The following is a 72,089-nucleotide window of genomic DNA, read 5'->3' as shown; positions in this document are numbered from 1 at the left end:
TCTGTTTATATCCTTTGACCATTTATCAATTGGAGAATGGCTTGATTTCTTATAAATTAGAGTCAATTCTCTCTATATTTTGGAAATGAGGCCTTTATCGAACCTTTAGCTGTAAAATGTTTTCCCAGTTTATTGCTTCCCTTCTAATCCTGTCTGCATTAGTTTTATTTGTACAAAAACTTTTTAACTTGATATAATTAAAATTTTCTATTTTGTGATCAACGATGATTTCTAGTTCTTCTTTGGTCACAATTCCTCCTCCACAAGTCTGAGAGGTAAATGATCCTATGTTCTTCTAACTTATTTATAATCTCATTATTTATGCCTAGATCATGAACCCATTTTGACCTTATCTTGGTGTACGGTGTTAAGTATGGGTCACTGCTTAGTTTCTGCCATACTAATTTCCAATTTTTCCAACAATTTTTGTCAAGCAGTGAATTCTTATCCCAAAAGCTGGGGTCTTAGGATTTGTCAAACATTAGATTATTAAAATTATTGACTATTTTGTCTTGTGACCCTAACCTATTCCACTGATCAGTTAGTCTATTTCTTAGCCAATACCTAATGATTTTGGTGTCTGCTTCTTTATAATATAGTTTTAGATCAGGGACAGCTAGGCCACCTTCATTTGATTTTTTTTTCATTAGGTCCCTTGAAATTCTTGACCTTTTGTTCTTCCAGATGAATTTTGTTATTATTTTTCTAGGTCATTAAAATAGTTTCTTGGGAGTCTGATTGGGATAGCACTAAATAGATTAGTTTAGATAGTATTGTCATTTTTATTATATTGGCTCAACCTATCCAGGAGCACTTAATATTTTCCCAATTGTTTAAATCTGATTTTATTTGTGTCGAAAGTATTTTGTAGTTTTGCTCATATAGTTCCTGACTTCCCCTTGCACAAACATTTTGCATGTGTGGTTCCTTTCCCCTCCTTTAAGATCTCTTTGGGATATAAGCCCAGTAGAAACACTGTTGGATCAAAGTATATTCATGCTTTTATAATCCTTTGGCCATAGTTCCAAATTGCTCAATATTATATTGACGTTGCTGTGTACAATGATCTCCTGGTTCTGCTCATTTCATTTAGCATCAGTTCATGTAAATCTCTCCAGGCCTCTCTAAAATCATCCTCCTGATCATTTGTTATAGAACAATATTCCATAACATTCATATACCACAACTTATTCAGCCATTTTCCAATTGATGGGCATCCACTTAGTTTCCAGTTTCTTGCCACTATGAAAAGGGCTGCCACAAACATTTTTGCACCTGTGGGTCCCTTTCCTTCCTTTAAGATCTCTTTGGGATATAAGCCCAATAGAAACACTGCTGAGTCAAAGAGTATGCAGTTTGATAACTTTTTGAGCATAGTTCCAAATTGCTCTCCATTATGGCTTTATCCATTCACAATTCCACCAACAATGTATTAGTGTCCCAGTTTTCCCACATCCCCTCCAACATTTTTCCTTGTTTTTTCCTGTCATCTTAGCCAATCTGAGAGGTGTGTAGTGGTATCTCAGAGTTGTCTTAATTTGCATTTCTCTGATTAGAAATAGTTTTAACTTCTCCATCTGAAAATTGTCCATATCCTTTGGCCATTTATCAGTTGGAAAATGACTTGAATTCTTATAAATTTGAGTCAATTCTCTATATATTTTAGAAATGAGGCCTTTATCAGAACTCTTAAATGTAAAAATGATTTCCTAATTTGTTGCTTCCCTTCTGATCTTGTCCACATTAGTTTTGTTTGTACAAAAACTTTTAAACTTAATATAATTAAAATTATCTGTCTAGTGTTCAATTATGAGTTCCCATTCTTTTTTGGACACAAATTCCTTCCTTCTCTGTAGATCTGGGAGATAAACTATCCTATGTTCCTCTAATTTGCTTATAATATCACTCTTTATGTCTAAATCATGAACCCATTTAGATCTTATCTTGGTATGTGATGTTAGGTGTGGGTTGAGCCCTAATTTCTTCCATACTAGTTAACAATTTTCCCAGAAGTTTTTGTCAAATAGTGAATTCTTATCCCAAAAGCTGGGGTTTGGGAGTTTGTCAAATACTAGATTGCTATAGTTATTGCCTATTTTCCTGTGAACCTAACCTGTTCTACTGATCACCTACTCTATTTCTTAGCCAGTACCAAATGGTTTTGATGACCACTGCTTTATAATATAGTTTCAGATCTGGCACAGCTAGGCCACCTTCATTAGCATTTTTTGTCATTAATTCCCTTGAAATTCTTTACTTTTTGTTCTTTCAGATGAATTTTGTTACTATTTTTTCTAGATCTGTAAAATAATTTCTTGGAAGTTTGATTGATTGGTATAGCACTAAATAAGTAGTATTTAGATAGTACTGTCATTTTTATTATGTTCACTTGGCCTACCCATGAGCACTTGATATTTTTCCAATTGTTTAGAGTTGACTTTATTTGTGTGGAAAGTGTTTTGTAGTTGTGTTCATATAGTTCCTGACTTTCCCTTGGCAGATAGATTCCCAAATATTTTATAATATCAACATTTATTTTAAATGGAATTTCTCTTTGTAGCTCTTGCTGCTGGACTTTGTTGGTAATATATAAAAATGCTGATGATTTCTGTGAATTTATTTTGTATCCTGCTACTTTGCTAAAGTTGTGAATTGTTTCTCGTGGCTTTTTAGTGCATTCTCTAGGATTTTCTAAGTATACCATCATATCATCTACAAGGCATGATGATTTGGTTTCCCCATTACCTACTCTGATTCCTTTAATCTCTTTTTTCTTTTCTTACTGCCAAAACTAGCATTTCTAATACAATATTGAATAGTAATGGTGATAGTGGGCAACCTTGTTTCACTTCTGATTTTATTGGGAATGGTTCTAATTTGTCCCCATTACACATATGATGCTTGCTGATAGTTTTAAATAGATGCTACTGACTGTTTTAAGGAAAGATCCATTTATTCCTATACTCTTTAGTGTTTTTATTAGGAATGGGTGTTGGATTTTATCAAATGCTTTTTCTGCATCTACTGAGATAATCATATGGTTTTTGTTAATTTGGTTATTGATATAGCCAATTATGCTAATAGTTTTCCTAATATTGAACCAGCCCTGCATTCCTGTTATAAATCCCACTTGGTCATAGTGTATTATGCTGAGGATGACTTGCTGTAATCTCTTTGCTAACATTTTATTTAAGATTTTTGCATCAATATTCGTTAGGTAAATTGGTCTATAATTTTCTTTCTCTGTTTCTGACCTACCTGGTTTAGCTATCAGCACCATATCTGTGTCATAAAAGGAATTTGGCAGGACTCCTTCTTTCCCTATTTTTTTCAAATTGTTTATGTAGTATTGGAATTAGTTGTTCTTTGAATGTTTGGTAAAATTCACATGTAAATCCATCTGGCTCTGAAGATTTTTTTTTAGAGAGTTGATTAATAACTTGTTCTATTTCTTTTTCTAAAATGGGACTATTTAAATAATTTATTTCCTCTTCTGTTAACCTGGGCAATCTATATTTTTGTAGATATTCCTCCATTTCATTTAGATTATCAGATTTATTGGCATGTAGTTGGGCAAAATAACTACTAATTATTGCTCTAATTTCCTCTTCATTTGATGGAAAGTTCTCCCTTTTCATTTTTGAGAGTAACAATTTGATTTTCTTCTTACCTTTTTCTAATCAAATTTACCAACGGTTTATCTATTTTGTTGGTTTTTTCCATAAAACCAACTCTTAGTTTTATTTATTAATTCAATAGTTTTCTTATTTTCAGTTTTATTAATGTATTCTTTTACTTTCAGAATTTCAAATTTGGTATTTAATTGAGGGTTTTTAACTTGTTCTTTTCTTAGCTTTTTTAGTTGAAAGCCCAATTCATTGATCTTCTCTTTCTGTATTTTATGCAAGTAAGTATCTAGAGATAAAAAAATTTCCCCTTAAAACCACTTTGGCTGTATCCCGCAAATTTTGTTATGTTGTCTCATTATTGTCATTCTCTTGGATGAAATTATTGATTGTGTCTGATTTGCTGTTTCACCCATTCATTCTTTAGGATTAGACTACTTAATTTCCAATTAACTTTTGGTCTGTTTTCTCCTGGCCTTATGTTGGATGTGATTTTTATTGTATCATTATCTGAAAAAATGCATTTACTATTTCTGTCTTTCTGCATTTGATTTTGAGGTTTTTATGCCCTAACATATGGTCAATTTTGATATAAGTTCCATGAACCACTGAGAAAAAAGTAAACTCCTTTCTGTCTCCATTCAATTTTCTCCAAAGATCTATCATACCTAACTTTTTCTAACATTTTGTTTACCTCCTTAACTTAATTTATTTTGTGGTTCGATTTATCTAGTTCAGAGAGATCAAGGTTGAGATCCTTCACTAGCATAGTTTTGCTCTCTATTTCTTGCATCTCTCATAATTTCTTCTCTAGGAATTTGGATGCTATACCACTTGGTGCACATATGTTTAGTATTGATATTGCTTTATTATTTATAGTACCCTTGAGTAAAATATAGTTTTCTTCCTTATCTCTTTTAATTAGATCTATCTTTGCTTTTACTTGATCTGAGATCAGGATTGCTACCCCTGCATTTTTATTTCACCTGAAGCATAATAGATTGTGCTCTCCAGCCCTTTACCTTTATTCTGTATGTTTCGCTCTGCTTTAAATGTCTTTCTTGTAAACAACATTTTGTAAGATTCTGACTTTTAATCCAGTCTATCCACTTCCGTTTTATAGTGAGTTCATCTCATTCACATTCACAGTTAAAATAACCAATTTTGTATTTCCTGCTATCTTATTTGACCCAAGTTATACTTTTCTCTTTTCTTTCCCTCTTCCTGTCTCCCCAGTATTTTGCTTTTGATGACTACCTCCCTCAAACAGTCCTTCCCCTTTACAGCCCCTCCTCCTTTTTTACATCTTTCCCCTAATACTTCTGTATTAATATCTCTGTCTTTCCCTTTCTTTTCTTCTTTCCCTTCCGACTTCCCTATAAGGTAAGAAAAGTTTCTCTGTGAAACCAAATATGTCTAATATTCTTTCTTTGAGCCAAATATGATGAGAGTAAGATTTACACAAAGTTCATCCCCCTCCTTTCTTTCCCTCAGTTACAATAGGTTTTCTTTGCCTCTTTATGAGATGTAATTTCCCTTATTTTACCCCCTTTTCCCTCTTTTTCCAATATGATATCCTTTCCATCTCTAGTTTCTTTTTCATATTATCATAATTAAATCATATGATGTCTGCATTTTCTAAGTATACCCATAACAGAAATATAGTTCTCAAAAGTTCATTCCTTTCTACCTTTTTATGCTTCTCTTGAGTCCTGTGTTTGGAGATCAAATTTTTTGTTCAGTTCTGGTCTTTTCATTAGAAATAGATGAAATTCACATATATCATTGAATGGCCATCTTCTTCCCTGAAAGATAATGCTCAGTTTAGCTGAGTAGTTTATTCTTGGCTGTAATCCAAGTTCCTTTGCCTTCGGAATATCAGATTCCAGGCCCTTCAGTCTTTTAATGTGACCAGCTGCGAGGTCCTGGGTAATCCTCATTGTGGCTCTTCAAAATTTAAATTGTTTTTTTCTGCTGCTTGCAACATCTTTTCCTTGGTGCTATAGTTCTGAAATTTAGCCACGATATTCCTTGGGGATTTAATTTTGGAGTCTCTTTCAGGAGGTGATTGTTGAATTCTTTCAATGGCTATTTTACCTTCTAAAATATTAAGGCAATTTTCTTTTATGATTTCCTGTAAGATAATATCTAGGTTCTTTTTTTTCCATCATGGCTTTCAGAATGGCTTGAATTCTTATAAATTTGAGTCAATTCTCTATATATCTTAGAAATAAGGCCTTTATCAGAACTCTTGAATGTAATTTTCCCCCAGTTTAATGCTTCCCTTCTAATCTTGTCTGCATTGGTTTTGTTTGTACAAAAACTTTTTAACTCAATATAATCAAAATTAGCTTGAACTCCAGCTCTTCTTTGGGCACAAATTCCTTCCTTCTCCACAGATCTGAGAGATAAACTATCCTTTGTTCTTCTAATTTGCTTATAATATCATTCTTTATGTCTAAATCATGAACCCATTTCGACCTCATCTTGGTAAACAATGTTAGGTGCGGGTCAGTGCCTAGTTTCTGCCATACTAATTTCCAATTTTCCCAGCAGTTTTTGTCAAATAGTGAGTTCTTATCCCAAACCTGGGGTCTTTGGATTTGTCAAACACTAGATTACTATAGTCATTGACTAGATTTTGTCCTGTGAGCCTAATCTGTTCCACTGATTGACTACTCTATTTCTTAGCCAGTACCAAATGATTTTGATGACTGCTGCTTTACAATAGTTTTAGGTGTGGCACAGCTAGGCCACCTTCATTAGTATTTTTTTCCTTAATTCCCTTGGAATTCTTGACCTTTTATTTTTTCAGATGAACTTTGTTATTATTTTTTCTAGATTTGTAAAATAATTTTTTGGTCATTTGATTGGTATGGCACTAAATAAGATGATTAATTTGGGTAGTATTGTCATTTTTATTATATTATATTATATTATATGAGCCTACCCATGAGCACTTGATATTTTTCCAATTGATTAGATCTGACTTTATTTATGTGGAAAGTGTTTTGTAGTTGTGTTCATATAGTTCCTGACTTTCTCTTGGCAGGTAGACTCCCAAATATTTTATATTATTGACAGTAATTTAAAATGAATTTCTCTTTGTATCTCTTGCTGCTGGACTTTGTTGGTAATATGTAAAAATGCTGATGATTGATGTGGATTTATTTTATATCTTGCAATTTTGCTAAAGTTATGAATTGTTTCTAGTAGTTTTTTAGTTGATTCTCTAAGATTCTTTAACTATACTCTCATATCATCTGCAAAACATGATAATTTGGTCTTCTCATTACCTACTCTAATTTCTTTAACCTCTTTTTCTTTTCTTATTGCAAAGCTAGCATTTCCAACACGATATTGAATAGTAATGGTGATAGTGGGCAACTTTGTTTCTCTCCTGATCTTATTGGGAATGGTTCTAGTTTGTCCCCATTACATAGGATGCTTGCTGATGGTTTTAAATAGATGCTATTGATCATTTAAAGGAAAACTCCATTTATTCCTACTGTTTTTATTAGGAATGGGTGTTGAATTTTGTCAGATGCTTTTTCTGCATCTATTGAGGTAATCATATGATTTTTGTTAATTTGGTTATTGATATACTTGATTATGCTAATAGTTTTCCTAATATTAAACCAGCCCTGCATCCCTGGTATAAATGCTACTTAGTCATAGTACATTATGCTGGGGATGACTTGCTGTATCTCTTTGTTAATATTCTGTTTAAGATTTTTGCATCAGTATTCATTAGGAAATTGATCTATAAGGATTTCAGAATTTTTGAACATGGAGGTGGCTCATTTGTGGGTGATAGGATGATCAAGTATGACCATCTTTATGGATGAGGTGGGGTAGGGTAGCTCATGGGAAATAAATAGATTGGGAAATAGAAGATTGGAGAATTGGAGGAAAAATCAGCACAATATTTTGAAGTCTCCTAATATAAGAGCAGTGGTTGGGGAGGAGAGGAAAATGGTGATCCAGATACCAAATTCCTTGAGGAAGAAAGGGGAATGACCTAGGATTCTGTAGACAATAGCTACCAAGATTTTGATTGGGTAATAGATATGAATGGCCTGAACCTCAAAGAAAGAGTGGTTGGGGGAAAATCTGGAAGTGGCAATGGGGAGCAAAGAGTATTCCAACTCCCCCACCTCAACCAGTGAGCGGAGGGAAATAAATTAAAACACAGCCAGTACTAGAGAGTATATTGCCTTGTTAGCAATGGATAGCCAGGTTTCAGTAAGAGCTAACAGATGGAAGAAGTGGGGGAGGAAAAAGATTAAGACAAATGGAAGTTTGTTGCTTATGGAACAGGCATTCCAGAGGGTCCAGTAGAAGGGCTAGCGTGAAACTTTGGAATATAAAGGTTGAGGAGAGGAAGGAAGAATTTGGCAGTGGAATGGGTAGAGAGTAGATTTTGGTTGATGGTTTAGAGAAGTTCAGAGTCACTGAATGTAAGGATATGATCAGGTGTGAGAATGTTTATCACCAAGTGGAAGGAGATAACTCCTCTCCCCAAGAAAGGGCTAGAGGCAACTGCCCAATGAAATGGGCAACCCCACTTGACAACTTTTATTCCTTCCAAAGGTTGGCCATTCTGAATGCACTTAAATTATCCAGCTAACATCTCTCCTTACCTACAAGGATAGCATGAAAAAACTATTGGCTCCTTCATTGGAATATATGCTCCTTGCAAGGAGGAATTATTTCACTTTTGCCTCTGAACCCCAAATGCTTTTCTCAGTGCCTGGCAACTAGTCAGTACTTGTTAACTGCTTATTGATCGAGCAATTGGCAATGCATTGCTCAAGTCTGTAGCTACTGTATTTCCTAGACCTACCAGTCTCAAAAAAGGAATCTCTTTTCCTTGTTGAAACCATGCCATAGATTATATTGTCAAATATGGGATTTGAGCCCAGGACTTCATGTGAAAATCACAACACCCATTTTTGGAAAGATTTTGTACTCCTTTCACTTTGGCAACCTTAGAATACTCAGCCATCATGTCACAAATAACACCACCTCATCAAAAATGCCTTCTCCATGGGTGGGGGAATACAAATATAGCATGGTTTCACTATATTGTGAGAATCATTTATAAATAAAGAAGATTCTAGGTGCAGGGATTTGGGAGAGGTGATGGGAGAGGTGGCCAGGCCTGTGATTTCATTGTAGGGAAGCACTCAGCAAGGAAACCTTTCCAAGGGCAGATCAGCAGCTGACTGGTTTATAATCATAGAGTCGAATAGACCAGGGCTTCTTAAACTTCCCACTCGCAACCCTTTTTTGCTGGAGAAATTTTTACATGACCCTGGGTATATAGGTATGTAAAACAGGTATATAAATCATTTACTGATGATAAATAAATAATTTTGAGCCCCCTCAGTCAGTTATGTGATCCCATATGGAGTCATGACCCACAGTTTAAGAAGCTGGAATATGGAATACTGAGAAATTAAGTAGCTTGTGCAGGTTCACCTGGCCAGTGTATGGGACAGTAATGGGATTCAGACGCAGGTCTTCCTGACTACAGTCTTCCTCTCTCCCTCCTTTTTTTATTCTTTTTTCTTCTTTCTTTCCTTCCTTCTGTTTCTTCTCTTTTCAGTCTTTTTTCTTTCCTTCTTTTCATTTTTTCATTTTTTCTCTTTTCCTTTCTTCTATTTCTTCTTTCCTTCTGTTGTCTTCTCTTTCTTTTTCTTCTCTTCTTTCTTTCCTTCTCTTTCTTCCTTTCTTCTTCCTTTTTCTTTCTTCCTTCCCTCCTTCCTTCCTTCTTCTTTCTATCTTTTTTCAAATTCAGGAATTTGTTCAGTGCCTGTATTAGGCACCAGGTACACTGCAGGACAGATCCAAGACAGTCTGTGTTTATATTCTCCTGTGGGTTAGAAGGTTGAGAGGAAAGGGGGTAGGGGATGCAGACAACATGAACACAGAAAAATCAGCACATGGGGTATACAAGGTAATGGGGAGGGACCCTAGCACCTGGGAAACTAGGGGAGATGGTCAGAAGGAGGGGACCTTCCATGGGGCCTTGAAGCTGAGCCAAGGCCAGTTTGGTAGCCCCTGTGCTCCTCTATAAAAGCTTTTCTAATAATCTGGAAGTTTCTTTTTTGTAAAGTTTTTTTTTTATTTGTTTTCTCTTGCTCTCAATTTCATATACGAATGCCTTTACTTGTCAGCAGAAAATGAAATAGTTTTTTAAAAATTTTTTAAAAAATGAAACAGCTTCAGCCAAGGGTGCTGAAAAACATCTTCTAGGACTGTTTCCCTTTTCCACTTCACCCTATGCTTTTCCACATTGTCTGATAGGGGAAGGGGTGACTATGAGCGGAGGCAGAATTCTAACCTGATGACAGTTCCTCACTCTGGGTGATCCATATGGGAACAAATGTTTGAGTGAGAAGGAGCCTCAGAAGCACTGCAAAGGTTTACAGCGTGCTGGGCACTAAATTGAAGACCATAGGGAACAGAGAGTGTTTTCATTCCTACTGCTGATTGAAGGGAGAGGAGTCAGAAGGGAGAAGCAGATTTGGAAAGTGAAGGTGTTTGAGAATTCGATTAGAGTTTCTGGACCACAGCTTAAAATAAAGGTATGATGGGCTTTTGGCCAAGCAGATAGAGTACACTCTGCAAAGGTTTATTAAAAGCTTATTTGCCTGGAGTCTTATGAATCCAATTGAGAGGGTTTTCAACTGAAAGGGAAAGAGGAGGAAGAAAGCTGTCCCCATATATTGGTAATAAAACCTATTCCTAGGTCTACATATAGATATTTTAGAGTATGGAAAGTAACCAGGAACAAGTAGAGTTCAAAGTAGGGAAGCACTTTTGACTTGATTTGTCATGGAGACTTGGTGGGACTTATGATTGGGAAATAGGAATCCGGGAGGGAAGAGGAAGGAGGACTGGACCCATGATTTCATTGGCCTAGGGAAACTCCTGGGTGAGAAAATTCTCTACCAAAGCAATTTGGCACCTTCCCTGCAGCTTGGAGCATTATGAGATTGAATGGCTTGGCCAGGGTCACTTTGTCAGGATGTTTAGGACAGGGGATGTGACTGGGTCTGGGTCTGTCTCAAAAGGATTAAGGAGAAGAGGACGTGTTGGGAAGAGATAGATTCGTGTGAAGAATCTAGGAAGCCAAGTTGAGGGAGAACAAGGTAGAGAAGTTTTGGGTGGGTTCGGGAGCAAGGAGAAGAAAAGAAGCAAGATCTTCATGGTAGGATACTATAGACCACTTGAAAAGAAGGCATAATTACACAAGGCATTTGAAACTCTGCATACTAATGGGGATATATGCTGGAACTCTCTTTCTGTCCAGAGTACAACAGCTGCTCAATTCATGATTTAATGATAGATGCTTTTGTCCTTCAAAAGTAGAAGTGGTGACAAGGAGGACTCCTCTTCTGGGCTTGACTCAGACCAACATGGAGGGAATTAGGGGGCAAAATTTCATGGTAGAAAAGAAAAAGAAAACTAGACGTAATTTGTTATGCACCCCAGATTTTAGCAGAGCAGCTCTTTGGGAAGGATAGAACAAACATGCTTAAGAGGGAGTTGAAACAGGAGATAAGTGGAAATTATCTTCCTAGGTCCATCGAGGACCTAGTTGCCCTCAATGAGATCAAATTGCCTGGCTCATTATGTACTGAACCTATACCAGTGCTCCAGGGCAGGAACCCTGGTTTGACAATCTCAGTCCTACAGTGAGTGTCCCTGTAGCCCCCAGCCTCGGTGGAGCTGGAAGTGATCCATGAGGAGTCGTTGGGATGTGAATGTTGGACTGATCCTAGCTGACCTTATCCCACCGAGTCATCCCTTGATCTTTTCCTTCCTCCCTATTCTCTCCTTACCTCAATTTCCTATCTGAATTTGAAGATACCAAGGAGGCTATTCTGAAGAGCATCACCTCATCCCTGGGGACTTTCAGGACTATCTTTCAGGAGGGAAGAGGATTTCTTCAGGCTCAGAGGGACAGCCATGTCTAACAATTTCCCCTTTTGTGAGTCGATAGGACTTCCTAGGTACGTTATGCCTGTGAAAATTTAGTATGGTTCTATCAGCCAAAAACAAACCAAAAGCAACCCCAGTTCTAAGCTGCAAACATCAGAAAACCAATTATAACTAAATCCCCATTGAAGTTAGATAGAGGTGCCTGCATCTTATAGAGCTGGCTTGTAGAAGCCATCATATTTCAAGAGGATTCCATCTGTCTCCCATATACTCAAAGTATCATGCCCTCCCAGCTCTTTCTTCCCACCAGAGATACACTGAGGCAGTCTGGATGCTGGGACTGATAATGACTCTTGCCTGTGTTTTGCACTGCATTAAATCTCTCTCTCTGTCTGGAGGGATTACATTGATTCCTGTAACAGTTACCACCCCTGGTTTTAGAAGTGATGACGGCCATACCTCCTCCCTCCCAGTCCCCCTTAAAGAAATGAGATGAGGGATTGGAGGAAGAACATTTTCTAAAAAGGACAAAGAAAAGAAACCTTGTTCAGTTGGAGCTAGGAAGATTCTTGAGAACCATGAGATGGAATTACTTTGCCTTCATTTCTTCCCCCAACATCTTCATTTCTCCCAATCCTATCACCCTTTCTACTAGGCCTGACTTTGGACCCGCTGCTGCTTACCTTTCAGAGCCAGTAGAAAAACTTGGTTCTGCTTGCCTTCTGTGTCATTGATCCCATCATTTTAATCTCTGGTAATATTATGATTGAGAATGTGTAGTCCCTGACATAAAAATCCTCTGATACTTAAAGAACTGACATGTGATTGCTGTTACTCTTATTGATCTTTATTTTTTAATGTTATGGCTCTTTATTTTTTCTTTTTTTAAAAATTAATATATTTTATTCTGAATTTCAGCATCAAAAGAGTTATTTCCATATTGTGCAATAGAATACAGATGACTGTGTATGAAACTATAAATTTCCATCTGATTATTCTTACTTTCCTTGCTTTTCTGTTCTTACTTTCCTAAATTAATTAATTTTTATTTTTAAATTGTCAATAGTATTTTATTTTCCAAATACATGTAAAGATAGTTTTCAACATTCATTTTTGTAAGACTTTGTGTTCCAAATTTTTCTCCCTCCCTCCTTTACCTCTCCCCTCCCCAAGACAGTAAACAATCTGATATAGGTTAAATATGTGTGATTCTTTTAAACATATTTCCATATTTGTCATGTTGTACGAGAAAAATCAGATCAAAGGGGAAAAAACATGAAAAAGAAAAAAAAAACAAACCAAAAGTGAAAATACTATGTTTTAATTCATATTCTCTTACTGATCTTTAAAAGATGGAGGGATAGAAGAAAAATGCCATAGAATTAGAGATACATAATTGTCCTTAACTTTCAGAAAAGGGGCCTATAAGCTATGGGTTAGGGAACAGCAGTGTTCACTTCTAGATTGTATATTTTAGGAAAGGAATAGATAAAATGGAGCATGCTCAGAAAATGGCAGCCAGAATAATATGAGGACTAAAGGCCTCTGAGGTCTGGTTAAAGGGGTTTTGAGAGGATTGGAGTAGAGAGAATTGTTGCTCTGTCTCCAGCAGCTCCCTTCTAGTACTGGAAGGATTGTTGTGTGGGGATATCTCTAGAGTACAGACTAATAGGAACAATTAGCATCCACTGTGGAGAGGCAAATGGCCACTCAACATAAGGAAAAACTTGCTACTCGTGACAGCTCTCCAGGAGTGGAATGGGCCATCTCTGAAGTCCCTTCTAGTTCTGAGATTCTGGTGGTTGCAGATATTAGTAAGTTCTTAAAATTTGCAGACCACCACTGCAGTTTTTAAGTGCCCAAGTGTCCATTGGTGATCATATTAATCTTTTCTTCACCTTAGCACACATACTTCTTATCCATTATCAATCAACCAGTATTTATTAAGTATCTACTATGTTCAAGGCACTAGGTAAGGCTCTGAGGTTACCAAGGGAGAATGAAGCAGGGGTTTCTTTTTCATTTATTTAGTGTTTATTCTTCCCCCCCCCCAATTAAATATTCTCTCCCATTCTTCCTCTTCACACACACCCCCACTGAGAAGGCAAGCAATTTGATATAAGTTATATGTGTGTAGTCATACAAGATATTTCCCTAAATAATCATGTGAAAGAAAACAGAGACCAAAAAAAGGAAGAAAAAGAAAAAAAAAGAAAAAGAATTTTTTAAAAGTATACTTCATAACATATCTCTTCAGATATCATCAGTTCTTTCTCTAGGTATGGATAACATTTTTCATGTTAAGTCCTTCAGAGTTATCTTGGATCATTATATTGGGGAAAATAGCTAAGTCTTTCACAGCTGATCATTTTACAATATTACTGTTCCACAGTAAGTTTCACTTTGTATCAGCTCACGGAAGTCTTTCCAAGTTTTTCTGAGAACATCCTAATCATCATTTCTTATAGCATAGTAATATTCCATTATAATCACAAACCACAATTTGTTCAACCATTCCCCAGTTGATGGGCATCCCCTCAATTTTCTAATTCCTTGCCTCCAGAAAAGAGCAGATATACATATTTTTATACATGTAGATCCTTTTCCTTTATATTTTATACCTCTTTGGGTACCATTTGGCCTATTAGTGGTATTGTTAGTTCAAAGGATACATGTGGTTTTTAGAGCCCTTTGGGCATAGTTCCATAATGCTCTGTGGAATAGACGAATCAGTTCACAACTCCACAAACAGTACATTAATGTCTCATTTTTCCTACATCCCCTTCAGCATTGATTATTCTCCTCTTCTTTCCCATTAATCAATTTAATAGGTATGAGGCAGCACTTCAGAATTGTCTTAATTTACATTTCTCCAATCAATAGTGAGAGCATTTTTTTCACATAACTATAGGTAACCTCCACTGCTTCATCTAAAAATGGTTCATATCTATTAATCATTTATCATTTGGTAAAAAGTTCTTGTTGTTATAAATTTGACTCAGTTTTCTCTGTCCTTTATCAGAGAAACTTGCTTCAGAATTTTTTTCACAATTACTGTTGCTAACTGTATTCTATTTTAATCTTATTTTTATTCTATTCTCTCTCTCCCCTTTCACCCTGTTTCTCATTAATAATGACTTACTTCGGACTACCCTCTCCTCCAATCTGTTCTCCCTTCTATCACACACACACACACACACACACACACACCCTTCTCTTTACCACCTTCCCTTCCTACTTTCCTGTAGATAAATTTCTATACCCAATTGTGTATGTTATTTCCTCTTTGAGCCAATTCTGATGAGAATAAGGTTCACTCACTCTCACTTACCTTCCCCCTCTTCCCCTCCACTATAAAAGCCTGTGCTTGCCTCTTTTATATGAGATAATTTATTACATTCTGTACCTCATACCTCTCTCTTTCCTTTTCTTTGAGAACATTCCTTATTCACTCCTTAATTTCATCCCTTCACATTCAACTCACACCTGTGCTCTCTGTTTTATACATACTCCTTCTAATGCCTTAGTAATGAGAAAGTTCTTATGAGTTACAAGTATCAATTTCCCACATCGAATGTCAACAGTTTAACCTTTTAAGTCCCTTATAATTTCCCTTTCCTTTTAAAACCCTTTTTATGCTTCTTTTGAGTCTTGTATTTAAAATCACATTTTTCTAGTCAGCTCTGGTCTTTTCAACAGGAATGCTTGAAAGTCTTCGATTTCATTGAATATCTTTTTTTTTTTTTTTTTTTTTTTTTTTGCACTGAAGAATTATACTCAGTTTTTCTGGGTAGGTGATTCTTGGTTGAAATACTGGCTTCTTTGCCTTTCAGAATGTCATATTCCAAGCCCTCTGATCCTTTCCTGTAGAAGCTGCTAAATCTTGTGTTATCCTGACTTTGGCTCCATGATACTTGAATTGTTTGTTTCTGGCTACATGCAATATTTTCTTCTTGATCTGGGAGCTTTGGGATTTGTCTCTGATTTTTCTAGGAGTTTTCATTGTGGAATCTGTTTCAGAAGATGACCAGTGGATTCTTTCAGTTTCTATTTTACCCTCTAGTTCTAGAATATTAGGGCAGATTTCCTTGATAATTTTTTGAAAGATGATATATAGGTTCTTTTTTTTTTTTTTTGATTATGGCTTTCAAGTAGTCCAATAATTTTAAAATTAGCTCTTTTGGATTTATTTTATAGGTAAGTTGTTTTTCCATTGAGATTTCATATTGTACTTATCCCTCCCCCCCCCCACATTCTTTTGGTTTTGTTTCATTATATCTTAGTTATAAAGTCATTACCTTCCATTTGGCCAGTTCTAATTTTTAAGGTTTTTTTTTTTCTGCCATGAATTTTTGTGCCTCCCTTTTCATTTGGCCAGTTCTGCATTTTAAGGCTTTGCCTCATAAGCTTTTTGTACTTCCTTTACCATGTGGCCTAATCTGTTTTTAAGGTGTTACTTTCTTCAGTATTTTTTGTGTGTCTCCTTTACCACTCTGTTGATTTGTTTTTCATAATTTCCTTGCATCACTCATTTCTCTTCTCAATTTTTTCCTCTACCTCTCTTACTTTATTTTCAAAATCCTCTCTGAGCTCTTCCATGGCCTGAGACCAATTCATATTTTTCTTGAAGGCTTTGGCAATAGCTTTGACTTTGTCATCTTCTTCTGAGTATGTTTTGATCTTGTCACCCTAGTAACTTTATATGGTCAGATTTTTTCCTGTTGTTTGCTTATTTTCACAGCCTATTACTTGAATTTTAACCCTTTGTTAAAATAGGGCTCTGCTTCCAGGGTAGAGGGTTCACTGTCCCAAGTTTCGGGGGGTTTGTGTAGCTGGTTTTAGGAATACTTATAGAAACCTGTAAGTTTTCAGTTCTTCCAAAGTGATATGATCTCAGGAGAGGTGTTTACTATTCTCCTGGCCCTTGTTCTGGTCTGTGAGTGACCACAAGCATTATTTTCTGCCTCAGTATTGTAAGGTAAGTCCCCTTTCCACTGTGGCTGCAATCTCCTATGTGCTAGTGCTCCTCCTCATCCTAGGAGTGCCACTCAGGACTGTGGACCCCGGATCAGAGTATGGGCAAAGCAACAGAGACTCCTGTAATCTCTTCTTACCAATTGTTTGACACCCCGCCCCCCCTTACCATCTGTGGGTTGAGAATTCCAGAAGCTGCTGCTACCACTGCTGATTCAGTGGCTCCCAAGGCCTGCTCCTGCTCTGCTGGGTTTGGGGCTGTGCTGGCACGGACTTCATTGGCCTGCACTCCACCCGCCACCCCAGTGTGACAGATGTTTCCTGCTTACCTTGTAAGTTGTCTTTGACTTCTGTGGGCTGGGAAGTCTGGAATCTATCACTGCTGCCACTTACTCAGTCACCTCAAGGCCTGCTCTAGGGCAACCTGTACCTAATTGTGATCCCCTTTCACCGTGGTGCAACAACCCCTTCTTCCTTGTTTTGTATATTGTTTCACTACATCTTTTTGTGGGTTCTGCCACTCTAGAATGTGTTTAAAATTATTATTTATAGGTATTTGGAGGGATTTGGGGGAGAGCTCAAACAGGTCCCTGCCTTTACTCTGCCATCTTGATTTCACATCTAGAGGTTTATTTTCTAATGAGGCATTGGGATAGATTATTAGCAATGTTATCTTTGTTTCAAATATTTTACTTTTTCCAACTGCATAGAAAAGCAATCTTTAACATTCATTTTTAAAATTTTTGAATTCCAAATTCTCTCCCTCCCCCCAAATTAAGAAGGTAAGCAATTTCATATAGGTTAGACATGTGTAGTCTTGTAAAACATATTTCCACCTTAGTCATATTGTGAAAGAAAACACTGACAAAAAGAACCATGAAAAAAATGACAGAAAATACGTTCTGCATTCAGATTCATCAATGCTTTTTCTGAAGGTGGATAAAATTTTTCATTAGGGGTCCATTGGAATCGTCTTGGATCATTGAATTGCCAAGAATATCTAAGTCCTTCATCAATGATCACTGTACAATATTTCTGTTATTGTGTTCCATGTTCTCCTGGTTCTATTTACTTCACTTTGCATCAGTTCAAGTAAGGTTATCTTCGAAAACATAGGACAATATGTATTTATGTCCCAATCTCTTTCTTACTCCCTAAAATATACTAATGATGGTAAGTACTGAATACCAGATTTCTTAGTGGTACAGTAGACAGAGCATCAGGCTCGAAATCAGGAAGTTCCGAATTTTATTGTAAGTTCAGAATGCTTATTAGCTATGTGACCCTGGCGAAACTGTTTGCCTCAGTTTCCTCAACTTGTAAAATGGGAACAATAATAGCACCTTGCTCCCAGGTTGTTGTGAAGATGAAATGAGATAAAATTGCATAGCAAACCTTAAGATGCTGTATAAATGCTAGCTCTCATTAGTATCACTACTGGTATTAGATTCCCAGATTTTTATAAGAGCCTTGCTTTATGAACTGTTGTATTTTTTTTTTTTTTGCTTTTCCATATTCCATGCTTATCCATTGGAATATTCCAATATTCCAAAAATATTGAAAAAAATCCATATTTGCTTTCCATTTTATTAGAAAAATATTGATGATGGTAAAACTACCTGCATATGTACCTGGATGAAATGGTTGCTAAGTCTGGTCCTCTTAATCTTCCGTGCTTATTGTCACTATCACCTTTTGAAGGTGAGGTAATCAGAATTCAGATGGATGGAAAAGAATGCTATACAACAAGTGTAAAGAAATAATGATGTGGAGTTTGACTTCTTTGTCACTTTCTTATATTTTTAATCAGGAGCCAGCAGAGAAGAAATATATGAGCACTGGGAGTGGTTGGAACAGAATGTCATGAAGACGTTATCTGTGTTTGACTCAAATGAAGATATTACTAGTTTTGTGCATGGAAAGATAAGAGTAAGTGTCATGGGGTCCTCTTAAAAGCGGAAAGGTTCCAATTCTAGTGCTGAATGAAGTTAACAGCCTCTGTTTGGGGTTCCCAGGTAGCTTTGACTATGAGTTTTCTTTTTTTCTTTTTAAATAGTATTTTGGTTTTTTCCCTAGTTACATGTCAAAAAATTTTAATATTAATTTTATAGGATTTTAAGTTCCAAATTTTTCTCTATTCCTCCCTCCGCTCCTCCTTTCTTTTCTTTTTTATATAATAGCTTTTTATCTTTCAAAGTAATATGCAAAGATAGTTTTCAACATTCACCCTTGCAAAACCTTGTGTTCCAAATTTTTCTCCATCACTTCCCCTCAGTCCTTTCTCCTAGACAGCATATAATTCAATATAGGTTAAACATGCGCAATTCTTCTAAGCATCTTTCCACATTTATCATGGTGCACAAGAAAAATGAGATCAAAAAGGGAAAAAAATGAGAAAAAACAGGCAAGCAAACAACAACAAAAAGGTAAAAATACTGTTGTGATCCATATTCAGTCCCCGTAGTTTTCTCTCTGGATGCAGTTGACTCTCTATCACAATTGACTATGAGTTTCAAGACACCTCCTTCACGCTAGACATCTAATCAGTGACTAAGTTCTGCTCATTCTGCTTTTATGACTCTATCTCTGTCTCTCTCTGTCTGTTTCTCTCTCACATACACACATCCAGACCTTTACTCTCTATTTCTTTCCCGTCCAGACCTTTGTCACTGTTTTGTTCTAGCTTTGCAAGCATTCTTCTCAACACTGCCCAAGAGATCTTCCTGACCCACAGTCCCAGGCAGGTCATTCCTCTGCTCACACACCCATTGCCCCCTGGATAAAGTCTTCATTCCCTGCTGCCTCAGGCAACTCCCAGGCTTGTTCCAGTTTCATCTTCACACGCCTAATGCTATAGCCAAACAAACTTGCCTTCTGTCCTCCACTCCCTTCTCCAACAACATGCGCATGCATGTGTACAGACACACATACACACACACACACACACACACACACACACACACACACACCCTATATAATAAAGTGATCATCCCTTCTCCCTCTTCAAATATCTTGTAGCACCTTACCTGATTATCTCTTATGTACCTATGTCACTCTCTCTTGTATTCTAGTTCTTTGCATATATTTTCTCTCACTATCAAACTGTCATCTTCAGAATAAGAACTGTATTGCATCTTTTAGTATATTCCTAGTGCCTGGAACAATTTATTTCACACGTCGGTGCTTAATGTTAATGGGATGATAAGTAATGGGTCAGCTCCTTAGGGTTGCAAAGAGACACCAGAACCAAGCCTTTGCAAAGCTTATGGAGTTGGTATCATTTGTTTTTTGCTAGTCCACTGATTCTTCCTAGAGGTATTATTATTTTAAAAGGGGACTCTTATTAGTTCTTGTTCATGTTTTCCAATTAATCATCCGTGAAATATCCACTCAGTGTTCTAGGGATCTTGCACTCTTCTCATGGCATTTTGTGGACAACCTCTGTGGTGTCCATCTCTCATTTGTACACACAATCAACTACCCTCTTTTCTAATCATGTATGTCCCGAACGATATCCTTTGCAATGCTTCTTACACAAAAGCCATTGTTACGTGGTACTGTCTCCTTGCTGCATGGAATAAGATTATATGGACCATTTTTGATCTGGTCTAGTAAAAATAGTGGTACAATAATTAAATTATGCAGACTCTCCATTATTGATGACATGGCGTACCACTTTGGTAAGACGGCCAAACCACTTATCCTGTCCCTGCCATTAGAAAATATATGCAAAGAACTAGAGTACAAGAGAAAGGGAGATTGGTACATAAGAGAGAACCAGGCAAGGTAGAAGGCTCTAACACATACATAAAACTTTAATGCACAAGTATATATTAGACGTTATAAACTGATTATTGAATAAAGTCATGAGGAGGGAACATGATACATTATAGACTGAAGGGGATCGGGGAAAACTTCTTGAACAAGTGTGAGGGTAGGAATTCAGCAGAGGAGGGAGGGCATATCAGGCCTACCTAATAGCACAAGCTAATGAGCACAGGAAGTACATAAATCATATTCGGGGCACAAATAACTCAGTAATAGAGTATGATGAGGAAACAAATATGACATAAAGCTAAAGGAAGGAAGTATCAGATTGTAGGGATCCTTCAACTCCAGACAAAGGAGTTAAAATTGGTCAAGTGGGGAATAGGAAGCCCCTGAACATTTTTATGCAGAGAGATGACATAACCAGAGGTTATGATTCATAGGACAAATTAGCCTGGCATTTGTACGAAGGATGGATTGGAGCCGAGGACCTGTTAGGAAGCTCTTGCCACAGTCCAGGTGGGTGGTAAGGAGGGTCTGTTCTCTGGGAATAAAGAGGTAAAAATGGATATGAGAGATAAAACAGAGTTGGAACACTCTTACGATTTGCTGATTGATCATATCCAAGAGGTCAGCCCTGACAAGCACCAATGTTTTGCACATGGGAAATTGAATGGATGAAATTACCACTGATGGAAATAAGGAAGGTGGAAGGAGGAGCAGTTTTAAGAGGGAAAAATGAGAAGCTTAGTTTCGTTGTCCATGATTCTTTGGAGGTGCCAGGTGCACCTGCTGCTCCACTGTGAGGCGTCCTCTGAATCTGGAGCCCAGAAGAGAAGTCAGGGCTGGAAATACTGATATACACTTGCCAAGGGAGAAAATGCAGTAAAACTGTAGCTTTATTTATTACATTCCAGGAAGCAATTAGATTAAATACATTTTCAGAAGCTCTTTTTCTCTCCTTTAGGGACTGATTGCCGAAGAAGGAAAAGATTCTCTTGTCAAGGGGGATGATCCTGAGAAATTTCGAGAAGCTCTCATGAAATTTGAGAAATGCTTTGGTTTAGCTAAACAAGAGAAGTTGGTGACTTATTATTCATGCAGTTATTGGAGAGGACGAGTTCCTTGCCAGGGTTGGCTCTATCTTAGCTCCAACTTTTTGAGTTTCTATTCTTTTCTGTTGGGATCAGAAAGTAAGTGGTTTTGTTGTTGTTGTTGTTATATACCACGACTAAGAAAACATGTCTCATTTCGGTTCCATATTTTCTTCACCACTTTGAAATAAGGTTCAATATGAAGGGAAGGGAAGGAAGGAGCGAACGAGCATTTATTAAACACCTTCTATGTGCCAGGCACAATATGAAATGCTTTTATAGACATTTGATCCTCACAACAATCCTCGGAGTAGGGGCTATTAATATGCCCATTTATATGAGGCTAAGTGACTTTTTTCAGAATGACACAGCCAGTAAGTGTCTGTGGTCAGATTTGAACTCACTTCTGCTTGACTTCAGGTTCAGTGCTCTATCCATTCATTATACCACCTAGCTGTCTAGGTGTATTTGTATATGATATGCTTAAAGACATTGAGAATGGAAAAAAGAACCTTTCAGATCTCTCATTTAGGGAGAACTCTTAATCTGGGGATTGAGATAAAAGATTGAATAAGCAATTTTAATTGCATCTAATCCAAAAGGCATTTATTAAGCACCTGCTTTATCTGTAACACCTGTGCTGGCCTCTAGGTACACAAAGCCAAAAGGAGACAACTATACCTACTTTTCAGGTTCCTACCTTCTTCTGGGGGATACAACATATCTATAGATAAGGAAAGACTTGATGACCTGAGATGAAAGAAAGCTAGTAGCTGGGAGGAGCTGGAGGCAAGATATGATATGGTGGAGGAACTGCATCCTCGGGCATGGGAGAGAAATAATCAGTAGACAAAGTAGAAGAAAAATCTATTGGGTGCTTAATAAATGCTGATTGGCTACTTGGTTGGTTAACGATGGGGTAGCCAGGAAGTAGCAAGGGGAAAGGCAAGTGAAGAAGTACAAAGATGGAGTTTGGCCAGGGCCCAGACTAAAAAACTAGCCTAGCACTCAAGGTGCTCCTGGCAGTTGATTTCTGGATATAAGGCTCAGAGAATGGCCTGAACCTCACAGGGAATTTGGTAACTATTACTATTGCTTGAGGCTACATCTTGCTCTGTGGAGACACTTTAAAATTACAAGTTGGCTCTGCCTATTTTCCAAAGATGATGTAACCAGCCTACTTGGTCCAACAGCTTGGTCTTGTAGCTTCAAAGAAACAAGACAAGAAGTGCTACAGAATAGGATTTTTTGGGGGGCCAGACCAATAGTTTCATTGATATTGGAAACTCCTGGTGAGGAAACTCCCTTTGCCAACAATAATGATGATGTTGTTAATGGCTACCATTTCTATAGTGTTTTCAGATTTGCCAAGTCCTTGTATATAGGGTCTCTTTTGATCTTCACACTTAACTTCATGAAGAATGTGCTATTATTTTTCCCATTTGAGAAATGAGAGGTTAAGTGACTCCTTTAGGGTCACACAACTAAGAAGTGACTGAGGAGATGAGATTCAAGGTCATGTCTTTCTGCCTCTTGAGTCCAGTTCTTTCCCTACTATGCCAAGCAGCCATTTCGGATCAATTGTTTGTCCTTGTTCTCCAAGAGTACCAGTGACATCAGGAGGCTGATGTCTTGACTTGCAAGTGAATTGGATTTAAGTGAGGCAGAGTTGTGCAAGGCCATCAGCCTCCTCTCTCCTCCAGAGACATCTGGATCCTGTAGCAAGACTTAGGTCAGGATGACTGGAGATGATGCCAGATGCAATGTGAGGCCTTGGCCTTTCTAAGCTGAGATTTTTTCCAGGTCTCTGTTTGTCTGAGTCAGCACCCTCAGGGACTTAAGCTTGATAAGAAATGAAGCAAAGGATGGCCTAGTTTGCCTTCACAAAAGAACCAGGAATTTTTTTTGGGGGGGGGACCCCCAGGGTTTTGGGTCAGAGCAGAAATAATTGCTATTTACACTTTCTTTGAGCCTTCTAAAGCCCAACTGTGAGTAAGTGAGACTTGGACCGGGACCTATTTTTGACCAGTCTGGGAGTACCCGAGTAAAATGCGGGTGGACCGCAGAGTTGTATCTACTCCCTTACTTCTAGTCCCAGAGCATTGCCCTGGGACATTGTCAGAAATCGGGTTGGAGCCAAATCTTCCAGTCTGAGACTCTTAACTCCAAGGCTGCTTCCCATTACTCAACTTCATGCTGCCTCATAGCAGCAGGTGCTACTTCTAAATAAGATAAAAATTAATGAGAAGAAATTCTGGTAGAAAGAGGCAATTAAGTTCAATAACAAAATAGATGAGTCTACATGTGTATGTTTTTAAAGTTCCTTTTAAAATTTTTCTCTGATTACCCTGATTAGATTCTAGAATGTAACATTAGTTAAAATGTTATAAACACATAAACAGCATTTTCTCCAGACAGCTAATGGCTAGTCTAAAAAATTTGATTAACTAATAAATGTAAGTGAATTGTGAGAAATTAATCACAGCTTTGCTTAATTCATCTTTGCAGTCAAACTGGTTATCTCCTGGGATGCCATCTCCAAACTTGAAAAAACCTCCAATGTCCTTCTCACTGAGAACATCCATGTGTGTTCTCGAGGGGAAGATCACTACTTCTCAATGTTTTTGCACATTAATGAAACATTCCTTCTCATGGAGCAGCTGGCCAACTATGCAGTAAGAAGACTTTTTGACAAGGAGACCTTCGAAAATGACCCAGTCCTCAGCGATCCTCTTAAAATCACCAAAAGGTAGTAACAGTCCGGTTGGCTTTGTTGCCTTTTTGTCTGGACCTTCTGAAGTAAGTCCAGGTCTCTCCTCCGTGGGATTTGTCTGGCTCTCCTTCCCCCCTCACTCCCCCCCAGCACGTGGCTTATTCTCTCTAGGACTCAGTTTGCTCATTTTCGATCTGAGTGGGTTGGGATAAGTGGTCCCTAAGATCCCTTCCAACTCCAGTAATAGCTGATGATGTGATTTGGTTTTTCCAGCCACTCTGTGTGGTAAATGGCTCAGCCACCTCGTTATCCTGAAGCTCGTTCTCATTAAGTGACTCGCTCATGAGGATAGAGTACGTGTCCCTGATGAAATTCAAAGCCGGGTCATTTTGCCCTTCCAATTCGACACTCTCACCATTGTGTCCCGTTGCCTTTTCTGGCGCTGACTGACACGAGTAATTAACTGATTTGTGCCCTAATGGTACAGGTGTTCACTGTTGGCTTCGTTTCACCAGATGCATTTATGAGCTTATTCATGTGTACTTCCCTTGGAGTTGCGTATTATTCTTGGATAATTTTTCTCTTGAGATGGCACTGTGGTGAGATCAGATTTCTGAAACACCATGGTAGGGAAGGATCTCTCCATAGGTTGAGGCAGGCTCTGCCCTCCAAGACCTTCTGGGCATTTTGGACTATTGTTGGTCGAGTTTTAACTGCTTTGCTTTAAATAAAAGCATTAAATAAAAAAAATAATAAAAGCTTTAAATTAAAAAAAAAAACTCAAAGAGTTTTGCCAGGGTGGGGAGGGCTGCATATTTAACTTGGCTAAATCTTCAGTTCCTTCTTTGATGAATGTGTGTTATACTTTTCTAATGGATTCTAACTGATCTGTCCATTTCTGTCCTCTCACTTTGCCTTGTTCTAAGGCTTAACCTCAGAAGTAGCTGTTGGAAGGAACTTCTGACAAAGAAGGGGAAAAGTGAAGGCTGTATGTATGAAAGGAGGAGGAGGGACCCATGAGGCACATTCCCCAGGGGGAGTGACGTATCTAAGCTTTGACTTTATGGTCTCCCTCCCTGGGCCTAAGTTTTCCTCCTCAGCAAGATGAGCCCTACAAGGTTCTTTCTACTAGAGTCACAAAAGTTTTAAAAAATAGGAGAGACCCTAGAGGCCAGATGGTCAAATCTCATTTTTCAGAGGAGAAAACTGAGACCCAGGAAGGGGGAAGGAACCTGACCAACGTTGCTCTTGCTCTTATCGGTCTAGAGCTGGAAAGGCCCTCGGAGACCACGTAGTCAAAGCCTCTCATTTTACAAGGTCGGAAACTGAGGCCAAGGGAAGAGGACTAGTCCGTCCAAAGTTATACTGGCAGTAAGTAGCCTGCTGCTAGGCAGTACCGGCCAGACCGGAAGAAATGATGTCAGGGTTCTCTGGCTCACAACATAGATTGGGCTTGGTGCTCTTGCCCCTTTTTCTCTCCCCCCTAAAATAGGCCTGAAATCCGGAAAGAGAATTTAATTGAGAACCTATCTGTGCTAATTTTCTATGTACCTTTAAAGAATTAGTCATAGGAATGAGACATTTTGTACAGTACACAAACATCCGCACGGCGAGCTTTTTAATAAGAGGTAAGTGCCGTACCCCAATCGGGGGACTAAAATCTCTATTTGTGTTTGCTTTCCATTTGATTGTTGTTGTCTTTACTCCTGATGTCTTGTTTAGTTGTTAAAAGGTACTCTTCAAGGTCTTCTACACCTTTTTCATATTCCTTTTTTTCCATTTCAAAAGGGATCTGTCAAAAATTTACTTAGCTCCTTAGTCTTTGTTTAAAAGGAATGTAGCAAATGAATTTTTTGCTCTGCATAATTTCTCATGAGCGTCTTTTCAAAATTACATGCTTTTAAGTTCATTTATGAGAATGCTAACTTATTGAAAAGGCATACCCAAATGACATTTCAAATGAAGGTAAAAATTAATATAATTTGCTCTTTATGTGCATCAGTATAATTTTGAAACGTCTTATCAGATACTCCCTCTCCCTATGCCAGGAAGATAAGAAAGGAAAAGGGACTTTGGCCTTTACTTCACCAAACGTGTGTTTTGTTTTATTTGTCAGCTGGATCCTATGATTCCACTGGTACAGCTACTAACCGGCATCGACTTTGAGAATTGACTGGGGGAAATGGGGGCTGAAGTGCAGAGCCTAAGCCCTCCCAGACAGAATGGTTCTGACTGGTCTTTATGACTGACCCCAAAGCTGGTCTTTTTGCTGTTCTGCCACAGCTCCCTTTTGCAAGTATTAGTTACTGCTTAATATGCATAGCACCCCATCCAAATGGCATTGTTGTTTGCCAGGTTTCGAGGGGCACCGAAACAACCATTTATTTTGCACGTTCTTCATAGATGTCTTTATAAATTAACTAAATAACGGTGTCTATTGAACACCTGTTCCTCCTTTTGCAATCTACTTGTATATTTTTGTATATATTGGATTTTAACCTGCAATTTTTGATAAGCAGATGTGAACGATTTTGGATAGCCTGATAGGAAAAATGCTGATCAGAGAGTCGGTTGGAACCATACTCATTAATTAGGAGGATTGATTTTTGATAATTCACTCCCTAACGGAAGGTTTCAAAGCCAACCACACATAAATAAAGACTTTTGAAATGTTTCATCCATGAGCCACAACTGGGCGAGATTTTGTTGGAAGGAAGCATGGGAAAGATCAGCCTAGTATGAAACTGCTTGTCTTCCCTTGGGCTATCTGAGAAGGAATAGGCTTATTAAGCTTTTTAATATGTTTTCTTCTTAGTGCACTAGTTGTTCCCTGACCCTTCCCCTGCCTGGTCTGCCAGAGGCAGAAGTAATGCCAGAGAAACCGGCTTCAAATCTAAGTCCTCCCAACTCCAGCTTGAGCGTCCTATATATCCTATCCTCGGGACGAGCGTCCTATATATCCTATCCTCGGGACCGTCACTTAATGAATAGAGAATTGAATACCGAGACAAATCTTCTTACCCCTATTAACACTTCCTTCCTGAAAGAATTATTTCTTTATTGACAGATAGGGGGTGCCACAAGGCACAGAGGGCTGGACCTGGAATCACAAAGACCTGAGTACAAACACTTACTAGCTGTGTGATCCTAGAAAACAGCAAACCGTGCCAGTATCTGGGCCAAGAAAAGCTAAACGTGACCGAAAACGACTATAACAACAATTCTTTGTTCTATTCTATTCTTTATTTTTTGTTCCCAAGACATCATTTCTTCCTGTCACTAAACGTTAATAAACTGAGGTTTATCAGAGCTGAGTTTTAGTTTTGACCGACATTAACATGGATCCATGCCCTTAGTCAAGTTTTCAATGCCCTCTCTGGGCCTCGGTTTCCCCTTCTCTTGAATGAAGGGTTGGATTGGATGGTTTCTAAAGAACTTTCTACCACTAGAGTTCTGTGATCCTAACTCTTATAATAATCTTTGCCATCTCATTGTTTTATGCGAGTGCTATCTCTGGCACTGTACTGGAAGATCCCAGAAGGCAAAGACTGTGTCTTTTAGTGTGGCATTCAGAGGTCCAAGCAGAGCGAGACTGGATAAGTCCTTTTTGAATAAAGACCCTATGAACAGAGCATCAGACACCCTGCACCAGTGGTTCTCAAAGTATGGTCTAGAGAATCCTGGGGATCTCTGAAACCCTTTTAGAGGGTCTACAAATTCAAAAATAGTTTTTATTTCCAACATGGTAAATGTCTATAAATATAACCCAGATAAACAAAAACGCTTTGGAGAGATCCTCAATTATTTTTAAGAGGATAAAGATACTGAAAACAAAAGTTTGAGAACCACTGCCCTACACAAACCATTCCTGTCAACTAGATTAGCATGCTTCACCTTCCCAAATTCTTTGGCCATTCCATGTTTTTCACACCTCCATTCACTCTGTTCCCTGTTTTAAGTAATAATAATAATTGTTAGCCTTTATTAAGCACCTCCTATGTCATAGGCATTGTGCTCAGAGTTTTACTCATTATCTCATTTAATCTTCACAACAACTCTGGGAAGTAGGTACTGCTTTTATCCCCATTTCACAGATGAGGAAACTGACACAGACAAGAAGTGACCCAGCTAGGAAGCATCTGAGACTGTATTTGAACTCAAGACTCCTGACTCCAGGCCCAGTACTTTGTCTACTGTACTACCGAGCTGCTTTTGAGTCCATTCTCATCCATCTCCATCTGCTGAATCCCTACCCATCTTTTATTCTTTTTCCACAGAGCATTGGAGAACCTGGCACGCAGCGAGCACTTCAGTTCATTTTTTAGACTCCCCAAAGAAGAGAACCTGAAAGAAATCCATGAATGTTTCTTACGGATACCATCCAGCCATTTGAGTACTCCTGGGAAAATGTGTGTCTTTGATAACTACATCTGCTTTGCCAGTCAGGACATCTGTACCTGCAGTGTGATCCTTCCACTAAAAGAGGTAGGTAGGATAGTTGAGGCCTTTCGCAGACCAAAGACCGTTTTTTTTTTTTTTTTTTTGTCTGTTCAAAATTGGGTGAGAACTTTTTCTTTAAATTTAATTTCTGTATTAATTTCATTATTGCGTTGTGGAATAACTATTTACTAGGTTAGAAACTCAGTGACTTGTTTAGGGACTCTGGATGACAAGAGGCCAGCCCCAATGCCCGCCAGCTAAGAACCATTATCCCACAAGCTACATGCAATTCAAAGAGGAAGAGACTAGACCAGAGCTTGGTGAGCCTTGCCAAAATCAGTCCCCAAACATTTCTGAAGTCCCAGCCCCTAGGCTACGCAATGGGGACACAGTTATCAAAAAAGGCAGAAATTTCTGTTTTCTTTTTTTTTTTATAGCTTTTTATTTACAAGACATATGCATGGGTAATTTTTCAGCATTGACAGTTGCAAGATCTTTTGTTCCAATTTTCCCCCTCCTTTCCACCATCCCTTCCCCCAGATGGCAGGTTGACCAATACATGTTAAATATGTTAAAGTATATGTTAAATACAATATAAGCATACATGTCCATACAGTTATTTTGCTGCACAAGAAGAATCGGACTTTGAAACAATGTACAATTAGCCTGTGAAGGAAATCAAAAATGCAGGTGGACAAAAATAGAGGGATTGGGAATTCTATGTAGTGATTCATACTCATTTCCCAGAGTTCTTTCCCTGGGCGTAGCTGGTTCAATTCAAGGAATTTCTGTTTTCAAGAAGCTTGCATTTTTTTCCAGAGGGAAATAAATGTATATTTAATATACATTAAAGTGTATATAGAAGAGACAGTTGGGGAGGGAAACTTCCAGCAGGGAAAGGGGAGTGCAAGCATAGGAAGATCTTGCCAAATGATATCTTTTATCACCATATTTTGTAGGCCAGAACTTCTTCCTCAAGAAATAAAATGGCTTGGCCCAAGGTTACGTGAGTCAATGTTGAGGTTTCAAATGCCTGTTCTTGTACCACAGAATCAGGAGATTACTCTCTCTGAGGCTTTGTGTGAAAAATAAGGGGAGCAAAAAATGACTCATGTTTGTTCTTTTCTCTTCAGGTCCTTGCTGTAGACAAGATGGGGGACTCTAGCCATTCAGTCATCATTAGCATTAAAGGAAAGAAAGCCTTTCGATTCACTGATGTCAGAGACTTTGAGCAGCTTGTGGCAAGACTGAAACTTGTATGTGGAGCAGCATCCATTCCACAGCAGGATGTTAGCATGGAGGTAATTATGTAGCAACTCTTCTTCTCAGGGCTCTGTTGGATGGTGCTTCATCCTTCCAAAAGTAATAATGATGGTGGTGCTGGTGGTGGTATTAAGTGACACGCATAGAGGGCTCTGGGGTAGCTAGGTGCCTTTGCGATAGATAGCCCTCCGGACCTAGAGGCAAGAAGACTCATCTTCCTGAGTTCAAATCTGGTCTCAGATACTTATTAGCTGTGTGATCCTGGACAAATCATTTAACCTTGTTGGCCTGAGTTTCCTCATCTGTAAAATGAGCTGCACATGGAAATGGCAAAAGCACTCCAGTACCTTTGCCAGGAAAACTCCAAATGGGGTCACAGAGTCAGATGTGACTGAAAAACTAATACCGTATTTAAGACTTGCGTATTCTTTATGCGTATCATTTCATTAATTCCTAACACCAAGCTGAGAGGTATGTGCTTTTGTCATTTCCATTTTATAGATAAGAAAACTGAGACCCAGGAAGGTTTAGTGACATGTTTAGTGACAGCTAGTGCCTGAGACAAGACCTGAATCGAGTTGCTCAGATTCCAAGTCTAGCAGTCCATCCACCATTCCATGCTATTATCTTCAAAGCTACACCTACACAGTTGTTAATAATTGGATTAATTTGTGATCCACCAATATGAGCACATCCATGCCTTCAATTACTCAATCAACAAGCACCTACTGTGTGCTTAGGAGGAGTGCTAGATCCTTTTCAAGGTTCCAGAGATATAAAGATGGTTAAAAACAATCTTGTAAGGTCTTCACATCACGGGCTGCTCTTCCGGGTTCCCTCTTTCCCCAGGGAATCCACACGTAGTACTAGAGCCTGTCTGTCCACTCATCATCCCTTGCTCTTGCGTGACAACCCCTCCCCCTTCTTCCCAGGTCCTATAGCTAGCTCCCTAACCTTCTGTCCACCAGTTCTGCCAAGGAATTGGAAAGTCCAGGAGTCTGAAGTTTGGGGGAAAGTACAGGGAAGGAGCAGAGATAATGAATTCTGGTTTGCACATCCTGAGTTGGAGAATGTTTGGCTTTCTTAGAGAAAATACAACTCTATCTCAGCAGAGATATATGGATCTCTATGTAGATCTCAGATAATCTTCATAGAGATGAGAATGGAACCTCTGGGAGCTGATGAGATCCCTAAAGGAGATAATACAGAGCAATGATTTTTCATCTGGGGTCTATGAAGTATTGTTGGGTTTCTTTTAATCAGTTGATAACTGTGTTTTGCTATAATTGCTTTTCTTTTGTAACCTAAGGTATTTGATTTGATTGATTTAAAAGCATCATTCTGAGACTAGTCCTCACCAGGCTGCCCAAGGGTCCCACCGACCCCCAAAAATCAAGAGCTCCTGGTAAAAGAGGAGAGGGTCAAGGACAGAACCTTGGGGACAGCCACAGTTAGAGGGATTGACCTGGATGAGAAAGTAGCAAATGGGACTGAGAAGGAGCAGCCAGGAGAGAACAGAATTCCCCCAAACCTAGAAGAAAGAAATCAGGACTGAGAAAAGGCCCGATTTGGCGCTGGTCATTTTTGGAGAGAGCGGTTTGAGTGGGGTGATGAGATTGGAAGCCAAACCGGGCAGGGTTTAGAAGAGAATGAGAGGAGAGGAAGTTAAGGCTCCAATTTGAAACTCAAGATATTTATCCAGGAAGGGAGGAAAGAAGTAGGGCTGATAGCTAGGGGGCATGTTCAGATCAAGTAAGGATTTTTTCAAGGTTGAGAGAGAAACGTTTTCCTCCAGGATGGATGGTTCATTCACCTCCACAGAATGTTCTCTACCTTGCCATAGAAACCTTTGCACCATGGTAACTCACTCACTCCCACCCCAGTCTCACACTGAAAATAGTCTCCAGCCCTGCAGCCTCTCCCTGTTTTGGTTGGTTCCTCCCCCATCCAATTTAAGGAGGGGGCCTAGGCCAGTCATGGATTGGTCCCTCTCTCAACTGCCCTACTCGCTTGTTTGCCTCCTTTTTGTTTCCCTCCACTGAAATGTAACCTCAAAAAATAAAAATTAAAAAAAAGAATTGCCTTAGGGACAGCTAGATGGTACAGTGGATAGGGCACCAGCCCTGAAGTAAACAGGTCCTGAGTTTAAAACCAGCCTAAGACACTTAACGCTTCCTAGCTGTGTTACCCCAGGGTAACAAATCAACCTGAATTGCCTCACCAAAAAAAAATTTTTTTAATATAGCCTCTTTGAGGACAGGAATTGGCTTTGTTTCTGCTTGTATTTGGATCCCCAGTGTCTGGTATATTGTGAGCAATATTACATAAATGTTAATTTTCATTATTATTATTTTAGTAGGCACTTAATAAGTACTGGTTGACTTGACTTTGGCAGGTTGGAAGGGTCAATAGATTAGAAGAAGGCTAAAGTTAAGGAAAGAATGAAGATGAAAGGAGGGGCAATTTGCTGGAGAAGCTGGGAGCGGATGGGATTCAGGAAGCAGATGGAGGGGCTTTTCTTGGGAAGGAAGAGTTTCCTCTTCATCTGAGCCTGGAGTGGAGCACATAATGGAGCAAGACATCAGATTTAGTGTGATGTGAAGAAGAGGGGAGACCAGGGACCTCTCAGTGAAATAGGAAATGAGGTCTTTCGGTGAAGAGACTTGCAGGGAGACGTGGGTCGGAATGGCTACTGTGGAGAATGGGATAGCAAACTCAATTAGGGAGAATAGGAAATTTGTGTTGTTATACCATTGATGTAATATAAATTTGTAATGGATCCAATCAATCCAGTGCCGTGAGTTTTCTCCATCTCTGTTCAGCAACACAAGAATAGGGGCAAAGGTAGCAGCTGGTGCTAGTAGTTCAGGGTTGGAGCTTGGCGAGACATGGTCAGCGATAGGACAGAGGAGTTATAGGTGGAGGATAGTACAGAGGTGAGTGGGTTCACCTTGGGGAGGGCTGTCAAGATAGGGAAAGAAGGACAGAACAGCCAGTCCCAGGAGTAAAGAATTGAGGGCTGGAGGAATAGAGGTCATTGTGCGATTGAAGAACAGGGTTAAAGGTTATATGGTCTAACAAAAGGTGGAATAGTAAAGGATTAAGAAACTTCGGAGTTGATGAACATGGAAATGGACCTCTTAAAGTTGAGGACAAGGTGCAGGTTACCTGTGATCTACTCTGAGAGCAGCTGATGAGGAGTTTAGAGGAGATATGAATAGCGACAAAACCGGAAGTTGGAACATCTGAGGGGGCATCCATCTGGGTACTGAAGTCCCTTAGTTGGAAGACAAGAAATGAGGAAGAGGGAAGAACTGAGTCAGGCACTGAAACCTTTGTTGAAATGTTTTTCAGTTTAATTTAGGTTGGCAATTGTAAGACTTGGGAAACCTGCTGGTGCCCCACCATCATTTCTCCGTTTAGGAAACACTGCCACCAAGTGGGCCAAATGCTAAATTTACCTGGAAGCTTTATGACGACTTTGAATTTTCTGCTCCTTTTTACAAAATCTTGCATGCTAAACTATCTAGACTCCAATGACATTTCCCACTTAAGTCTATAATTATTACTGAGTAATGTTTTTAAAGAAATAATTCAGGTCTTAATAGCAGTCTAGAATCATGTAAGAAATAAGATTAAATTGCTTTATATGTTTTACCAAGCCATCCTACTGCTTGGCTTATGCTGGTGGGAAGTCAGAAGCAGAAGCAATGGGCAGCTCTTTGTTGGCAGCAAAGAAACGCATGTCCATTGAAAACTAACAACCCCAAACCCCTCAGCCCTACCTGAATGAATGGAACAAGTAGGATTTTGTAGTAAGAAATGATGAATTTGAGGAACTCAGAGGGACATGGAAAAGTCTGTACAAACTGACGCAGAGGGAGATTATGCAGAGCCCAAAGAATAATACACCCAGTGATGACAGCGATGTAATCGAAAAGATGTCTACAGGAAGCTAAACTCTGAATGAGTCAAAAAGCAGTGAGTCCTGGAGGAGAGACCATGAAATCTGTGACGAGAGATGGGGAGCTCCCAAGGCAGGATGGGGTGCCCAGCATATATTTGTGCTTGAGTGGTTTTCTCCATCTTGGGTGAGAAGGGTCCCTTACCCCTGAAATGACCATGACGTGAAGACAAAAGACATCGGTGAAACTTCAAAATCAACTGGCTTAGCTCTTCCTTCCTGATCATTATTAGAGAATCACAAGCCTAGTGACATATCCAGAATTTTCCTTTCTGCCTCATCTTGCATTCTGCCTTGTCCCAGTAGGTCCCCCACCTGCCGCTAGGAAATGTAACACTTCAGAATACCGAAGTGACTTTTGTTTGGGTCTTAGGCTCTCAGCTGGTAAAGAGCCTGTTTGCTAATTAAATTTCACTGTGCCCTGAAATTAATTAGAGAGATACCATCATGGCCTGATAGCCCAGAGGCAGAGAAGACAATCTCTGATTATAGCTTATTTATTATTAGGGAGATATTTTCTATATCGTGCCTTACGAGCCACATTAGAATTCTGAAAAGGGTTTCTCTCTTGGAGACTGGAAAGCACCCGGGTCATCCTGGTAACATCCTGACTCTCCTTTGTAGCCCGTCCCCAGTCCTGACCCCGGGACCTCCTCTAAGGGGCCCTCTATGATGGGACAGAGAGATTGCGGCAAGACAGTGAGCACACAAGCTTTAATGACAGAATTCCACCCTCAAGATTTGGAGAATCTGGATTCCAAAATGGTAAGAAAACAGACCTTGCGAGATGTAGATCTGAAAATGAAGGGAAAGCTGATGCACAATGGGAAAACATCTTCCTTTTGAGAGTTCAAATTCCCTGCCGGCTGATGAATGTAATTCTGTCTTGTGCTAAGGAATAACAATGAAAGCCAGCTGTGGAATAATAACTGTGCTCATCCACAGAATTGGATAGTTATCTGCCTAGTGGTTGAGATGATAAAGGGGAACCAAAGGATTCAGGATGTGTTTTGCCTAAATCAAATAATAATAATAATAATTGCATTTTTATAGAATTTCACAGCGTACTCTCCCCATTCATTTGTTTCTTTGTTTCTTAATGATCTACCCAAGGAACAAAGAATGCATCAGGGAGGCACGAGCAGACCCCATGAATTTTTTTTTCCTAGTGAGCCTTCAAACCCTTCCTAAGAGGAGGGCGCCTGTTGACCTTGCTCAATCCAAGGTTTTGATTACAGTTTAATGTTGGGAAGCACAGTCAAGGTGCTTGGGCTGTCTCTTTCCTGTCACGATGAGTTGCTTTGAGTTTTCTCTTCTAGTTGAAAGAAAAGATGAAGGAACAATCCTGGAATATACTCTTTGTGGAATATGGCCGTGGCGTTAGCATGTTTCGGACAAAAAAGACGCGAGACTTGGTTGTAAGGGGTATTCCTGAGACTTTAAGAGGAGAACTGTGGTTGCTTTTTTCAGGTATTTTTACACACTTATACACACACACACACACACACGTTGCCAAAAACTGATCAAGTGAATATTGTAGGTAGCATATGTAGCAACTAAATAAAAATCCAGCTCATGAAAACATCCTTTTCTTGGGTGAGGCTCATACCCCTCAAATAAAATAAAACCATGGCTTGTTTTTGGTGGTTGTTGCTCTGTTGCTCATATATTACTCTAGTAATTGAACACCTAAGAGACAAGTAGGTTGTCTTGAAGAACTTAACATCATAAGAGGAGGACACCGTTTTTTGAAGGAGGAAGAGTTGCCTCTGCTCTTGGGTTTGTGAGTCTTTTGGGGTCACTTGATGTTCAGAGCCTCAGGCAACTCTGAGTCCCAATACTGCAGGCCTGTTGCCTGTCTGAATCGGTGGAGGGAATCGTCTTACATGGAAACACCTTGCCAGAAGTCCAGTTCCTTCTCCCCATCCCATCAAAAGAAATTACTTGAGTACAAAGGAGAAACTTAAATTGCTGAAATTCAATTCATTGTATTTAATTTACAAACAACAACAACAACAACAACAAACAAGCTTTATCATCATCTTCTGTGTGCTAATATCATTTTTTCAGGTGCTATTAATGATATGACTACCAACCCTGGCTATTACGCTGACCTGGTGGAGCGGTCTTTAGGGACATATACGGTAGCGACTGATGAAATTGAACGGGACCTGCGTCGCTCCCTACCTGAGCACCCTGCCTTTCAAAGTGACACTGGCATATCTGCATTGAGGCGGGTACTCACGGCCTATGCGTACCGGAACCCAAGAATTGGCTATTGCCAGGTATGGCTGCCAACAGAGCCCAACTCTGTTAATAATCCAAAAGAGAAAATCTCATCAAATCCAACTCTATTAATCATAGTTGGCAGATGTGAGCCCGGTAGGAGTCAGTAGCACATATTGTTGTTATATATTATATTATATGTATATAAGTTATTATATAGCTATTATAAATGCCATACTTCAGAGAGCTAAGTATACTTAAGCATAAGACATGTCAGCCCTCTGGTCTTCAGCTTCCTTTTCTATGAAATTAATTTGTTCTAGCTCTTTATTAAGAGGTCTCTCAAAATGGAATTCCAGTGCATAAATCTACAACTGTTTATTGGGCTCTTGCAATACTTTTTCTACCCGATTATTGAATTGTTTCCCCCCCCTCCCTGGCCCACTCCCAGGGAATTTTCATTTACTGTTGCTATGTAAATGACTTCCATATCTATAGATGCCCTTTATCTTTTCCCTCTCCTCCAGTCAATTCCCCATCAACTACTTGCATCTCTACCTGCCTGGGCTGCAACCCAACCAGAGGATTGGAACAATTTACTGAAGAGGAAACCCAAATAGATTGAATTTTTTAAATGCAAAAATTACTTATTTTTTTCTCCTCTTCCAGATTTACCTGGCTTTGTTTTCTACCTTTAAAATTTTATTTTCACGATGGAAGCACAAATTATAAAAAAAAAAAAAAACACAAAAAAATCTTGGAGAAAATGTCCAACTTCACTATAATAATCTTCTCAAGTTTCTCTAAACTTCTTCCATACATTAAAACAAGTCGGAGATGCTACTTTGCACTTAGCAAATTGGCCCAGTTCATTAAACTCAGCGCTGGTAGGGTTGTGGAAAAACAGGATTCACTCATTCATTGCTAATGGAATTGCAAACTAGTTGAATCTTTTTGGAAAACAGTTTAGCAATGGAAAGTCAAAGATCCAAAAACAATCAGGGAGACCCCCTCCCCACCTCCAGATCCAGTATTTATATTATTAGTGATGAGGTGCCAGAATTGAGGGTAAGAGATCCCCTAATAACAATGGGATCCCCCTTGGCAAGTTTTGGAAAGAATTTGCAAACCCTAAGGAATACCTGCAGGAGGTTTGTGGCAGAGAATAGGTTTATTTACCTAAGAAAACGGCTTTCTAAGCGGGCAAACACCTGTTAGGGATTAGCAAAAATGGGTTGACCAACCCTGGGTTATTTCGGGTTAGTGTTGGCCTGGAGCTGGGGAGCTGTCTGAGCAACTCAATAGAGGATGTTGACTACGTCCCAGGCCAAGATTTCCAATTGAATGAGATTACTTATCTGGGAAGGTTGTGCTCCTCCCAGAAGCCTGGAGAGTTTGCAACATCTTTCCGACCCCTCCCCCCAAAAGGGGGGTATAATTTACATCAGGGACACGATTTACATCATTGGGAATATAACCTGAAACTCTTTCCTTTCATATGGAGGTTAAAATTGTCCCGCCTACACATAATGTATTTTTTCTTCCATTTTAGGCAATGAACATTTTGACATCAGTGTTACTTCTGTATGCAAAAGAAGAAGCAGCTTTTTGGCTTCTAGTTGCTGTGTGTGAACGGATGCTGCCCGATTATTTTAATCAGCGGATTATTGGTAAAAAAAAAAAAAAAACATGTTTAGAGTAAATGCCTGCTCTTCCAAAATAATAAACCAAATGACCAGGGAAATAAAATTGCTGGCTTAGGTTACAGAAGATGAAACAGTTTTAAAATCATTTTCAGGAGACTTTTAGTGTTCATTTTATCTGTTCTTTTAATATATTGCCTTAATTTTTTAAAGTGCTAATCTGCTCTGATTCTTAACAAAATAGAAGTCCTAAGGCCGTTCTCAAGCTTCTAATGCAGAATCAACATGAAATGTTCAGAGCTGTTGGGAATGTGTTTTGAGGGGGTATAGGGAGTGCTTATAGTCAGTGAGCGTAGCTTCCCATGTTTATGTGGAAACATAGATATATCCATAAGTGTCTTTTGAGAAGGATCATTGTTTGGTGGTATCTTTTCTCAAAAGATGGCCAGCCTCTAGTAGTCAAATAAGACCTGTTTCTTTGCTTAAGTTATTCATGGATGATCCGTCTTTATTATGTGCTTCCAAGTGTGTGACATTGTACTTATTAGCTCCTGTGGGGGTTTTACTGAATCTTGACTTCAAAAAGCTTAAAATCCAAGAGGGAGAGAGAAGATCGTCCCATATTAAGTAATGGCTCCCAAGAAGCTGAGAGGGTCTTGAGGTCATACTGTGGCACCTGGAACCATTCAATAATCACTTATGTCAAGTCAAAGTGAAGAAGGTCTTCTAAATACCAAGTCTGAAATTGTTTTGGTTCCTCCACAGGTGCCTTGGTGGATCAGGCAGTCTTTGAGGAACTGATCAAAGAGCACCTTCCTCAGCTGATGGGTCACATGACTGACATGACCTTCTTTTCCTCGCTCTCCCTCTCCTGGTTCCTCACCCTCTTTATCAGTGTGCTTCCTATTGAAAGTGCCGTGAATGTTGTGGACTGTTTCTTCTACGATGGCATAAAAGCCATCTTACAGCTGGGATTGGCAGTGCTTGACTATAACATGGAACAATTGCTGACGTGTAAAGATGATGCCGAAGCTGTCACGGTGTTAAACAGGTACCGGTAGAATTGTCAAGTCACTCTAGGAATCTGAGAAGTCATCTAACCCAATTCCTTTGTTTTAAATGACAAATAAGAAGAGCTAACCTTTCTGTAGTGTTTAAAGGCTTTTGGAGCACTTAACAAATGGTTCCTTCTTTTTTTAATAATAGCTTTTTATTTTTCAAAATACGAGCAAAGATAATTTTCAAAATCTTGTGTTCCATGTTTTTCTCCCTCCCTCTCCCCCTCTCTCCTCCCTAGACAGCAAGTAATCCAATACAGGTTAAACATGTGCAATTCTTCTAAACATATTAACACATTTATCATATTGTGCAAGAAAAATCAGATCAAAAGGGGGAAAATTACAAAGGAAAAAACCCAAGCAAACAAAACAAAACAAAGATGAAAATATTATGCTTTGATCCATGTTCAGTCTCCGTAGTTCTCTCCGATGAACTATCTTACATTTTTCTCTATTTTTTTTTTCGTTTTTTTGCTTTGTTTGACTGATTCTTGATATTTCTTTGAGTCATTCACTTCCATTTATCCAATTCTAATTTTTAGCGAATTATTTTCTTCACTTAGTTTTATATCTCTTTATATCTCTGGCATTTGGCCAATTGTACTTTTTTTTATTATAGCTTTTTATTTCCAAGATATACGCATGGGTGATTTTTCAGCATTGACAATTGCAAAACCTTTTGTTCCAACTTTTCCCCTCCTTCCCTCCCCCCCTCCCCCAGATTGCCCAATTGTACTTTTAAAGAAGTTATTTTGTTCATTGGAATTTTTTCCCCCATTTCACCAATTCTATTTATAAGCAGTTTTTTCCCCTCATTTTGCCAAATCTATTCTCCCTCCCAGGGTTTCTTTTTTAAAAAATTTTTTTCTTCTTTATTAAAGCTTTTTATTTTTCAAAACATATGCATGGACAATAATTCAACATTAGCTCTTGCAAAACCTTGTGTTCCGGTTTCCTCTCCTCTTTCCCTCACCCCCCCCCCTTAGATGGCAAGTAGTCTAATATAGGTTAAACATGATAGAAATATATGTTAAATCCAATATATGCCTACATACAAATCTAATTTTTTTCCATTTCACCAAATGTATTTTTAAGGAGTTGCTTTCTTCAGTTAATTTCTATTTCCTTTTCCAAACTCTCCTGCTGCAAAGCTCTCATTTCCTTTCTCCATCTTTCTTCTAACTCTCTTTTAAGATTCTTTTTGAATTCTTCCAACAGAGCCTTTTGAGTTAGAGACCAGTTTATATCCCACTTTGAAACTTCAACTGAAAGCATTTTGCTTTTAGCATCCTCGGGGTTTGGGTTCTGTCCCTGTCTCCCAATAGCTATCTATTGTCAGAGCTATTTTTTGCTTATTTTTAAAGGTTGAAGTTTGCTCCTACGGCACAGGGGAGATTGTACTGAGAGTGTGACAGTGACTTCTCACTGCCCTGGAGCCAGTGCTGCAGGTTTTCTCACCGTGCTGGGTGGGTCTGGCTAGGTCCCACCTGTCATGGTGGAGTTCAGGGGCTCACTACTTGCCTTCTGTGGCTGCATTGGCGGGCTCACAGCTAGACTGCTTGTCCACTGGCTTTTGAACTAGGATAGAGCCAATGCTGCTGTATTTTGGCTACTAGATTCCCCACATGGATCCTTTCCTCCCCGGGCCTCCCTGGGATATGCCTCTGCTGGGTTGTATTTCCCCTGCTCCTCCCTCCCCCTACCCAATTGAGACAGACCTTTCCTGAAATCCTTCTGCTGCAAATTTGTTACCCTCCAAATATTTGTGGGTTGTCACTCCAAAATCAGAGGCTTGATCTGGTGGTGATTCTGAGGGACACCAGGAGGAACTCAGGCAAAGTCCTGTCTCCTCTCTATCATCTTTCTCCCTCTTCCTCCAGATTTCTCTCTGAGTGCTCTCTCCATCACAAATCTATTGGAACTGGCCTCAATCATCTCATTGTTAGAAAGAGCCACGTCCATCAGAATCGATTGTCATATAATCTTGTTGTTGCCATGTATAATGATCTCCTGGTCCTGCTCATTTCACTCAGCATCAGTTCATGTAGGTCTCTCCAGGCCTCTCTGTATTCATCCTGGTGGTTGTTTCTTGTAGAACAATAATATTCCATAACATTTATATACCATAACTTATTCTGCCATTCTCCAACCGTACAAAAACCCTAGAAGGTAAGTGCTCTTATTATCCCCATTTTGCAGTTGTGGAAATAAGTAACTTGCCCAGGGTCACACAGCTAATAAATAACAGAGACTGAATTTGAACTTACGTCTTCCTGGCTCCAGGTCTAACATTCTCCCACTTGCCTTCAAGGTCATTGGGATCATCTTAAGTATTGATGGCACACTTGCTATAATTTACTCACCACTTTCCAGGACGATGCTGGGAGAAGATACAGATCCTGTTCTCTCGGCGCTTATGGTAGAGAAAATAGTTGTTGTTGTAGCTAGGTGGTACCAAAGTAGTCTGACTTCCCTTCCTGAGTTTCAAACGGGATTTCAGACACTAACTTGCCGTGTGACCCTGGGCAAGTCACTTCACCTCATTTGTCTCATTTTCTTCATTTGTAAAATGAGCTGGAGAAGGACAAATAGCTTCAGTATCTCTGTCAAGAAAGACCCAAATAGGGTCACGAAGAGTCGGACAGGACTTAAAAATGTCTCAAGGACAACAACAAATTGCTACTTTTAAAGCTCTTCCTCATCATCTGCCTTCCCCGTAAGCCCCCTGGATCTTCCAGTCTTATACCTCATTTCTCTCCATCAGTATATTCTGAAATCCAGTTATACTGGCCTCCTTCCTGTTCTTCCTACAAGACACTCCATCTCTAGACTCTAGATGTTTTTACGGGCGATCCCCCACGTTTGGGACCATCTCCTTCCAGAGCTCTGCCTTCTGGCTTCCCTGCTTTCTTTTAGAAGCCTTTAATGGTTCTCCTTACTTCTCACGCTTTCTCTCTGAGATTGTTTCCAGTTTATGCTATCTATAGCTTATTGGGGCAGAGTTGTTTGTATGTGGAATCCCCCATTAAAGACTAGAAGCAAAACACAAACTCCAAGAAGAGGAAGAACAGTATGGGTTACAGTGGCCAGGGAAGGTGTCCTGCATGAGATAGGCCTTAAACTGGGGTTTGAAGGAGGAGTACATGTGTAGATGGAGGAGAGAATGTAGAACGTCCCAGGCAAGACAACCAGCCCAAGGAAAGTCCTGTAGGCAGGAAAGAGGATATGTTCTCCATGAAGGTCGACTGTGACTGGGCCAAAGCTATTGTCCCAAAAGAGGGCAACGATCGGGTGTCGTTTTCTTTGTTCTAATTATCTGTGGTCCCATGAACTTTGACACTAATATTCCTTTTGACAGGTTCTTTGACAATGTCACTAATAAGGACAGCCCACTGCCTTCAACTGTTCAACAGGGTTCAACTACAAGCGATGCCAAAAGCCAACAAACTAAAGTCGATATTACAGATTTGATTAGAGAAGCAAATGAGGTGAGTTTTTGAAGAGTAACAGCATTTATACAGATTCTTGACAGTTTATTCCCATTTTGTTAACTGAATAGTGCCGGGGAAGCATGGTGGCTAGCGCCAAGGGCCAGGTAAAGAAAATCACCATAGAACTATCAATAACATTTAAAACCCAACTTTATTTTGAAAAATGATCTTTAAAAGCTGTTAGCAGGTCACATAACCCCTCTGGCTGTGTTCCTCTTTCTTTAAAGTGAACTTATTTGTCTATTTCTTTTTGTATCAAGTCAATTAAGCTAATGCATTTAAACCATGTGAAGTTACTGTAAAAGAAGGTAATAAATTATACCTTTCTTCTAAGAGACTCCATGCATTTCATAAATATCCTTGCACTTAATTTTAGATGACTAATAAATGGACTTCTCATCAATAATTATGTGAAGCAGAGCAGGAAGTAGTAATGAGAAGCCAGAGATGGGTCCCCACGTGGTAGTATCCCAGGAGCACGCTTTACACATGTCTCCCCCCTTCCCAGCACTACCTGCCTTACAGGTCTGTTTGCCTGGCTTCTCCCCACCCTCCCCTCACTAAACGCCAACATCCACAGTGCTCTCTCCTGGGAAGAACTCCCATGTAACGGAGTATCCACACTCCTTTCACTTGGTCATAGGCCCTGGGCATATATCATAATTGCACAGAACTCCCATATAAGTGATAAAGCTTTAGCCCTTCCCTCTCTTTCTACAGCATAAGGGGTTCTTAACCTACAGTTCATTAAGTCAGGTTTTTAAAAAAGTGTTTTAATAACTTTCCCAATAGAATTATTTTGTTTTATAATCCTATGTAGTTTATTTTACGCTTTTAAAAACATCGTTCTGAGGGAGCGTTTCATCAACTACTGCCAAAGAGGGCCAGGACACATTAAAAAAAAGGAAAAACCCTACTCAAGTATGTCCTTCCCCTTCACTGAGGCAGCGGAACCTAGTGTAAACCATGGCTCTGTCACTTAGCACCTGTGTGACATCGAGCTGCCCATTTGACCTCCTCTATAAAATGAGGAGATCTGAGGGGGTACCCTATCAGGGGTCCTTTAAGCTCTGAATCTCTCACCAGATCTAGTTTGGACTCTGGAAAACATGAACTCATTCCCACTTCTTAGCTTCAGTGATCTTATCAGTAAAATGAGGCCTTGGGCTTGAGAATCTACCTCGGAGGTTCCTTCCAGCTGCAAATCTGTGATCCTAAATCAATTTTTCTCAGATTCCTGTCATCTATTGGTACTCATCAAAGCCTGGCTTTTCCCCAGTATTATTAAATTTCTTGGCACTATTCTCAAAGCTGGCTGCTCTTTCTCTCCCACCCGGACACATGAGACCAGGAAGAAGCATTAATTAGCATGTCCTTTGCTCCCCACTGCCTCTTCCAGATCCATCACTCTCTAGCCACCTCACCTTTAAAGCTCATTCTAGTCTCCCCAGATCCATCTTGCTGCCATCTATGGCCGTCAGGTCATTTTCCCTCCTTTCCAATATGTTTAATAAATGGCTCCTTTAGATGCTCTGATCTCCCACCTCCTTAACTTCTCCAACCCACTTGATTTCTTTCTCCAATCCACCTCGACCCTAAAGAAGAAAGCTTTAACTTTAACTTTAACTTTAACTTTAACTCCAGCTTTAACTCCTCTTTCCCTGTCACTTGCTCTGGGTATCAGAATTCCAGTTAGGCCATACTCTGGAGAGAACACTGGAACCTGGGGAGGTTGGAACTTGGGTAGGATTTGACCAAAGGATTTCAAAGCCATTTATCTCGAGATTGAGTCCTTTGTGAAAAAGCTGCCCATAGAAATGCCATCATTCTTCTTATAGAAATACGGTGATATTCACTACGAGGACGTGTATAGCATGCGGAGGAGAAGTCGGCTGTATGTGATTCAGGTGCTTGAGGAAACCACAAAGCAGAATGTGGTAAGTGGGTGGAGGAAATGAAGCCGTACAATGTAGTTCTTTCTCTTTGGGCATCTTTTGAAGACAGTCATTCCGTGGGAGGAGAAATGAAAAGGAGCCCAGAGACTTATCGGGGCTTCAGGGACTGTCTTAAGAAACTCTTAGAGGAAATGATCTATTTGTCCCCTTCTGGCTATGGTGCAAGTCATTAGCAACCCCTTTGTGTGTGATCTGGCCAGCGCAGCTATGACTCGGGAATAATGTCAGCATTCAGGATTGGCATTTGTATAGCGGGCTCTTCAGCGAGACCCCGACTTAGTCATGCTGACAAGAGAAATGCTATTGTCCCTGAACTGAATGTTGAGAGCTGGGCAAGGTGGAACATGCAAGGCTGAAGTGGATAATTCAATCAATTGTCTGGTCTGGCAACAATATGGTGAGTCCCAGGATGCAGGACCAGGTTGCTTAGGTAGAGGTAATCCATGGCGGGTTGGAAATGGCCTAAGTCAAACTTTTTGCCAATCAGTAGTAAGATGGGGTCCGTGAGCATCCGTTACGTTTTCAGCCTGGACCGGCTAGGGAGACCTAGTCTTTAAAAAACAACCATACAACAAGCACCCAAAAAATCTCTAAATGCTTTGACATTATAATGACCAAGCTTGTCTCCAGAGAAGAGCTGTGGAAAGGGGGGGAGTGAGGGCATGGCGGTGGTGGTTCCACTTTTGTTTTCAGAGGATCAGTAAATATCGCATATAATGTCAGACTTCAGGATGTTGGTTAGTTTTGCTGAACTCCTTCTTTTCATCTTTTTTATTCTTATAAGTAGAGAGGAGGTGGGAGGAGAGATACAGTGGAATTATAGATGATATAAAAACAAAAGATAGTAATCAGACTTTTTTTCTTTAAAAAAAATCACTAGTTAATAAATCCATACCAAAAATATTACGTCTTCTTAGTGATGCAGCTACTACCACTAACTGAACTATATATAGTGCTTTAAAATTAATAAAATGCTTTCTATCTATGATTGCCTTTGGGCCTCAAATCAGATCTTGAGATAGCATTACAGGCATTGTCATATCCCCATTTTTACCAATGGGAAAACTGAGGCTCAGAAAGGTTGACTTGGCCAGGGAAGAATCTGAAAGCCAGTTGTTCCAAACTCCCAGTCCGGGTCTCTGTTCATTCTGCCATATCGACGAAAAGGGGCTTTATTGTTAAGTATTTTTGCATGTACCCTTCATTCTCCATTTAATAATTTACAACCAGGGAAAAATGTTTTGAAGATAGGGTCAGTTTATAATATTGCAAGATTTACTTGCTTTGAGACCAAGTCCCTCGAGATATTAGGCCACATTTCCCCAGGTCCCAGGCTCAACATGCACATAAATAATTCAGGGACTCTATTAGCTTTGTGCCCCTTTGGTTATGCTCTCATTCGGCCTAGCCTTCATGATGTAGAATACAATTATATCATTTCTAAACTGTTTGCTGGAAGGTTCTGTTTTCCAGCCCGTATCTGCTGTGGCCTTTGAAGTGTTTGATGACAGGCCTCCTCGATAACTTTGTGGCCCCTGTTCGTAAGAGAGAAGTCCATGTCGCTAGTAATCGGCACCGCTGGTTTCTGAGCCGCTGGTCTCTTTTGTCACTGATCCGCCTCCGTCTCTTTTAAGGTCCGGGTCGTGTCACAGGATGTCAGATTCGGCCTTCATGATTTAGAAGAACTTTATGATATCTTTAAGGTAACGTTAGCTCTCTAATTGAAAAATAACGCTCTCGTAGGTGAATTTGATTAGTATCGCAAGCTGCTTCTGTTTTAATGAAATATTTTCACAATCTGCTCATTTTAATAAGCTGGAGTTCATTTGCAATGTTTTCTGCTTTGATATACCTTTCATTGTCTCGACAGAGGGAGCACTTTTTATCTTGTTACTGGAATTTGAACAGCACTGCCCTGAGGCACCACGACCCCAGCTTGCCATACCTGGAGCAGTATCAGATCGACTGCCAGCAGTTCCGAATATTATATCATCTCTTGAGCCCTTGGGCTCATTCCGCCAGCCGGGACTGCTTGGCACTCTGGACCTTCAGATTGCTGGATGAAAACTCTGACTGCCTTATCAACTTCAAAGAATTCTCCTGTGCATTTGGTAGGAGAACATCAGAGTTGTCTTTTCAAGGAAAAGATTAAAGAAATCCTAGACTTGTAGGATAGCCTGGATACAAGTGATGATGATGATGATGATAGTAACAAGAACCATAGTCATCTAGTTAGCATGTCTTTAGCACCCTAAGGTTTGCAAAGTGCTTTACACATATCACCTCATTTTGTCTGGACACTTGAGCTATATTCCTTCCCTTTTTAGTGTCTCTTGACTATTTTTTTCTGGATTCCCAGAGCCACATTTAGAGGCCGTAGAATCCCAGGGTTGGAAGAGTCGCCAGTGGCCATCTAGAGTTTGAAGCTAATGCTGCCTCAGATGCTAATCATGTAGTCCAACTCCTGCCCAAAGCATGAATCCCAATAAGTGGTTTTGTAGCCTCTACTTGAAGACTTCCTGATGGGCAACCTCTTGATTTCCTTTTGAGGCAACCCGTTGTATTTTGAGGGTAACTAGTTATAAGGAAGTTTTTCCTTAAATTGAGCTGAAATCTGCCTCCATCTTAACATTCATCCACTACTGGTTCTTCATTCTAGGGCCAAACAGAAAAAAAAAATCTAATCTGTCTTTCACATGACAACCTTTCACCTACTTGAAGACAGCCCTTTATGCCTTTTCCCAATCTCTTCTTCCCCATGTTAAATTGCGTCCTTCTTTACCTGAAGACCTCTGGGCCCAGAAACTCTGCCTTGTGCCACTTACTCACATTGAGCTTGCTGGTTACTACAACCCCCAGATCTTTTTCAGCCAAACTTTTGAATGGATATTTCTGCCTTACTTTATCTGTACTTGGAACGTGTTCCTATGGAATTTTATCATTCGGTCTTTTATGACTATCGATTTGATGGGTGTAAGGTGAAATCTTGAGTTGTTTTCATTTATTTCATTTTATTAGAGATTTTAAGCATTTTTTCATATGGTGATCATTTTAATTTCTTCTTCTGAAAACTCTGACCTTTTGATGGCTCGTGTGTGTGTGTGTGTGTGTGTGTGTAGCATTTATGTGCATACACACACAGACACACACACACACACACACACATATACATATACATACTGGTTGATAGCTTCTTAATATAGCTGCACTCCCCTAAACCATGAGTTTTTTTTTAAACAAACTTCTTTTTAAAAATATATATTTGATTTATTTTGATCCAGCAAGATCCACATTCTTTCTCCCTCTCTTCCATGGAGAACATAAGAAAAACAAAACCTATTACCCTGAATAGTTGATCGAAATGACTTTTTATGTAGACTGTGTCCTCAAATATTTTGTCTCATTCCGCCCTCCTGAGTCCTTTACCTCTCTATCAGGAGGTAGACAGGAAATTTCACATCGAGTCCTCTGGCATTGTGATCGGTCGTTATGCCGATAATGAGTTCAGCATAGTAGTATTCTATCTTATTTACGTACCATGACTTGTATGATTATGGGAGGAAGAGGCTCTTGCCATGTTTCCATAGTGAGATGCACTGTTGCAGTTCAGTGACCTGTTTGGAAACTATATAAACCAGACAAGTAGGGAGAGAAGCACAAAGTGGTTGCACTGGCAACTGACTCATCTTTCACTGCGCTGGGACCTTACCGTGCTGCCCTGCTGTGGTAGCTCTCTGCCAGGAACCAGGCAGGCTCCCAAAAGGCGGTTCTCCTTTTTAATGAGGTATAAGGTCCTTGCTTGAACAAAAGTAAGTTTGGGAGGGAAGCTAAGAGCATCCAAGAAGACTCGAAGTTTGTCTTTTAGCTTAAATGACAGGAGGCTTCTAAATTATGGCCACTGGCTAATATATTTGAACCCTAATTAACTTTCTGGGCCACTAGCATCGCTGAATTGTTTTCTGGAAGTACATGCCATTGAAATGAATATGTCGGGCCTTTTTAAATGACTCTCCTTTTGAATTTTAAAAAATTTGACAGATATCCTGTATCATGGAAGTTTTACCGAGAAGCTTAAGCTGCTCTTCAAGCTGCATATTCCACCAGGTAAGACTTGGGTGACATCACGTGCTGTAAAAGTTGGATCGATTCCATTTTCACAATTTGGGCAGTAGGGATCACTCTTCAATGGAAATGCTTTACGCCAACCAGTGACTTGGAATCCTGGAGAGGGTTGCCTGGGACGCTGAGATTATAGGACCTTAGATGCAGAGCCAGGAGAATATTTGAGATCTTCTCATCCAAACCCCTCATTTCATGGGGGGAGGAAACAGAGGCAAAGGAAGTATTTGCCCAAGGGAAGGCCTGAGGTCAGACAGCTGAGATGTCACATGGTGGATTTGGACCCCTGCCTCTAAGGCTACATTATCTCTTGATCCTTACAGGAAAAATTCAATTTGAACAGGAATTGTTAGAATGAGCAGTTGAATAGACAAAGGCTATTTCCATCTCCTGTCTTAAAGTTGATATTAACACTATTTTGCTGATATCATCAATATTGTGAATTCTGCTGAGTAGTAATAGCTGGTATTTATATAGCCACATATATATATGTATATATATTAAAATTGATATAATCATTATTTTGCTGATATTGGCAATTTTGTAAATTCTGCTGATCTTCACAACAGCGGTGGGAGGAAGATCTGGTTGTTGTCGCTATTTTAGAGGTGAGCAAACTGAGTCTTAGAAAAGTTAAATGACGTAGTCCAAGGCCACACAAGCAGCAAGCAATAGAGCCGGGATATGAATTTGGGTCTAATGCCTTTTCTACTCTGCTACCCAAACCAACATTCAAAAACAAAAACAAAAACCAAGCCATTTTAGTTCCAATGCTGAATTGCATTGAAATTCAACTGGAATAGAAAATGGTATCCATTTGGCATGCTGGATTTCTGACCAGCATTGTGTGAAGCGTTCAGTACCGTGTCATGTGCTTTTTGAAAGCACCTGAATAAACCCCAGAGAAGAAAGCTCCCCTCCATGCCATGGGGCTTTAGCAAGCAGCAGCGATGGTCTTTCAGGGGAGTGATGGAAAACCGTGTTCCCTAGAAACTCCAGCCTCCTGACAAAGCACTTCTGAAAAGCTTTGACCTGTATAATTAGTTTTCTCAGCTCTAGCATCAGTGCTATGATTATTCTTCCCAATCTTTTCTTTTTAAATAAAAAGACCTGCTGCGTAAACACACTGTCTGAATACCCTCTTTCAGCATTCATTGTCACTTTCAGAGGCTTGTTTTACTCAGCTTTATTTCAGAAGAGTCATTGATGGAGAGCAGGAAGGGATCTTGGAGGCCATCTAATAGAACCGATGCATTTTCCAGACAAGGGAAAACCAAAAGCCGGCAAGGGGATGGGACTCGGCCAAGATTACCCAGAGGATCCTGGATCTAGAACTAGAAGTGATCCCAGAGGCCATCTAGGGAAATCTCACTTTACAGGGAAGGGAACTGAGGCCCAGGGAGGGGAAGGTACTTAATCAAGGTCACCTAGGTCCTCTGACTCTGGGCAGTGGTGGATGGAGCTCACCAGGCCTGGAGTCAGGAAGATTCACCTTTCTTAGTTCAAATGAGGCCTCAGATACTTCTTAGCTGTGTGACCCTTGGGCAAGTCACTTCACCCTGTTTGCCTCAGTTTCCTCATCTGTAAAATGAGCTAGGGAAGGAAATGACCAATCATTTCAGTAGCTCTGCCAAGAAAATCCCAAATGGGGTCACAAGAGTCAAATATCACTGAAAATGACTAAATAGCAACCACCTCTGACTAGAGATAATTCTCTTTCTACCATGCGAGCTGATAATTTTTTTCTCCAACATTAGACCAATATTGTGTTCATCAGTTTAGTTATGGAGGGAGACTTTGTGAGTGTCTCTGTCTAGGATAGTGTTTTCAGAGACTTCCATTGAAATGCCGTCTTTGTCACGTACTTCAGCTAGTGCTATTTCATGGACACTTGCAAAGACAGTCCCTGCTTTGCTTTGGGCTTCAGTAGGACTGAATGGAGCCTGGTTCCTACTGGTTTGGGGGTATTGCCACATTTCCTCTCAGTAGCTCTTTTTCTTTAACACAAACTAGCTCTGCGGCTCCCTTGACAGAGAAATGGTAGTGCTAGTGACTTTAGGCAAGTGATCTGATCTTCTCTGAGCTTTAGTTACTGTAAAGAGGAAGGCTGAACCAGATGACTTCACAAGGTCCCTCCTAGCTCTAGATCAGGGATTCTGTGAGTAAACACAGACAAATAATTTCACATCTCTGGACCTCAGAATTCTCCTATGTAAGAGGGAGGGGGTTAAACTACATCCCTATGAGGTCCCTTCTAGCTATAGATTTATCTAGGATCCTGTGGGTGATTTCCTCTCTGTTGGCCCCATTTTCCTCCTCTGTAAAAGGAGGGTGTTGAATTGGTCAGCCTATGAGGATATTTTCAGTTCTAGATCAACAAAGAATCTGCTGTGATTTCCCCTCCCTAAACCTGTTTCCTCCTCTATTAAAGACAAAGGTTGGGCCAACTGACCTCAGAGGTCCTTTTTTACAGCTCTCAAACTGAGAAACTATATTTGCCCAGAGGTATAGAACACTAGCTCTCTCATCCCATACTCCCGACCTTCTGATTCAACTTTTCACCACGAATCCCATATGACTTGGGTTGTTTCTTTCCAGCTTTTACTGAAGTGGAGTCCGTGAGCCCTTCAAAAGGAGATCACCTTTCTGAGGACGAACTTCTTCGTTTCAGCCAGTTACATGGTAAATGGGCGTTCCAAAGTTTGGTCTCGCTAATGGAGATCAATCAGGCTCGGGGGCCTTCTCAACTTGATTGTTGGAGGCCTTCCCTTCATATACAACTCATGATTTAGGCATCTGGATATTCACTAAATCTTTGACTGATTCCTGAAACACAAAGTTTAGTTTAGTAAACTGTCTTATCTTAATTAGGCAGAAAATCCTTTTTTGTTTCAGCCTTCATTGATGTGAAAGTTTGTAAAAATGTATCTCATTTTTTTTTGCCTGACTAAACATATTTATTGCAAGGGTTTAGTTCTTTCTTTTTCAGTGATCAAGATTGGGGTGGGGTATGGGGGGAGCAGAGAGAAGACAAATTTTTTTTCATTGAAAAAATATATTTAAAAATGCATCCATTGCCTTTTTCAACTTTAGAATACTATAACTAGTACATGGGATGATCATGGATCAGTTAGTGCACTGTACGTAAGGGTTAGGGATAGAATGAAAAGTCAAAAACAGTCTCCCTGCCCTCAAGAAGCTCATCATCTCATCTTTGTGTGTCTGAGACAAGTCATTGTGAATCTGAATTTTTATTTTATTGGTTGAAAAGGCTGCATGGTGGAGTGGTGGAGTGGATGAGAAGCCTGGAAGACCCAGGCTCTGTAACCCTGGGAAATTCACCTCATCTCTCAGCTCCCCGGGAAACTCTAAGAGCAGGTGTCCATCTGCATTGACAGGGAATTTCCTCCCCAGCAGTTCCTATACCAATGAGATCACAAGTCTGATCGGAAAACAAAATGGTAGATGAGTTTGGATGAGATATGTAGTAGCCCTTTTAAAGTCTTGGCCTTTTGGTTTGCTTTTTAATTAACCCCGTGATAGGACCTTTTTGCTTTTCCCCAAAACTCAGTAAGATGGGGCAGTAGGCTCTATTAGCCAATGACTTGACTTTAGGACACCAGAGCTCTTGCATGGTTCTTCCGTCACAGCGTCAGGTTATTTCAACCAAAATTGAATATTGCTTTGCATATGACAAAGCTGCGGGTTTATTTTCCAAAAGATTTGTTTAAACCAAGGAGTTTGAAGGATGTCATGTGTTCTCTTCCTCTAGTTTCCTTATCTGCCCATGGACAGGAAGTAGGATCAGCGAAAGGCAGACCAGAGAAAGGTAACAAACGAGCCATTGGGAGTTCTTCATTTCCTTGCTGTGTCCAAAGTCACAGCAACGAGTTACCAGTGCCACCTATTCTGATGCAGCCGTTACTTGTCAGCGTGGGGACTGTGGTCTCACTTTGTTATCTTCTGCAAGAATTCTCTGATACGGTGGAAAGAGATTGATCAGGGAGGAGACGGATCAGCCACTTTAGTGCTTTATGTTCAGAATTCAGATGAAACTAACAGTTAACAAAAAAAGGTTTACTTAACCATAACATGAAAACAACTGAAGGGCACATCATTGATTCAGCTGCACAGAGCTTCCTTGCCTCTTTATTAGGTAGGCATGCTGGTCTAGTGGGCAAAAGCCTGAGGGAGGATTGATTCCTCATGGGCTGGCTCTTATACTTAGGCCAGTGGGAAACAGCATCAATGGGTGGCTGTGCTTGAGGCTGCTTCCTCTATGCAAAATACTGTTGCTGCCACACTTAGATTTTTTTTTGCGTGGCATTTGGGATTAAGTGACTTGCCTAATGTCCTACAGTAAGTTTTAAGTGTAGGCTAGATTTGAACTCAGGTCCTCTAGACCTGGTGCTCTATCCACTGTGTCATCTAGCTGCCCCACTCTTAGATACTTTTGTCTTCCTACCTGTGTGCTCCTTATAGTCCTCTTTGCTGCCTTATCATCACCTCTTGCCCTTCTCAGGCTTTGTCTAGAGTTCTTTGCTTTTTGGTCTCCACTCTCCCTTGGTGATCTGAGCAGCTCATATAGGTTCAAAATTTTCCAATCCTCTCTTCCAAATTCTTAGCTTTTAAGCTTTAGTCTTCTAAAGTCCAGCTTCACCTAATCAATTCATTTTTGTTTATTTCCTCCTGGAGCATCTTAAGCTCAGTATGAGCAAAATGGAACTTAAGAGCTTCCCGCACTAAACCTGCTCCTTTCACTTTCTGCCTTATTTCCACTGGAGACACTACCACTTCCTAGTTACCGAGTTTGGGCCCCGGCATTGTCCATCCCTTTTATGTAGCCAGGTGCGAGCAGTATCTCCCTTTGGCTCTCATGTCACCAGAACTATTATAATAGTCTCCCAACTGATCTCTCCATTTCTAGCCTCTCTGATCTCCCATCCATCCCATCCAGTTTCCAAAAGAACCTTCCTTAGATGTAGCTCTCTACATGTCATCCCCTGCTCAAATGATTCTCCATTGCTTCGAGATAAAATACAAGCTCTTTGTGCTCAGGCCCTCTTCCGTCAGGTTCCCACCCGGAACCATACCTAGGTTAGGGTAAATTGAACTTGATCGACTTAAATTGATGTCAAATGTAGCTAGAGCAGAACGACTGAGGCTGGAGGGGATGAAATGGGAAGGAAGAATAGGAAAGCCAACACTTTGGGCTCTTCTGTTTCATGGGATGTGTCCAAAAGTGCCTTTTCCCTGGATACAGGCCCTTTCTCTTGTGGGACAGACCTCCCTAAGGACAGCAAGAAGAGATAGGTCCTAGGGCTGTCTACACATACTGGTACTGGGGAGAATCTATATTTGGCCTCGCAGAGTACACACACGGAGAAGTAAGACTACTTATGCTCCTCCTGGATCAGGTTTCCCACTCTTAACTTCCTTCAGGCCTTGGGGGTGTTAGGCCTTTGCTGATCCAAGTCTAGAGAAGAGCCTCATGAAGTAGAAAAAATGGGTACCCGGGGTCACGAGAGCATCCTGACATGGAGAGTGGTGATAGAGGAAAGAATCTGGTGGGTAGAAAAGGATGCCGATCCTTCCATCCCACCCTACCCCCAAAATACCTTTCTAAGTAGCCATGTTTGCTTAGCTGGTATCTATCTAGGAAAAGTAGTTAAATAATATTTCTCCCATGATGTTCTTCCCTTTCACAACCAAACTTCTAGTAAAATCTCTTAACACTCCTTGTCTTCACTGTTTCTCTTCTTACTCATTTCTCAATCCCTTGCAGTCTGATCACTGTTTGCTTTTACACCACATTGTGAGAATGTGTTTACAGTCATTGTGAGAATGACTCCCCCCACCCTCCCACAGGATTGAAACTTCCCTTGTAAAGAAGAAAAATATTTAGGGAAAACACCCAATATAGTGAACTCATCTGATGCTCTAGCTCAGGGATGTTCTATTCAAATAGAAACCACGGCTCTTAATCCGTATGTAAAGATCTCTACAAATGGCATATTGACTTGGTAGCACTATTTATGCTTTATTATCTTTTTGTTCAATTTTTGAACTATTTATGCTTTATTATCTTTTTGTTCAATATTTCCAATTATATCAGTAATACATACAGAGTTGTGACCTGTGGGCTGCACGTTTGATGCTTCAGTAGTGTACAACACTCTGCCCTAGTACTCCTCCACCTCTGCGGAGAGGAAGAAGATATATTTCATTATCTGTTTTTTAGTATCATGATTGGTTTTTTAGTTATGCAAGTGACTTTTCATTAATGTTGTTGTCATCTTTGTTTTGTTTATCTGGTTCTGCTCCCTTTACTCCTTTTACTTCAATGAGTCCTTTGTTTCTCTACAATAGTCATACTTGTCATTTTGTATTGTGTGGTGATCTTCCATTGTATTCATGTACCACGGTCCCATCATATGCTTGTTTCAGAATATCTCGTCTTTTGGGAGAATAGAAGCTCCTTGAGGGCAGGCTATTTTTGTCTTGATATCTATGTCACCTACCAGAATTCCTTGCACACTGTAGATGCTTAATAATTTTTTATCAACTTTAACAAAATGAGTGAAATCTAAGAACTTAGTAGCTAAGATTAAGGAGATTATTTTAAAACTCGGAGAAAAGATTCCCCAAGATCCTATTGGACAGAGTCTGCCAGGGAAGAGGCCCAGAAGAATAGAGGCTCAACAAAAGAAAACTGGCTGTCCAAACCTGAAAGATATGATATGAAAAACATGAGATTTGACTGAAGTCGCATCACAGGGACTTCTCGTAAAACCTTAGATTCAAAAAGCACAGGTGAACAATGGAAGAAGCTATGACTAAAAAAGAATACAGAAGAATGGCTAGACCTGTTAGGAAGAGGAGAGCCCAGAATAAGCTAAAGTTTCTAAACCATGTTAGGGTTGGCCAAAACAGACCTTCTATTTCCTGGGGGTTTAGGCTTCATTATATTCTGGGAGAGATGAATAGCTTTTAAAAGCTCTAGAGGGCCTTATCACAACTCTCATTCCCAATTATGTCGGTTCCAACAGAACAAGAGCCCTGGCTACCTCCTCCTCAGGTTTCTAGGGAAACCTTCGTAAGATTAGTGGGGTTCTTCTAATGCTATTATCTTGAACCCCCATTCCAGTGTATTTTCCCTAATATCAATGATTGCTTACATTGAGTTTCTCAGATCATTGCTTGATCCCAGTGATTAGTGACCCAGTATCATTTAAGCAATTAACAGAAATTAGCTTTTGCAAAGAGATATTTAACGAGAAGATAGGGCAAAAACCAGAAGTATAAAACATCTCCTTCCCCAAGTAGGGGAACCACCCTCTCACCTATATTGTCCCCAGCTAGAATAGGCCCAAACTTAAAATGTTTGCCACAAAGCATTTGCCTCACCAAGTTTATTTCCAAATGTGACATAGTCAACAAAATCTGTCTAGAAAACAATATCCTAGCTGCTGCATTCAAGTCTGACTGACTCTTGTAAGCTGCTTGGAGCTTTGCTTACTAAGTTTGACTATCTGAAAACTCTAGAATAGATTTTTGTTGCTGTCCTTCCCATAGCTCCCTCTTCTGGCCCTTTGAAATTCACAGGGTTGTATCTAGTCCGTGTGGCATTCAATATTCTTTCCACCTAAGGCAGGAAAGAAGATAAATATTGGGAACAGAAGCAGGTTATGTGCCCATGACTTCATGTCAATCTGGGTGGGGAGATTAAGACATTGCTGTCCTGTCTCCCTCTCCTCTTTTTCTCCTTCCCTCTGCTTCCCTTCTCCTCTCCTCTCTCTTTCTCTTCTTTTCTCTCCCTTCATACTATCTGGAGGCTTACAACAATCCTTGCCTCCTTACTAGAATGAGGCTAGACAGGAAAAGGAAGAGAGACTTTTTTTTGACTGGTTAATACCTTTTTAATGCATGCTTGATTCTGTCTCAGAAGCCTGGCAAATGACATTTAGCTACTAAATGGGTAGTAAACAGGAATCAGCCACAGTTTAACCATATATGTTCTCAACTGAAACACTGGGCCCTTCCATTCCACTTGATCAGGAACATCCTGGAGCCAGCTTACCAAATGTGCATTTTCCCAAGACTCGTCATGGGCAAGTCTCCCCACACAGAAGGAAAAACAAGGAAGAAAGAGGTCCACTCCTTGAAGTGGAGGAGATGTTGAACATTGGAGAAAAAGCAGAGCTATTCAACTGCTCTTCTGCCTCCAGCTTCTCTTGTCAAGCAGAGTGATCTGCAAGGTGGAAGGGGTTGAGAGAATCAGAGCTAGTAAGAGAGTACCTACTAACTGTCATTGAGTCAGACCCTCTGGCCTAGAAAAATTACCCTCTTAAGTGCTAAAGGACCACATAGATAGAATTCTAATCGTTTTATTATTAGTCATCTTTGTAGTTTCCACAAAGATGGGGCTCTCATCCCAATTCTTAAAAAGGGAAATTCTGCAAACTATCCACGAACTTGACTTCAAACCCAGGTCAAGCTCGGTAACTGAATATTAGGAAACTTTGCCAACTCTCTGAAATCAAAGTAGTATTTCCTCTGAGCGGGGATTGAGCTCACCAAGAATAAATTTTTTTTCTTTGATAAAATTTCTAGCCAGGCAGATCAGGAGAATGCGGTAGATATAATGTATCTTAATTTCAGCACATTATTTGATCATTTGGGCAATTTTACTCAAGTCCCAGTAGACAAGATGGAGAAATATAGTCTAAATATTTGTTGACTTTAGAACTAGTTGAACAGATACAAAGTGAATTACTTAGTAAACCAGTATTGACTTGAAGCAAGGTCTCTAGTAAAATGGCACGGATCTTTGTTTTTGTTTTTTTTAAATATTAGAGCTTTTTATTTTCAAAATATATGCATAGATAGTTTCCAACATTCAATCTTGCCAAACCTTGTGTTCCAAATTTTTTTCTCCTTTCCTTCCCCCCACCCCTTACTCTAGACAGCAAGTAACCCAATAGTTAAACATGTGCAAATCTTCTATACATACTTCCACAATTATCATGCTACACAGAAAAAAAATCAGATCAAAAAGAGGAAAAAAAGAGAAAGAAAACAAAATGCAAGTAAATAACAAAAAAGTGAAAATACTATGTTGTGATCCACACTCAGTCTCCACCGTCCTCTCTCTGGTTGCAGATGGCTCTCTTCATCACAAGACCATTGGAACTTTTGGCCCTATTTTGATCAAGGTTTTTATTAATGACTTTGTTAAAGATAACGATGGTACACTTTTCAAATTCCAATACTAAAAAAAAGTAAAAACGACCCAGTTCAGCAACAGCCGATTTCAAATTGTTGTAGTAGCAACGACAGTTCATCTTCTTACTTGGGTCTATGTATAGTGGTAGATTGTTCATAACAAAGTTGTTTCTGTTCTCATTCAGGCAAGGGCAAAGTCGATGTTCAGGAGTATCTAAAGCAATGGCAAGATGAACTTCTCAAAAAAGAAGAAAACATTAAGGATTTACCCAGAATGAATCAGGTAGTTTCAAAAGCCTTATTTTCTTATGAGTGTGAATGTGTGTTAGCCTGAGTTGTACATACTTATATAACATGCTGTGTGTTATGTTTCCACAAGCACCAAATGAGGCTGGAGGAGTGGGCCCTGATGAGTTCTGCCAATAACATTCAGCTATGTCTAGAAATGGAGTTTTCTTGAAGATGATTGGTCAAGCAAATTTGAACTATTGTTAAGACTAATTCATAGACCTTTGGTGTATCTCTAGGGCACCATTCATAACATAACAGATTTGGTTGCCTCCTTTCTGAGTATTAGACTCAATTACAGGTTGGTCATATTAACTTTCAGATGGCCTTTTTCTATGATTTGTCATGGCCACAAAATGGTAAAATAGTGGTAATGTGTTAGCTCTTAGAATAACTTATACTCAGATGTCCCTCTGCCTTCTCCTGCTTTCAGCTGTGTCAGGCTCATGTATTTTATACTGGTTTTATTATGATGACTGTCAAGCTGTATATAATTCTGAGCCCTCCACTCCCCTTCACACATACATGAGTAGTATTCCCATTTTCTCCAAACTAAACTAAAATCTGGCAGCCCTACATTGGTATAGATTGACTATCACCAAAATAAGCAGGGTCTTCAAATTTTGAGTTCTTTCCTGCAGATCAGATGATTTGAAGCCTCCACTATATTTTGAGAAGAATCAAATTCTATGAATCTGATGGCCCAGAGTCACACAATGTCAGAATTGGAAGTCTTCAGCAGCCATCCACTCCTGAAAGGCAATTCCTTCTGTGACAAAAATGGCAAGCTTTTGCTAGAAGCCCCCAGTGAAGGGAAATCTCCCGCTTTCCAATACAGTCATTTTTTGAGTGGTGCTAATTGTTAAGAAGGTTTTTGTTTTGCATCTTTGCACCCTCCATCCCTCCTCCCGGGGCAGGAGATATAGCAGGAAATGATTAATGTTAAAATAAAAAGCATCAGTAAAACTTATTATTTTAAGTCTGTGTGTGTGTGTGTGTGTGTGTGTGTGTGTGTGTGTGGTTAATTGCATTCATCTCTTCCATTAGAATATGAGCTCTTTGAAATCAGAGACTGTTTTTGCCTTCCTTTTTATTCCCAGCACTTAGCACAGTGCCTGGCACATAGTAAGCACTTGATAAATGTATAAAAGACCATGTGGTGTAGGAGATGGGATTTAAACCAGGTCTTCCTGGCTGGATTCCTAGCTCTGACCTTCTTGACAGTATGGCCCTGGTCAAATCACCTAACTTCTCAGTGCCCTAAACAAGTCTCTAAATTGCAGGAAAGGTACCGAGCAATTTCATATGAGTATTTAGTACTCACAATTCTACTGAACTTTTCCCAACTCTGTAATTTTTGTATCAGGCATACCTTCCCCGAGCTATAGTCTGGTCCTGGTTTTTAATCTCGCCAAGTCTCAACGATACCTCTGAGTCAGATTTGCCTCTTTGGTTTAGGTCCCTTGAGTTCCTCTTGTTTGCTGCCAGTATTTTAGGCCTTTGTCTAAAGGCAATCTGGGCCTAGATTTTAATTACTTGCTCCTTTCTTGGATTTTTCTCCTCTAAACTTCCGGATGTCTCACCAACTTTCCTTCGTTCTACCTTGCATAAATGAACCAACGAAAAAAGCAGTGATTTCAGTGCCAAGTACTGAGGCCACAAATAGAAATGCAAAACAGTCTCTGATCCCAAGGAGCTCACAGCCTAATTGGAGGAGCCATCATACAAGGGAGGTAGCAGCTGGGGTGCAGGTGGCAAGACCCAAGGCCCCTTAATGTGCAGCAGTGAAGCAGATGGCAATACATCTTCTATTGTGCCATTTCCATTGATCACAACTTCCGTGTGACATCATTCAGGACCTGATTTCTGGGGTCCTTAGGAGCTGTGGCTCTTGAGGACGCAAGGATTGCATACTCTTCGGTATTTTTGGCTTAGTGGGTGGATGCAAACAGTCTTCTTCCTCCTCCTGTCTTTGTAGTTTAAATCCCATTTGAGTAGATTTGCAAGACTCTAGACATATGCATTCTTTAAAAAAAAAAAACATTTTTAAAGTTCTGAATTTAATAAACATGAAAAAGCCCATGAATTTTCCATATACAAAGTGGAACAGAAAAAGAGGATTATACATGAAGCCTTGAATCTATCACATAAAAAGTTGCTTTTTTGTTTGTTTCCCCCCAAACTTTCTTCTCTTTTCATTTTTAAGATGCCTCAGTGAGCTTCTTTTTCGGCAATAATATTATTATTACTAGCACCTCCTTCATCCCAACCTTGCCCTCAAATCAAAAGAGAAAAACCCAATCCTTATAACAAATATGTATAATCGGCACTGACCGTGGCCCAAAAGTGGGTCTCATTCTCTACCCTAAGTCCATCATCTTTTTATCTCAGGAAGTGCTAGCCTGCCTCCTCATTGGGTCTCCCGGAATCATAATTGGTCATTGCCTTGATCGAAGTTCTAAAGTCTTTTGATTTTTTTTAAGTGGTATTATTTTTGTATAACTTGTTCTCCTGGTTCTGCTCAATCAATTCTGCCTCAGTTCATACAAGCCTTCTCAGGGCAGACAAGTATAATTCTTACCAACCCAATCTTTCTAACCAGGAACCTGTCATGCTTTCATGTTGTTGTCATGGTTCCATTGGCGAGACGTTATCATCCAAACCAACTGTTCCCTTTCAAACTCTCTTTTCCCCGCTTCTTGCCTATGCCTTCAGTACCTCCTGTTGCATTCTGTAATCACTGCCACTTTCCGAATGGAAACCATGAGAATGAGATGAGTGGGAACTCTCTTTTTTTTTTAAAAACGCAGAGTTAGGGTGCTCTTATGAGTTGCCTTTTGACAAATAAACTTCGGCAGGAATTCTCTGTCACTGGAATCATTAGTTAACATTCACAAATGATATAAAAATGCCTATAGCTCATCTCCTTTCTTAGTGCCTCCTAATGTCTCCCGACTCCACCCACAATCTTCATAAAAAGGATACTTATTTGTGCAAAGGTATTTATAGCTGTATGGAATAGGGAGAAACTGGAAGGAAGCCCAATGCCCCGCCGCTGGGGAAAGGCCAAGCCAACTCTGGCACGTCACTGTTATGGAGACTATATCACCATGAACAATAACAAATGCACAGAGGATAGAGACATCTGGAAACGTCTGTACAAAAATATTGTGGCCTGAAAAGAGCAGAACACACCCAGTGAAACTATGCATGGTTGTATATATCTATTCCAATTTATATTCAGAAGGCTCAGGAAAAAGTTGAAGCGTTAGTAGCTGAGAAGTTACTCTTGTGAGTATTTCGAGGGAAATTTTTTTTTTTTATCGCTCAGTTGATTAAGCACAACATTCTTTAAAAAGTTATCGTTCACTCTACCAGACAAATTCGTGGTCATTTTTTCTTCCAAACGTGCTGGTTAATGACAGCGTGTTTGTGCTGGGCATTTGGGGAAGTTAGAGAAAGACTTTCATCCTGTTGCTAAGGCATGATTTCCATGGAGTTTCACAAAATACCTGCTATGTATGTAATAGGGGATTTCATTGATGCCTATTGATTGGACTAATATGCTTCTCCCCTTCCCCCCCACTTCTGCTCTGGAATATTTACTTCCTGTGGGTGGAGCCTGTTTCATTTTTGTCTTAGTGCCTTAGAGTGGTGCCGTCACGGTTGATATTTCCTAAATGTGAAGCACCAGCTGACAACCATCCATGGAGGAGTAAGAGGAAAATATATGGGAGACATCAGTTTCTATCTTTTAGCAGACAGGCTTCTCTGAAATTTTCCAATTTGTGACTCAGCTTTTATTGACAACTGGTTTTTGATACCATAATCATTTCTCCCCCTCCCAATTGAAGGGCCTCTTTATAATAAAGAAAAGCAGTTAAAACTGACTAACTAAATAAGCATATCTGACAGTGGACGCCACAGTCCACTTTTGTGTTCTTTTACCTTCTGACTGAGAGTAGAGAAACAGGTTTCGCCACCGGTTCTCCAAAACCAGGATTGATTATTGCAAGTAATCCAAGACTGACTGCCTGTAAACAGTGTTCACGTTACTCTTATTTTCCCCATCTTCGCTGTGATGGTGAGAGATCTCTAATCGGCGATTCTATTTGGGTAGAACTTCGTGTTCTACAAAGTTCACTTCTCATAAATGCACTTCCCCAAATAAGGGTGGGATATTCTGTTGACATGTCTATTTTGTGTCTCCTAGGTACAATTTATTCAGCTCTCGAAGACCTTTTATAACTTGTTCCATGGGCATCCTGAAGAAGAAGAGTTATACCAGGCCATCGCGATTGTGACCAACCTCTTGCTCAGGATGGAAGAAGTGGGGAGGAAGCTGCATGGCACAACGTCCCCTGCCAAAGAGAAGACCACAGAGGACCCTGGCAGCACCTCTCAGACCGCTGGGGCAGCAAAGGAACCCTCGCCACGAGAAGAATACCAGTGGTCTTTTGCTTTCGAGCAGATCCTCGCATCATTATTAAATGAGCCTGTCATAGTTAGGTTTTTTGAAAAACCAGTCGATGTCCAAGCCAAGTTAGCAGATGCAAAAGCCTCCCAGCTGAGTTCCAGAACCAGGGTGTAATTTACCAGCACGGAATCCGTTTTTACCAAGGATTGCCCAAAGTTTACCAGGGGCCATCCACCTCGTTCCCTGTGATCCCTGGGAGCAAACCTCAGGGATTTAGCTATATGTGGCACAGATGTGTTTGAAGGAAACTAAGGTACCCCAAAGCACAATCGCATTCTTCTTTATAATAGTCTTAACTTTTCAAATTCATGATGACGAGCACTTTTTATATAACATTTTACTTCATCTGCACTATCTTAAGAAATCTTGTTCGGATCACCCCTAGAGGGCACCACCAAACCACTCAGTTTAAAAAAAAAAAAAAAAGACTAGTAGTTACCTATGAAATAGTGTTGAAACGTTCATGTTTACTGTTGTGTTTGGATACTAGTGTTGCTGCTTTGTCAAATTGACAGGCCCTTGTTTTGAGTCCGTATATGTGCCTCAGTCTTGTGTAGATGTTAAAGTGCTTTAAGAGAATAGAGCCCTTTGAGCCTTAATTGTCCAAGGAATATTGCCATTTGGAGGCTTTGTGTCCAAGTCTTAACTTCGTGACTATTATGAATTAATTTTTTTAGTTCTCCAATATTCTGATGGCTCTGGAGGGACTTCCAACATCAGTCCAGGTACAGAAGCCATCTCTGTTCCTTCCTGCATCCTTCTCCTCCTCTATGGCAGTGTGGCACAATGGACAAAGAGTTGAACTACGAGCCAGAAGTCTTCCTCTGACTCATACTAGCTATGTGACCCCGGGCAAGTCACTTAATCCCTTAATATTGGTGAAGGGGCTTTCCTTGCTTGGGAGTTCCCTAGACCAGTAAAATAACAGGTATCTATCCTATGCCCCTTCCCTCCCAGTCTGTTTCAGGTCTTGAAGCCCAGCATTGATTTCCCATGAGCATGGAATGGAGAGGAGGAAGACACTAGTTTTTTTTGTTGTTTTTATGTAAGGGCTAAAGAGGCTGTCTCAGGAAACATCTGGGAGTCTAGCCTCTTAGAGGAGTTTGCACTTTGCTGATTACAAAGGGGAGCTCATAAGAGTTATTCTCCTGCTTTTGTGTATATAAGCTAACAGAAATTATCACCAGATGTATCTGAGGGGACATGGAATATTCGACATCTGTATATTCTACATCTGTTCTCTAGGCAAAGACCCATCACATTAGTTATGTGACATCTTCTTTTTTCTTCCATACAATAAAGGAATTGGACCAAATGATCTCTATATGGGGTCCTTTGAGCTCTGAGATTCTAGGATTGCTGCTAATAAAGATGAAGAATTTCCTTCTCCCCCACAAATTGTGTTTTCTACCTTTTGTTTTTACATCCCTTACATTTGCTGATAAATCCCCTCTTCCCTCACTCGGAACTGTCCCTTATAATGAAGAAAAAAAGCTCCACAAAATGAATCCATATAAAATCGCCAGTTTGTATTTAAAAAAAATTACCAGCATCCACTTCAAACATTGGACTCTTACCAGATGAACTTAGACAGTCTCAGATTATGCAGCTTTGAGTTTGGAGAAAGAAAACCCTTTGAAATCTGAAAGATCAAAGCTGTGCTCATCCTATCTTTCCTGCTTCCCGGCTCTGAACAGACTCATTCTTTTGTAATTAATCATTAGAATGATATCTCTTCGAAGACCATCGCTCTTAGCTATTTCACACATTTGAAGGACAAAAAAGAAACACACTACTATTAATAACTTTCTATAATGTTTTAAGGTATGCCAAATGCTTTGTGTAGATTTTTCAATTAGGCCTCAGAAAAAAAAATCCGTAGGAGGTTAGTGCTGCAGATCATATCTCCATTTTTTACACGACAAGATTGAGACTCGGAGATATGCCCCCATAGCAACAGACACTCAGATTCCAGGTCTTCCCGACTCCCATCCCAGTGCTCTGTCCACTAGGCCATGTGGCATCTGATTAGGGTACTGGTGTGGCTCAAGTCAATCCTTACTACACGGGGCCATAAACTAGAGTGTTTTAATAGTAAAATATCTCCTGTTCAGGAAGGTTCGATTTTTGAATAAGTAGCATTCAGATCTATTTGTTGTTGATTAGACTCTCGAATAAGTCGCTAGTCTATGGAAAATCCCCTTAGTTTGATCTGTGATAACCACCTTTCAAACATGATCAGCACTGGCTTACCCAAGTAGTTGCGGCTTAGAGATGAACGATCTGGGTAAGTTGGCTTTGCCTTCCTGCACGAGTATGGTTTGTTAAAACATCCTCAGCCTTCGGAATCCTTCCCCAAGATGAGTATTAACAATGAGTGTTAAATTGACCTTGTCGGATGCACACGGTGTTGTAGATATCTGTGATGTAGCAGGCCTTACCATATATATCTTCATTGAATTTTTTTGTCAATTGTCTTTGCAAAAATAAAACAAAACAAAAGATCCAGTGTTAAAAAGAGCATCTATTCAGACTTGTTATAATGATGAACCTTATGAAAAATTGCTGTGGATTATCTTTTAGTCTAGATTCTTTTGGAATTGAATACTTGAAGACATTCCAGGAGGGAAGAGATTACAAATGCAAGTTTAAAGGGCATGTAGCATATTTTTGGAGTTTGTGTGAGCAGTATGTTGAGCAAAGTACAATAGGGGAAGCTTAGAACGTTACAGCTAAACTTATGCAGAAAACCTTATTAAATCTGTTATTTAAAATAACATTAGCTGTCTTTATTAGACTTCATGTGCATTGATCATTTAAAAGCAGAAAAATTGGTGTTCTCTGTGGTTATTGGGTATGTATACACATAATATATAATCTATGCACATAATATATAATCTTTAGTTTTGGTGAAAAGAGCTTTGGGTCTAGACTTAGAGGACCTGAGTTTGAATCTCCCCTCTGATGTTTATTATATGTGTAATATTAAGTGAGTCACTTCCCCTATCTGTGTCTCAGTTTCCTCCTCTAAATGAGTGACTTGAACTACAAGGCCTTCAAGGCTCCTTCCAGCTCATAATCCATGATCATAGGATCAGCATTCATGTTGTTTGGGGGGGCGGAGGTTAATATCATTTTTATCAGGGCTTCATCCGGAGAGGGAGAAAGAAAGAAAGGTGAATCGGTCACTTTCTTCAAAAGAATATATAGAAGACTCAATTATTGGAAAAGCCCAGTGCTAAACAAAGAAAGATAAAAACAAGGTCCCTGCCCTCGAGGATTCACATTTTTTTTAAATGTAAGATTCATTTTTCAGATTACTTTCAGAACCATCCTGCTGAATTTCCTTCCATTCATTTTAAATGTTTCAATGACCCTCTTTTTTCCCATCAGTTTTGCTAACTCCCCTTGGAATCTCTCCCAATTAAAATCTAGAGAAAGAAAAACCTAACGAATTAGTAGAGTCAAACAAAACAGTCCAAAAACATAAATTTTAGCACCTCTCATCCTCTCGTGACTTTTTTTTTTTAACCTAAATTCAGAACTTTAACCTGAGTCCCAAAGCTCCATGATATGGAACTCTTTCTTTACTCAGAGTATTTATGTTGTTTCTTCCTCAAATAATCCTTCTATTCCTTGAACATTGGGGGGTTTCTGAAATATTTCTCTAGCCCTACTTCTGGGGTGGCAAGTTCAGCAGGCATCCTAGTGGTGCCATGTTACTATGCTTTTCTGTGCTATCTACCAACATTTTCTTCTATCTTTCTACAAACTTTGGAAACAGGAGGCACGGACAAATTAAGGCATTTAAGTGTTGATCCTCAACTCCCATCCTCCTTCATATATATATATATACGTATATATATGTATATATATATGTCATTATATGTCATTATGCATTTTAAATCCATCATTTTGGGGTCTCATTTTTGGTCCTCTGGAATCATGATTTGTTGTTTCATTGGTTGGAGTTCTAAAGTCTTTTAAAGTTATGTTTCTTCATAATGTTGCTTTCATCATGTAAATTGTCTTCCTATTTCTGCTTCATCTTCATAGAAGTTCACTCTGAACTGAACTTCAGTTCATACTACACAGGATTCTCTGAAATTGTCTCCTTCATCATTCTTATGATACAATAACATTCTGTTATCTCTGTGTGCTACACAATTTGATCAGCTATTTTGCAATTATCTAAGAGGCAATCTAAGATACCCTATTAGATTTCCAATTGCTTTCTTTTCTTTTTTCCCTGCTCTTTCAATCCTCATTGCCACTCTTCCATAGAGTTATTTAAAAAAAAAAAGAAAGAAAGAAAAGAAAAATATGGCATTTATTTCTTTGTAAAATTTGAACTCAAACATCAAAACCAGAGCATTTTGATAAGCAGCAAACTAAAAATTCTATGTGAAATCATAAATCTTTATTTTATGCTGATTTTTTTTAAGTTTGGTTGACCTTTGGGCATCATTCCAAATTGTTTGTAGAATGGTTGAATCAGTTCACAACTCTGCAAGCAATGCATTAGTGTCTCAATTGTCCCACATCTTTACCCTTTCTGTCATTAGCCAATCTGAAAGGTGTGGGGTATTTCCTAAGAGTTGTTTTAATTTGCATTTCTCTCATCAGTGGCCAGTTAGAGTGGGTTTTTTGTTTCGTTTTGTTTTTTTGTTTTTTTGTATAATTACAGATAGTGTTGATTACTTCAAAGCTGAAATAAGGGGCTAAAACTGAAATTTGCCTGTTCATCTCCTTTTACTTTTGTCAATTGGGAAATGACCCTAATTTTTGTCAATTTGACTCATTTCTCTATATATTTGAGAAACAAGGCTTTTATCAGAAAAAAATTGCTGTAAATTTTTTTTCATGGTTATGATGAACAATTCCCTCCATCCTGTTTTATATATATATTCCTTTTAATTGCCCTAATAATGAGAAAGTTCTTAGGAGTTACAAATATCACCTTCCTGTATAAGAATATAAAGAGTTTCACCTTATGGAATCCCTTATGGTTTCTCTTTCCTGTTTACCTTTTTATGTTTGTGTCTTGTATTTCAAAGTCATATTTTCTCTTCAGCTCTGGTGTTTTGATCAGGAATGCTCAAAAGTCTTCTATCTTATTATATGTCCATTTTTTTTCTCATGAAGAATTATACTCACTTTTGCTGGGTAGATAATTCTTGTTATTCCAGATCCTCTGCCCTATAACCCTGACTTTGGCTCCATGATTTTTAAATTAATTCTTTCTGGCTGCCTGCAATATTTTCTCTTTGACCTGAAAGCCCTCTGAGCCTTTAATGTCAAAGTTGCTAAATCTAGTGTTGTCCTGACTGTGGCTCCATGGTATTTGAATTGTTTCTTTCTGGTTGCTTGTAATATTCTCTGGAACTCTGGAATTTGGTTATCATATTCCTGGGAGCTTTCATTTTGGAATCTCTTACAAGAGGTGATTGGTAGATTCTTTGAATTTCTATTTTACTTTCAGGTTCTAGAATATCAGAGCAGTTTTCCTTGATAATTTCTTAAAAGATGATGTCTAGACTCTTTTTATCATGGCTTTCAGTTAGTCTTATCTTTCCTGGATTTCTTTTCCATGTCATTTGTTTTGCTGTGAGATAGTTCATATTTCTATTTTTTCATTCTTTTCATTTTGTTTGATTGTTTCTTGATTCCTCAAGAATCATTAACTTCCACTTGCCCGGTTCTAATATTGAAGGAATTATTTTCTTCAGTGAGTTTTGGATCTCCTTTTTTATTTGGTCAGTTCTGCTTTTCTAAAGAGTTCTTTTCAGTGGATTTTTCTGCCTCTTTTAGCATTTGACTATTCTGTTTTTTAAGATGTTATTTTCTTTCTTTTTTAAAAAATAACTTTTTATTGATAGAACCCATGCCAGAGTAATTTTTTACAACATTATCCCTTGCATTCACTTCTGTTCCGATTTTTCCCCTCCCTCCCTCCACCCCCTCCCCCAGATGGCAAGCAGTCCTTTACATGTTGAATAGGTTACAGTATATCCTAGATACAATATATGTGTGCAGAACCGAACAGTTTTCTTGTTGCACAGGGAGAATTGAATTCAGAAGGTAGAAATAACCCGGGAAGAAAAACAAAAATGTAAGCAGTTTATATTCATTTCCCAGTGTTCTTTCTCTGGGTGTAGCTGCTTCTGTCCATCTTTGATCAATTAAAGCTCTCTTTATCAAAGAGATCCACTTCCATCAGAATACATCGGCAAACAGTATTGTTGTTGAGGTATATAATGATCTCCTGGTTCTGCTCGTTTCACTCAGCATCAGTTCATGTCAGTCTCGCCAGTCCTCTCTGTATTCATCCTGCTGGTCATTCCTTACAGAACAATAATATTCCATAACATTCATATACCACAATTTACTCAACCATTCTCCAATTGATGGGCATCCAGTCATTTTCCAGCTTTTAGCCACTACAAACAGGGCTGCCACAAACATTTTGGCACATACAGGTCCCTTTCCCTTCTTTAGTATCTCTTTGGGGTATAAGCCCAGTAGAAATACTGCTGGATCAAAGGGTATGCACAGTTTGATAACTTTTTGAGCATAGTTCCAATTTGCTCTCCAGAGTGGCTGGATGTGTTCACAATTCCACCAAGAATGTATCAGTGTCCCTGTTTTCCCACATCCCCTCCAACATTCCACATTATCTTTCCCTGTCATTGTAGCCAATCTGACAGGTGTGTAGTGGTATCTCAGAGTTGTCTTAATTTGCATTTCTCTGATTAATAATGATTTGGAGCATATTTTCATATGTCTATAAATAGCTTCAATTTCTTCATCTGAGAATTGTCTGTTCATATCCTTTGACCATTTATCGATTGGAGAATGGTTTGATTTCTTATAGATTAGAGTCAATTCTCTATATATTTTGGAAATGAGGCCTTTATCAGAACCTTTGATTGTAAAAAATGTTTTCCCAGTTTATTGTTTCCCTTCTAATCTTGTCTGCATTTGTTTTGTTTGTACAAAAACTTTTCAATTTGATATAATCAAAATTTTCTATTTTGTGGTCAATAGTGATCTCTAGTTCTTCTTTGGTCATAAATTCCTCCCTCTTCCACAGGTCTGTGAGGTAAACTATCCTATGCTCTTCCAATTTATTTATAATCTCATTCTTTATGCCTAGGTCATGAACCCCTTTTGACCTTATCTTGGTGTATGGTGTTAAGTGTGGGTCAATGCCTAGTTTCTGCCATACTGATTTCCAATTTTCCCAGCAATTTTTGTCAAATAATGCATTCTTATCCCAGAAACTGGTGTCTTTGGGTTTGTCAAACACTATATTATTAAAGTTATTGGCTGTTTTGTCCTTTGAACCTAACCTATTCCATTGATCAACTAGTCTATTTCTTAGCCAATACCAGATGGTTTTAGTAACTGCTGCTTTATAATATAATTTTAGCTCTGGTACAGTTAGGCCACCTTCATTTGATTTTTTTTTATTAATTCCCTTGAAATTCTTGACCTTTTGTTTTTCCATATGAACTTTGTTGTTATTTTTTTCTAGTTCATCAAAGTAGTTTTTTGGGAGTCTGATTGGTATAGCACTAAATAAATAGATTAATTTAGGTAGTATTGTCATCTTTATTATATTTACTCGCCCAATCCAAGAGCATTTAATATTTTTCCAGTTGGTTAGATCAGACTTAATTTGCGTGGAAAGTAGTTTTGCTCATAAAGTTTCTGGTTTTCCCTTGGCAGATAGATTCCTAAATATTTTATACAATCAGTAGTTACTTTAAATGGAATTTCTTTTTGTAACTCTAACTGTTGGGTTTTGTTAGTGATATATAAGAATGCTGTTGACTTATGTGGGTTTATTTTGTATCCTGCAACTTTGCTGAAGGTGTGGATTGTTTCTAATAACTTTTTGGTAGAGTCTCTGGGGTTCTCTAAGTATACCATCATATCATCAGCAAAGAGTGGTAATTTGGTTTCCTCATTGCCTATTCTTATTCCTTTAATCTCTTTCTCAACTCTTATTGCCAAAGCTAGCATTTCTAATACAATATTAAATAGTAACGGTGATAGTGGGCAACCTTGTTTCACTCCTGATCTTATTGGGAATGTTTGCAGTTTGTCCCCGTTACATATGATGCTTACTGCTGGTTTTAAATAGATGCTACTGATTATTTTAAGGAAAAGTCCATTTATTCCTATACTCTCAAGAGTTTTTAATAGGAATGGATGTTGGAGTTTATCAAATGCTTTTTCTGCATCTATTGAGATGATCATATGGCTTTTGTTAATTTGATTATTAATATGGCCAATTATATTGATTGTTTTCCTAATATTGAACCAGCCCTGCATTCCTGGTATAAATCCTACTTGATCATGGTATATTATCCTGGGGATGATTTTCTGTAGTCTTTTTGCTAATATCTCATTTAAGATTTTAGTATCAATATTCATTAGGGAGATTGGTCTATAATTTTCTTTCTCTGTTTTCAACCTACCTGGTTTAGGTATCAGTACCATGTCTGTGTCATAAAAGGAGTTTGGTAGGACTCCTTCATTCCCTATTTTTTCAAATAGTTTATAAAGCATTGGGGCTAATTGTTCTTTGAATGTTTGGTAGAATTCACATGTAAATCCATCTGGTCCCGGGGATTTTTTTTTTTTAGGGAGTTGATTAATAGCTTGTTCTATTTCTTTTTCTGAAATGGGACTATTTAAGCAATTTACTTCCTCCTCTGATAATCTGGGAAGCCTATATTTTTGGAGGTAGTCATCCATTTCGCTTAGGTTATCAAATTTATTGGCATAAAGTTGGGCAAAGTAACCCCTTATTATTTCTTTAATTTCCTCTTCATCAGTGGAAAGTTCTCCTTTTTCATTTTTAAAACTGCCAATTTGATTTCCCTCTCTCTTTTTTCTAATCAGATTTACCAAAGGTTTATCAATTTTATTGGTTTTTTCATAAAACTAACTCTTAGTTTTATTTATTAGTTCAATAGTTTTTTTTTTACTTTCTATATTATTAATTTCTCCTTTTAATTTTAAAATTTCAAGTTTAGTAATTGATTGGGGGTTTTTAATTTGGTCTTTTTCTAACTTTTTAAGTTGCAGGCCCAATTCATTGATCTTCTCTTTTTCTATTTTTTTCAAGTAAGCCTCTAAGGATATAAAATTTCCCCTTATTACTGCTTTGGCTATGTCCCATAAATTTTGATATGATGTCTTATCGTTGTCATTCTCTTGAGTGAAATTATTAATTGTGTCTATAATTTGCTGTTTCACCCATCATTCTTTAAGATGAGATTATTTAGTTTCCAATTACTTTTTGGTCTATTTACACCTAACTTTTTGTTGAATGTAGTTTTTATTGCATTGTGATCTGAAAAGAAAGCATTTACTATTTCTGTCTTCCTGCATTTAATTTTGAGGTCTTTATGTCCTAATATATGGTCAATTTTTGTGTAGGTTCCATGAACTGCTGAGAAGAAAGTATACTCCTTTCTGTCACCATTCAGTTTTCTCCAGAGATCTATCATACCTAATTTTTCTAATATTCTATTTACCTCTTTAATTTCTTTCTTATTTGTTTTGTGATTTGATTTATCTAAATCTGAGAGTGTAAGATTGAGATCTCCCACTTTTATAGTTTTGCTGTCTCTTTCTTCTCGCAACTCTCTTTAAGGAAGTTAGATGCTTCTCTATATAAACTATTTGAAAAAATAGGGAATGAAGGAGTCCTACCAAGCTCCTTTTATGACACAGACATGGTACTGATACCTAAACCAGGTAGGTTGAAAACAGAGAAAGAAAATTATAGACCAATC

General features: G+C 39.2%; 1 protein-coding gene across 2 annotated transcripts; it reads left to right on the top strand.

The window, feature by feature from the left end:
- Positions 1 to 18,370: 18,370 nt before the first annotated feature.
- TBC1D8B (TBC1 domain family member 8B) lies at positions 18,371 to 64,781 on the top strand. 2 transcript variants are annotated; one of them, XM_051968801.1, is made up of 19 exons: positions 18,371 to 18,482; positions 21,289 to 21,514; positions 23,924 to 24,164; positions 28,406 to 28,613; positions 29,702 to 29,869; positions 34,420 to 34,560; positions 35,115 to 35,265; positions 35,866 to 36,080; positions 37,574 to 37,691; positions 38,430 to 38,715; positions 42,081 to 42,210; positions 44,052 to 44,150; positions 45,803 to 45,871; positions 46,039 to 46,279; positions 48,207 to 48,272; positions 50,886 to 50,969; positions 52,060 to 52,116; positions 57,698 to 57,795; positions 62,014 to 64,781. In XM_051968801.1, the coding sequence occupies exons 1-19, from the start codon at positions 18,417 to 18,419 to the stop codon at positions 62,389 to 62,391; spliced, it is 3,042 nt and encodes a 1,013-aa protein (XP_051824761.1). In that variant the 5' UTR covers positions 18,371 to 18,416; the 3' UTR covers positions 62,392 to 64,781. The 2 variants fall into 2 exon arrangements, with proteins under 2 accessions (XP_051824761.1, XP_051824762.1); XM_051968802.1 differs by lacking the exon at positions 52,060 to 52,116.
- The last annotated feature ends 7,308 nt before the right edge of the window (positions 64,782 to 72,089 follow it).

This window comes from Antechinus flavipes, chromosome X (assembly GCF_016432865.1).
Source record: "Antechinus flavipes isolate AdamAnt ecotype Samford, QLD, Australia chromosome X, AdamAnt_v2, whole genome shotgun sequence".
Lineage (NCBI taxonomy): Eukaryota > Metazoa > Chordata > Mammalia > Dasyuromorphia > Dasyuridae > Antechinus > Antechinus flavipes.
The sequence above is the reverse complement of the archived record's forward strand: the minus strand, read 5'-3'. Positions and strand labels throughout refer to the sequence as shown.

Bases quoted from the DNA above. Each gene is read 5' to 3' on its own strand.
- TBC1D8B (XM_051968801.1), top strand. From the start codon at position 18,417: ATGAAGACGTTATCTGTGTTTGACTCAAATGAAGATATTACTAGTTTT. The intron at 38,716-42,080 runs GTACCGGTAGAA...TCCTTTTGACAG, and splicing joins GCTGTCACGGTGTTAAACAG to GTTCTTTGACAATGTCACTA. The intron at 52,117-57,697 runs GTAACAAACGAG...GTTCTCATTCAG, and splicing joins GAAAGGCAGACCAGAGAAAG to GCAAGGGCAAAGTCGATGTT.